Source organism: Amia ocellicauda, chromosome 4, assembly GCF_036373705.1.
Source record: "Amia ocellicauda isolate fAmiCal2 chromosome 4, fAmiCal2.hap1, whole genome shotgun sequence".
NCBI lineage: Eukaryota > Metazoa > Chordata > Actinopteri > Amiiformes > Amiidae > Amia > Amia ocellicauda.
In genome coordinates this window covers 11,409,461-11,481,549 of record NC_089853.1, presented here as the reverse complement: position 1 = coordinate 11,481,549, position 72,089 = coordinate 11,409,461, and the positions used below count along the sequence as shown (strand labels likewise).

Sequence of the window (72,089 nt, the reverse complement as noted above, 5' to 3'; positions counted from 1 at the left end):
GGGAACTGAACCTTTTCACCCTGGAACAGAGGAGATGTGGGGACTTGATCCAAGTCTTCAAAATCATGAAAGGCATCGACCACATCAAACCAGAGGAGCTTTTCCAGATCAGCAGGGACACACGCACCCGGCGACACAAATGGAAATTGGGCTCCAAGGCATTCAAAACGGAAAACAGGAGACACTTCTTTACACAGAGAGTAGTCACAATCTGGAATAAACTACACAGCGATGTGGTAGAAGCTGAAAGTTTGGGAACATTTAAAAATAGACTGGATAGGATCCTTGGATCACTTAGATATTAATGGACAACAAACGAGCATGATGGGTCGAATGGCCTCCTCTCGTTTGTAAACTTTCTTATGTTCTTATGTAGATAAAGGCTAAGAATCCTAGGAAAACGAACAAGATGTGGCAAATGTTCTAAATGAGGTGTTTAAAATGAAGAAAGAGATAACATGCCACAGGTTAACAATCAATCCAGTCAAACACTCAGACAGAACAGGATAAATTGGAGGAGGTACTAAAGGGACTAGCATAATTAGAAATGAACAAATCACCTGGGCCAGATGCTATATTTCTAACAATAATTAAAGAAATTAGGAAAATTATTGATAGGCCACTAACTCAAATATTCCAATTGACACTTAGAACAGTGGATGTGCAAACTGACTGGAAAACTGTCATACCAATCCACAAGAAAGGGGACAAAACTGAGCCAGAAAATTATAGACCAATCAGTCTCACCTGAACATCTTAATGAAAACCATATTCTTGGAGATAGTCAACATGGGTTTAGATGAGGCAGATCATGTCTTACTAATTTAATAATTTTTGGACATGTAGCTGCAGCTGTAGAAAGCACATGATATTGAGATTTTCAGAACGGTTTTAATAAGGTTCCACACAAAAGACTGATCCTAAAATTGGAAGCTATAGGCATTCAGGGTAATGTAAGTAGATGGATTATGAACTGGTTGATGTCTAGGAAACAGAGGGTGTAGATTAGAGGAGTCGCTTCTAACTGGATTGAGGTTGTTAGTGGAGTTCCACAGGGATCAGTATTAGGGCCTGTGCTTTTTCTAATCTATATTAATGATCTGGACTCTGGGATAGTTATCAAACTTGTCAAATTTGCAGATGATACTAAAATTGGTGGCTCAGCAGATACTGCACACACATACTGAAGCTTAATATTTAATGATTTAGAAATGTCTATGTCAAGCACTGTCTACCTCAAGCAGCATATCACTGTTCATGATGTCTAGCTTTGCAAACCTCACAGGCAATTCACAGCAGAACACAAACCTTTTGACACAGTAATTTATTTTGCAATATGGTGCAATACCTATCAGTGTATTTTGTGTTTGTTTTTCTGACTTAAAGAATAATAAAATAATACAAATACTTTGAATTACTTCTACTGTTAAAATTATAATCTACACTAGAATATGATTTTATACTTTAATGTTATCATTTTAGTTTGCTAGGCTAGTCACTAATATACAAACATAGGGAATTAGTGTTTGATGTAAAGACCCTATTCAATATGTGTAGGTACATTATGTATATCTCTGCTGTGTAAACACAATCCACCCACAATATCATTAAATATCAAAAAGCTCATTTAGAAATCCAGTTTAATTCAATTCAAAATAATACATCGCATTCATATCTCTAAACTCAAACTATCCAAAATATAGCCAGGAGTGGATCCAACTTGACAGGTGCAAGCAAGTTCCAGTCTGTCTTACTCATATGTAATGGACCCATCCATGGCTTGCTCCCTTCTGGATCTCTGTTTTTAATACTTTGTCACAAATTATGCAAATCTCCATTGACCTATTGCTTTGTTTGGGGTTGTTCCCAGTGGAGTCTCAATGCTCAGTCCTCAGTCTAAAGCCTTGGCTTTTGCCACCTTGCTGGCTCGTCGACTAATCCTACTTAATTGGAAGCAATCTGCCCCGCCCTCCCATCTCCACTGGCATAGGGACCTAATGCATTTTTTGAAATTGGAAAAAAATTAAGTATACATTATGAGGATATCTGGAAACATTATATACAACTTGGCAGCCTTTCTTGAATGCCATGGTTCAACCTCAAGCCTCAGGACATCAATAGTGCAATCACAAACTATAAAATTAGACTCTCTTTCTATATATTCTTCTGCCTTTCTATTCTCTCTTTCTTTTAACTTCCCCCTTTTTTTCTTTTTCTTTTTGCTCATTTATTTGTATTATTATTATTATTATTATTATTATTATTATTATTATTATTATTATTATTATTATTATTATTATTATTATATATCTGGTTAAAAATCCTTGTGCTCAGAAATGTAATTTTGCTTTTTGTATTAAGAAAACTTAATAAACAGAATTATAAAAATAAAAAATAAAATATAAAGCTAATTTAGAAATCTAAAAGATTCAGAAGCATTTCTCCTAGTAGAAAACTCTTGAAGTCAGATGGTGTGTAGTGTTCATAATAAGATGTGTCCCTTTCTGATATTCTCCATTGCACAAGAGAATATGAAGATTTTAACCTTTCAATTACAATAGCTGCCAAGGTTACCAAAGATTAGCTTTATTCTCCCATGTGATTGCTAATTATTTTATTTTATGTTATCCCATTCACTAGGATTGAGGAGAAAAAAGTAATAGATGTGTTTTTGCATGCAGGTTTGGTATTGGTCCTGTACATGTGTAAGTAGGGAAAGCACAATCATAGTTGGTATGTGTGCTGTTTAGCCCTTCCCTCAAACTTAATTAAAACGTAAAGGCATACTCCTTTCACTTCACATTTGCTGCATCAAATTTGCTGTGTTACTTTCAAAATAAAGCAAGAGACATGATTGAAATTGACTTTAAAAGTCCTTTAAATCTGATTATAACCACATTTCGACAGCTTCTCTTTTTTATGTATTTTTTCCTTCCAAGAAAAAAAGGGGGGTGGGGAATTAAATGTGACATAATGTGCATAATGAGAAAGCAGATTTATTTTCAAATAGTGTCAGTTGAAATCTGTTTTCGTATTCAGGTTATGCATGTATTCAAATTAAGCAGCATTAAAACACCCCTGGGGGTTGCCACAGTGATTAAATCTGAAATTATTTATGGCTGCATCTTGTTGTTGTTTAGGGAGTATGAGGAAGACAAATGAATATAGGTCAAACTTTACCTAAATGAGGGGGGGGGATTTTATTCATGGGTCATTCTTTATTAAAATTGTCACTCAAATTTGCTGTCTTTATCTGTAATGAATGGCCAGCAAATTGGAGGGAAGTACATAAGGTCCTACTTACACACTTAAGTGCAACATTCAGCCATTGTGATGTTTTTGCTCAATTTCCATAATTATTGTTGGGTGTTTTAAAAATAAATTAATTCAAATTTGAAGCATGAGCTGGGGCCAAATGAACCTAGCCTCAATACTTTCTAATGGAAATGGTTATATTTAATGCTGTATTTGACCTGAAACATGCCCAATTCTATTTCAGAACAGAAAGCAATGGATGTTTGGGCAGGAACCTCTATTGATTGTGCAAGGGACAATATTTCAAGGCTCTGTACAGTAGAGCTTAAAGGAAAAATAGAATGGTTCCCAAATGCCGAATACAGCTGCATTTTAATGACACAACATACACGCAACACATCTTCTGTGGTAGTGAAAAGATGACTTGCATTAAAAGCTGGATAAAACTTTCAACGCCGGAAAAAAGACACAAACAGATCAGTTTAGATAGGCTTGTCTGTTTATTTTTCTTATGTGTAGCCCGAGTAGAGAGGAGAATAATTTCATACTTCCATGGAGAAATAAATAAATCATAAAGTAAAAGCATATAACAGTTATTCTTTCACTAAAATGATCCAGACATGGCATTGATGAAATGGGTGAAATGTCATAATCATATTAAACATATGATTACTTCAACACGGGACATATGTACACAGAAAGACTGCTGGATATACTGTATAGATAGTCAGACAGATCCATTTGTTTATTAACTGAAAGCTGTTGAAACTGCAAAAGAGAATGACATTGTGATGCTCACTTTGCCCCCTCATATATCACATCACCTGCAGGCCTTCGACAAATCGATCTATGAGCCACTCAAGACATAACAAAGCCGTAGATGGTTGGATGCGATCAAAGCCTGGAAAGATGGATTCAATTTATGACATTCCCAGACTTGGTAATAGAGCATTCATGTCAGCAATGACAGCAAGAAACATCCAGTCAGGATTCAGTTCCATGGACATCTTTCCTTTCAACAGGGATATTTTTCTTGATGCCGAATTTGAACTATCAATGGTCATAGACAAACCAAACACTGAGCAGCCATCGAGCACTGCTGACCAGCATGCACCACCAACCACAGTCATGATTCTTGAATCCCCCTTAGTGAGTGGCACTGCATGTTCCCCTGATGTCTGCAGCATGGTGTACGTGCTTCCAGAAATTATACATCCATTCCCTAAAACATCAGCAACAAAAGCAAAACAAAAATGAAAGAAGGTCAAGACAAGTATCTTGACACACCTGAGAAGCTGGAGAAAACTCACAGAGTGAGAGATCAGAAGCAAGCTACAAAATCCACCAAGACACAATGTGTGAAAGGAAAAAACTGAGCAACAAGCAAACTACTATTGAAGAAAGCAGCTCAGTTGAGAGTGACATCAGTGCGGTGCTAAATTACACCACAGATGAAGCAAATCTAAAAAAAATCAAGTGATGAAGATGACTTGACACTCGCAGTGGGTCATTTTGTAGTGGTAATAATCATTGTTGGGAAATCCAGAAACTACAGCTACATTGGTTTATTGGAGAACATTGACAGAAATTACCTTGAAGCAAAATTGTTGAGAAGATGCAAGATGACTACTGGTCTTGGTTAGTCAACTTTCACATTCACACCAATGGATGAGGGATTATTCCCAAGAAGGTATGTGATTAATAACTGCCAAGACCTCTTACAGTTTGAACAGCCAGAATGTGAAACAGTTCACCTTCGCCTGCAACCTAGACAATCACCTAGGAATGATAGTGTTAGCATTCAGTCCATGAAATTAAAAAGGAAATAATTTTTTTACGTGATGTAGCCTATTTGGTGCCCCACATAATCACACATTTTATCACTCAAGTTATTATCACCACTCTGAATACAGTTAGGTCCATAAATATTTGGACAGTGACACAATTGTCATCATTTTGGATCTGTATGCAACCACAATGGATTTGAAAGGAAACAATCAAGATGATCTTTAAGTGTAGACTTTCATCTTTAATTTGAGGATAGTTACATCGAAACTGAGTGAATGGTGTAGGAATTACACTCATTTTTATATATTACACCCAATTTTAGGGGCTCAAAAGTAATTGATCAAACTAACAAAATCATGAATTAAATTGTGAGTTTCAGTAATTGCAATTCCTTTGTAGTCAATGACTGCCTGAAGTCTGGAACCCATAGACATCACCAGATGCTGGGTTTCTTCCCTGGTGATGCTCTGCCAGGCCTGCACTGCAGCTGTCTTTAGTTCCTACTTGTTCTTGGGGCATTTTGCCTTCAGGTTTGCCTTAGATATTAAACAAACCAATCAGAGAGATAGCAAAAACATTAGGTGTGGCCAAATCAACTATTTGGTACATTCTTAAAAAGAAAGAATGCACTAGGCTTAATCCACCTCTTCAGTTTATAGCTGTTTATAGGCCACCAGGCCCCTATTCAATTTTTATGACAGAATTTAGCGATCTCTTATCTAACTTAGCCATACACTATGTTAAACTCATTATTTTGGGGGACTTTAACATACATATTGACATTAAAGATGACCCCCCTCACTGTTAGTTTCTTGTCCCTATTGCAGTCTGTAGGCTTCACTCAGCATGTGTCAGGAACCACACATCATCACAATCACACACTAGATCTAGTTATTACCCGTGGGATACAGATTCACAACCTAATAATATCACCCCAAAACCGGACGATTTCCGACCACTGCCTTAGTACATTTGAGCTGCCTGGAGTAGAATCAGACATACAGGAGAGGAACATAGAAACTCGTTGCCTAAATCCTACTGCTATTCATAAATGTACTACTCTGTTGCCAAATGTTAGGTTTATCAAAACAGGATCTGTAGATGAATTATTAAATAATTTCAACAATGCACTAAGCACTGCTTTAGATACAGTAGCACCATTAAGGACAAAACAAATTAAACCAACAAAACACTCACCATGGTTTAACGAGCACACTCGCTCACTTTAAACAGAATGCCGTAGATATGAAGGTAAATGGAGAGCAACAAAACTAGAGGTCTTCCATATGGCATGGAATGACAGTTATAATAAGATACAAGCAGGCCTTGTCCTCTGCTAGGTCTGCCTACTACTCTAATTTAATAGAGATGCATAAGAATAACACGCGTTTTCTCTTTAACACAATAGCAACACTTACTAATCAGCAGGTAAAACCTTCAGAGGTCATCCCCCCCAATATCACCTGCAATGACTTCATGAACCATTTCAATAGCAAAGTTAACGGCATTAGAAAACAGATAGAACTGGAAACATACACAAATACTATAGCTGATGCCTACAGTCCTTCTCAGCCCCGCCTACCTTGGACTCATTTAACGCAGTAAATCACCAGGAATTGGTCTCCTTAATTACTAAAATGAAAACTACAACCTGCGCACTAGACCCTATACCCACTAAACTGCTAAAACAATCTCTGAAATTAATTATTCACCTAATACACAATATTATTAATGCCTCTTTATCCTCAGGATATGTTCCCAAATTGTTTGAAATAGCTGTAATTAAACCACTTCTTAAGAAATCCAGTGCAGGATAGACTTTAAAGTTCTCTTACTAACATTTAAAGCACTAAGGGGACTGGCACCTCCCTACTTAAAAGATCTCCTTATCAAATACACTCCAGGTCAGCCATTGAGATCACAGGAAGCCAGTTACTTAGCGCTCCCTAAAATACACAAGAAAACCGCAGGTGGTTGAGCATTTAGTTATAGGGCCCCGAAACTGTGGAACGATCTTCCAGCCAACGTAAGAGATGCCCCCTCTGTCTTAGCCTTTAAATCACGGCTGAAGACTCATCTGTTTAGTCTCTGTTTTTCTAGCCCATAGTGCTGCCGGTGTGCAAGGGACATGCAATTGCACAACTGTCTTTGGAAATGTCCTGCAACACCCCACTCTGAGGGGGCCGACGAGGCACCTCGTGTCCCACCATGGAAGTCTGATGAGGCACAACCCTCCTCTGAAGCACCCCATCACGGAGGGCCAGCGGGGCATCCACATCCAAGGTCTGATGAGCCATCGCCACCCAAAGTCTGTTGATGGTCCAATCCCCCGACCCCCGATGGCCGGCGAGAGGCCTCCTCCAGAGGGAAGACCACAGCCAGCAGTAACAATTAAGAACTTTCTGATCTCCTTGCTGCTATAACAACTATACTGCCTGGAGGGGAGGAAACCATTAGGCCTAGGCCCTAAGACGTTGTTAAGGTACAACGCTTCAGTTGAAGCAACCCTTCGGATCCCAGTGAATCAGGCAGTCAGGCCAGTCAGCGTTTCAGCTACAGGAGAGACTGTTCAGCAGGAGACGAGCGCTCCGGAAGAAAAATGCACAGACACAGAAGTAGTCCGTTCGTTTATCTTCAGTTTATTGAAAGTTTCACACAGCCTTTATACAGTCTGACAAACAACTTCAGTGACAGTTACGGGGCAGTCCCGATACGTAGTTACACAACATAATAGTACTGATTCATTGGCTAAGGTGTTTGGGAAAGAAAAAGTTTTGCAGTGTTCCCACAAGCAGGTGCACGTCATGCCTCGTGGGAATGTTATTGTCCGAGGATGTGTAACCCATAATATATTTGTGTTTCGGGAAGGGGAAAGTGTAGCACATACTGTACGAACAACATGTTTTGTGTCTGCCACAGCTGCAGGGATTACAAGCAGTTCTGCAAGCTATTTCAGCAGTGTGCATAAGACATAGATAATAAGTATGAATAACTCACAGTTCCTAACTAGTAACTTACTGGCAAGTTTCCTATATTTTCTAACAGTTATACAGTGGGTATATACAATACATAGGAGGCAATTTTACCCCAACAGACGTGGACCTCCAGAGATTCATTTTTCTCCTATATGCCATCCATAGGCGTTTTTTGATTTTCTCTCCTCCGTGCCTAAATGGTTTATTTATTTAAATGTTCACTTACTTTATTTTAGATCATGTAAACTGTTTACAGGTCTATATTTATTTATTTTAATGTATTGTATTTATGTATTTTATTTTGCTGTACTTTGTTGTATGTTTTCCAGTCTATAAAGCTCTCTGTGGCTACCCTGCGAAAGGCGCTATACAAATATAAATTGATTGATTGAATGACTGGTGAGCTCAGGAACACCAAAAGGCTAAGGAAGACCACGAAAAGCAACTGTGGTGGATGGCAAAATAATTACTTCCCTGTTGGCAAGATCAAGAACACCCTCCAGGAGGTAGGCATATCTGTGTCAAAGTCAACACCAGAATCATCTTCACCAGAGTAAATACAGAGGGTTTACCACAAGAAACACAGGAAACAGGAAGACCAGATTAGAATTTGCCAAAAAAACATTTAAATAACCCTGTACAGTTCTGGAACAACATCCTACGGACAGATGAGCCAAAGATCAACTTGTGCCAGAATGATGGGAAAAGACGAGTATGGAGAAGGTAAGGAACTGCTCATGATCCAAAGCATACCACCTCATCTGTGAAGAATGTTATGGCATGGGCATGTATGGCTGTCAAGGGAACTGGTTCTCTTGTATTTATTGATGATGTGACTGCTGACAAAAGCAGCAGGATGAATTCTGAAGTGTTTAGGCCTCAGATTAAGCCTAATGCTTCAAAACTCATTGGACGGCGCTTCACAGTGCAGATGGACTATGACCTGAAGCGTATGCAAGCAACCCAATACTTTTTTAAGGCAAAGAAGTTGAATGTTCTGCAATGGCCAAGTCAATCACCTGACCTGAATTCAATTTAGCATGCATTTCACTTGCTGAAGGCAAAACTGAAGGCAAATGCCCCAAGAACAAACAGGAACTAAAGACAGCTGCAGTACAGGCCTGGCAGAGCATCACCAGGGAAGAAACCCAGCATCTGGTGATGTCTATGGGTTCCAGACTTCAGGCAGTCATTGACTGCAAAGGATTTGCAACCAAGTATTGAAACTCACAATTTAATTCACACCATGTTTTCTTTCAAATTCATTGTGGTGGCGTACAGATCAAAATGATCACAATTGTGTCACTATCCAAATATTTATGGAGCTAACTGTACTTGATCTTAAACTCTGGTCCCACATTTTGAAAACACTAATTGGCTTGGTTTATTGCCTCAAGGATGAGTAGAATTAAAGGTAATGATGATTGACAGTTATCATGAGACTCAACAGAACCCATTGTCCAAAAAACCCATTGAAATGGTCGGATACGAACATAAGATAAGAGGTTATAAACACACCCCAGCATTTCATTCAACTGTTTCTTGGCTTCCAGTATTCGGCTTGGCAACTTGTTCCAGATCCTCACAACTCTTTGTGAAAAAAGGGAGTCTTTAAAGCACTTAATCTTGGATTTCACATAATCAATTCAACTTGTTATCGGCTCATTTCAAAACTAGATATTAAATTCCATTTTAAATTTGGAATTCTTCTTCTTTATACTGTGGTGACCAAAATAGCACATAATACTCTAAATGAGGTCTTGAATACATCCTTTCAGATCATTGATTACCTGCAATTATATGTTCTTCTGTCTGAGTACATTGTTGCACTAGCACTTCTGAGTGAATACATTGATGTTGTGTATATATACAGTTGTTGTTTTTTTTAATAAAAATTCTGCTCCTTCATGTGCCTGCTTTGAGTCCAAACCTTGCTCTGATTGAACATCATAAGGGCAAAATTGGGTGTTCTTTACAATGTCATTAGCTGCCACAGAATCTATGCTGTCCACATGCTCTACTTACCCAAAAGCAGAAAATGGACGAGCTTTGAAATTCATTCAGACAGCTATTCCGTCAATTAGCTGGTAATGTACACTAACAAGTGGCACGTGTAGTACAGATTACAGAAAACGAACATAGTCTGTAAGCGTGAGACAATACCCAGTAAAGACAAGGCAGCCAGCCAGTGATCAATGTGTGCAGTCTAAATTACACATTATTAGGATCTGAAGACCAATGTTTGTACTCTTCTTGCCCTGAATCAAACTCTTTAAAGAAGCTGTAATAGGTCAATCAAATGGAAAATAACAATCTAAGCATAAAAGATGTCTGAGACTGAACAGTAAGTATGAGAAAAATATAGAGACAGATTTGAAGTGTATGCTTCATTGTTGTGTTGATGTGTTCCTCAATATGCATACTGAGCATATAACAAATCCTTATATGGTATCTATCCAAAGATGTGTTAATCAGTTATCTTTCAGGTTTGAAGCAGTGCCCAAGGGAGAGGGGTTTCAGTGCACATTCCACGGAACATATTGAAGACATTTATCAATCAAACCTGCCATTGACCCCTGTGCACCTTACTCAAACAGGACCCTTCCACTTCCTGTTTGTATAAAAGTATGCACAGAGACTTTCTCTTTATTCTGTTTGCCATGGTTTGTCAAGACGTGTAAGCGTTTTATGGCTGGCTGGCAGTACATACTGTGCTTTCCTTCCACAGATTCTCTACAGTTGATCGTTATTTTATAGTAATAGCCGAGGCTGGCTGCCCAGCATAAGCCTCAGTCTGTCATAAGAGACCTTGCCCGTGAGAGGGGCTCCTCCTGCCGGCTTTCACCTGCACTATAGCCCGCAGCTGCAGCTGCAGGAGGTCTCGCTCTTCCAGTTTTCTGGATTGAGCTCTGCTGTGCTTGTCCATGTAGTGGTCCTGGTGTGTTAAGCCCCACTTCAGCTGGTGGTTTTTCTACCGTGGGCCCTCTGTATTCTGAACAACATGGCACCCAGTATCCCCGGTACCCCCCTCGGCACATGTGGTGCAACTAGGCCTGTATGGCCCGCATAGCGCTTGTAGTGTGCAGTGCTTTGTTCGGCGCACTTTGGTCGTGCTTGGTCCTCGGGACCTCCTGTGTTGTTGCCACAAACAAAAAGGCACAACTCGGTTGTAGTGTTCCCTGGTTTTTCAACCCAGTGCCCCAGTGAAATAATGTGTGGTCGCCGTGTATTGCCCCTCCCCCACTGTGCTGTGCTGCGTTGCTAGTGGAGATGCGCTTACAGCAGCAAGTCCCACTAGGCGCTAAACTGTCGCGAGAGCACCTCGGCTGCTGGTGTGCCTTCAGTACCCATGCTGACTGGAGCACTCACTGCGCGCCCATGTTGCAGTGCGCATATGCGGTACTGATGGGCCACCGCACGTTACACGCTTGGAGCGGTGACATGGTCTGCCCGTTCTGTCTGGGACCAGACCAGGGGGTCTCAGCAACTGTGGGCCCCGCCTCCTCTCAGGCATGTCCTGGACGCCGACATCGCGCGGGCGGGGCTTCGATGGATGCTTCCTTCCACCTAGTCCTCATCCCCTCTGTCTCCTCTGTCAGGACAGGAACTGCTGAGGCACCAGCCCCACTGCTGGTCATGACAATTAGGGGACAGAGAATGAGGCCCGCGGAGAGCGTGGATACAGGGCCAGTCACTTTCAAAGCAGTGCCTCTCGCACTGGATTGTGGACACCATATCACCACATCCTGGCATAAATGCACAGTCCAGACATTGTTACTTATGGTGAGGACAGGTTTGGCATTTTTAAGCATTTATTGATATTTTAAGGGGTAGAATCAAATGCCAATTAATATGTCATTAATCTAAGTGTCATCAACTTTGAATCTATTATCATTCATGACAAGGATCAGAAGGGAGTTAAATTTGTTGTAGATAGATTAAAAGACAATTATTCTGGGTGACATAAAACTGTTAGTGAAGACGAAGGAATTGAGATGATCAAGGGTCTGATTCTGGAAAGGCAATTTCCTCGTTGGAAAGAAAAGGTTTTAATAATCTGGAATTAACATGTTAAACAGTGAATGGATCAATCAAGTCGTCTTGTTGGACTGATTTGATGGGAAAAAATAAATTTCATTGGGCTATACTGATCTGAATCGTGTAATGCATAGCGGGAAAAAAAAAACTTTTTCTTCTGTATATGTAACAATTAAATAGTAATCGGCATAAAGATTTATAGTGGCACAAGTTTTAAATGAAAATGCCCTCTTTAAATATCCCATCAATAGATTATTAATGGCTTTTATGCTGTGGCTTGTATTCTGTTGATTGCATGCTTTATGATTTATTAATTAAATATTAAACATATAAATGACTAGGTACGCATTATGTTTATTTTTTAATTTTTTTACCATGCATTTAAATTGGGAAAGTTTGAAAGAATACATCACCTCTAACGTTCTGGAACACATTTGTGGTTCTCATACTGTCAAAACATATTAAACGGGAAGATCAGTTTGAAATAAATGTACTTTTCCTACTCTGAGCTTTAGTGTTGTCAATCAGGGTTCATTAATGTTCTTATCGGTGTTTTACCACGTCTTAACATGTTTTATAATGTTGTTTTTAAAGGAGAGCAAACTGTCCTGCAGAATAATGTGATAGAAATATGTTTTTCAAAAAAGTCAAAAATTACAGCAGAAATTCGAATTCAAATTTGAGCATACCTCAATTGATTCTGCTATCAAAAAACGTATACTGGCAAGGCTCATGCAGTCATGTAGTGGCACAGCGTAGTTCTGTACAGGATTATGGTAGGACTCATTTTATACTCGCAGTGTATTTCTTTACGAAATTATACATACAATAGCCCATCTTAGAATATGTAGAATATTCTGTAAAAAAATCAGCTTGATGGTTACTGTTGTGAATGTTAGAACTGTTCACCAAATCCATACATTATTTCACTATTAATCAATACGTTATGTTTTACATTGGTCAAGCCTATCTAATAAAGGCTTATAGTGTTATATAAATATTAGCAGATTAGTTTATATTTTTTTTAATGAAATAAACTCAATATGGAAGAAAGTTGCTTCAATGCAGAACTGAAGAGAACATTTTTCTCTAACTTGACAGGAGTTTTTCCATCTCTCAAGAAACAAACTATGAGTATTTCTTCTCCCATTCAGCATTATATGAATGTATTTTTCCTTCGCATTTTTCTGCATTATTGCCTAATGCTTCAGTCACTGATTTACTTACTCACAGATGTATTCTCCTCTTCTATAGAAACTTATGTTCAACATCTGCTTAGCCATTTTGACACGTCTCGCTGTCAAAGTGTCTAAAAAGCAATTACTCATGCATCTAAATGCAAATTGAGCCATATACGTCCACCTTCAGGATTGGAAAGTTCTTGTCAAATGCTGTTGTGTTTTTCCTTTTCATTTAAAAAGGTATTTTCAGAACATATACACCTGCATCTCATGAAACATAACACACCCCCCCGCTCCACCACCACCAAAACCACTAACACCACTCCCCCCTACTCTGGCAGTAAGAATGATGGATAGCTGTATCTTGGAAGATTTGGCAGCAAAATCAATAGCCCTCCTTAGCACCATTGGCAGCAGTGGTCCTTTGTGTGAAAAACAGGTCTCACCTGTGTTAACACAAGCTGATGGTCCATCGATAGGCAAAGGTTACACTAACAGTTTGTATTGCCTGTTCTCAGATAACCATCAGGGAGGGAAAATTACAGCTGAGGAGAGAAAGTGTATGAAAGTGTATGTTTGTAAATATGTATGCATGTGTGTGTGTGTGTATGTCAATAGAGTTAGACAAAAATGTTGGTGAAATGGCCACATTGGCCATAGGTTTGTCCACACTGGTCTACACTATTCAGAAAATAATACACAGCCTAACAAAAAATAGAATGAAAGAATAAACAAATAAACAATCTGATAGACACCAAGTCATCAAGGGTGTCTGCTAATAAATAAATAATAATTATAATCAGTACAGGCAACATTTGAGAGATCTGAAAAGTACTGCAGCAACAGCCAGAAAGCAAAGGGAATCACTGTCAAACTGATGGAGTTCATAACACTTGATAACTAGCCATTTTCAGTAGTTGAGAATGAAGGATTGTGCCAACTGATGTCCCACAAACTGCTTTGGCAATATGACTCCTGTTGGTCATGCTAATAACGCAACCTTTACATTGAAAATAGAATTAAGAAAGTAGAATTCTAATTCAATTACTTTCAAAACATAATTTGTATGGTATTAAACTCTTGTTGCTACACAAGCCATCCTGGACACAAATGGTGGTCACATAAATCTGCACTGCCATCATTCACTTTTCTATCTGTATGTTCATTCAGTTTTCAAAATAGTTATTTGACTAGTTTTACTGTGTATGGTCAGAGACCATTTTTAAGAATTGCTTAGAATTAGAAGTATGTGATCCAGGCCCTCTTTCTCCACCTGGTAAAGAGACAGACAAACCCTCCCTCCCCCACCCACCGGTCTATCGTAGAACATTAAGAGAAGATTTCAGAACAGAAGACATAATCAGGCCAAATTCATCAGAAGAGTATATTCTACACTAGCCTGATTTGGTTGATGTCACATTTTCATATAGGCTTTTAATTTTGCACTTGAATTATCATGTTTTAGTTATAGATAGTGGTAAATTAGACTGTAGCTCAAGCTTAAAGCACACAATTGTTGAAGTATTATATATCCAGTTATTGCAATGTGCCATAGTTATTGTTATTGTACTTAAAAACTCAAGACATAAAAGAGAATGTGATTTGTAAAATTGCCCTTGTTTACTGTAATTAAGTCTCTTGTGGGTTTCTGTTTGTTTCTGTTTTGCCATTGCAGATGTACATTCCACATGACAGTTGTAGATATGTTTAAGTACTGTTTTGATTTGCTTTTGTTTGCCAGGAAATTATGCAATATCTCATTAAGAAGCAGAAAAACATTGCTACCTTGTCTGTTTAATTTCTTTGAACTTTTCTTTAATATAATTTTGTCAGAAGAATAGAGAAATGCCAGGTGTTAGATGAAAAGCCTGTTAGAAATAAGAAAGATGTAAAGCATAAATCCATTACGGAAGTAAGAGTGCCCCAAAAACAGTTATATTTTCTACATAGTGCATAACAAACTCAATATTTATTCATTTTTTTATAAAACACTTCTAGAAAATTATGTATGCAACTATGTATCTGTCTGTGTTGATATCTCTGTAAATTTTATCATACCCTTTCAAAGTCTATTAAAAGGTGATACATTTTTGTGGGTTGTACTAAAGAGCCGAGGGAAATTAATTAAGTGAATTAAAATTAAAAGTGACTGACTTCATTTTCTTGCTTCTTGACAAAAAGTGTGAATCCCATGCCCTGTTCCAAGCACTAGCTAATGTGATGGTTTGTGTGGAGGTGAAGAGGCTTTCATTCAATTAAGAGCAGAGTTGTTGAAATGAGGGAATGGTTACTTAAGGACTCATATATGTACCTGCTTTTATTCTTGCGATGATCCCCCATGCTATCTGAGTAATCGCTGGTTTCTTGCTGGAGGTCAACACTGCCTGACACGAGAATGATGGTAGCAGGCCTTGGGTTCGGTGTTCATGCTGAGGATAGCAGTGTTTCCCTTATTTTGGAATTGGGTCAGGTATATGTATCCAGGTGTATTATTTTTTTCTTCGTCTTCTTCTTTTCTTTTCAAAACTATTAGCACAATTGTGAAAAAAATACAGAGGCCCTATCCTAATTTCCAACATATTACCATGTGGACACAATAATGCTATATTTTCAATAAATGGCAAGGTAAGAAGTCGGCTGCAAAGTGACACATCCGCTCTCAAAATTTAAATTCATTTGAGCATGGGGACAGATGTTATTTTTTTTTGTGTGAGGAATAGAGATTATAGTGTTGGATATATTGAAAAACTGTAATTGTTGGTGGTTCACAATTCCACCCTCAAAATTGGTCCCACTTGACATGGAATTCTATTTGAGTTTTTAGTTTGTTGTTTTTGAGTGTGTCTGTGTGTGTGTGTGGGGAGGCGGGGTGGTAGAGTTGTTACAATCTGGCGATGTGGCTGAAGAGACAATTTGGGAACATTTAAAAATAAACTGGATAGGATCCTTGGATCACTTAGTTATTAATGGACACCAAACGAGCATGATGGGTCAAATGGCCTCCTCTCGTTTGTAAACTTTCTTATGTTCTTATCATTCCTTACATTATAACCACTCAAAACTGTGTCGAACCCCTGTCCTACTGTTTCATGTGGACACAATAGGTTGAGTGTGAAGAGGAGTGACATTCAATATGTTATCAACCATAAAAGCACAGCTCTGAATTTCATACATGAATCATGGCTGTGGTATTGAAATAAGTGCTTAAACTGACATAGTGCATGTCAGTATCCTTAGTTATTTTTCTCCACTTTGCTTTGTTGTACTTTATTTTTGCCTACCCTATGCATTTATTTGTGATATGTGCTCCTGTGGCACATAATTAATACAATTGAAATCCTATACCAATTATAGACAGAAGCCTAAAAGTAAAACTCAAGGCACCTTCACTCTTCATGTACAGAAAACATAGAGGAAGGGAAGAACATTATTTCAGTTTAAATGGTCTGATAGTTGGATGGCAATTGCTGGTGCTGTAATTCAAAACCATTGAAGATGTACCTTCCTTATCTGTAATCCTAACTCCAATCCCCCCTGAAGTCCTGGCGCACTCCATTCATGTTGCATTGGCTCCCTTCGCCAACAGCATGTATATTGTGCCAGACCGTTCTGAAACAGACCCAGCATGGTAGTGATTTTGTGTAAAAAGCCTTCAGCTCTCCAATAAACCCTGTAATGTTTTGACAATCCATAGCTCCAGTTACTTGAACACACTCCTTTTAATTATTCTGCACCATGGATTAAAATGGCAATTATGCTGGAGTTAAATAATACAGCTGGTAACACTGCTGTTTTTTTTTTCTCTCTACATTTTATTTACATGTAAAGTGCAATGTTCTGTTGGCATCGCCACTGTTGTATAAACCTACCCATTAACTTTTCCACAAATGTATTGAAACAGCTGTAAAGTTTTGTAGCTGTTTTTAATTTAAACCTCTTGGTAATACTAGTTGAAACCATTCAACCATAGATTAGTGTGAATCTGGTAAACATTCACATGCTGCCCCAGCCTTAGGCATTTCTGACAGTTGAAGTCAAGTTAATCTAAGGTTGATGTGATTTTCTCATCAGTTAAATTACATAATTATGGTGAATTTCTGCATAAACTGACAGGCTTCAAGAGTAATGTCTAATGTAGCAATTTCACACATTGAAATATAATTTTATGTTTACATGCAGCAGGCTGTGGAGCCTTATGTAAGTTATGCACAAATAAACACATTTCAGCATTTTTAAATAAACAAGAAGCTTTCACTTAATGTATCTTTCACAATTTACCAAATCCAGTCTGCCGTTAAAAGGCTTTTACTCTGCTATTGTTAATTGTACATACTCATTTATTTCTGAGATTCATGCCAGACACTCAGTACATTGTGTATACGAGCCTGTAACGCAGATGCCCTGGACTCGGAAGAGCAGACAAACCCCCCTAGTCTGAACAAAGGAGGCACTCAGAGGTGTGACTAAGACAGCTTTTCCAGTCTGAGCAAGGTCTGCACTATACATTCTATACATTTTTCACCTATACATCACCTTGAAAGCCAATAATTGTCCAATTGATTAACATTATAATGCAGGCTTTTTCCCATTCAACCATAGGTCAGTTATAGCAGCATAAGCCACTTAACAGGTATGTCCTGCATTAAGTACCACTTGTTGAAAAGAAAATAATGGAACAGGAATGTGATTGTCACAGTGGATTGATGTATAAAAAAAATACAGCAGATGAAAGACACAATTGTGACAAAAGTAAAAGAATACATAATTTCACTGGTATCATATGGAATGTAATTTAAATAGCTTTTCTTTTTGTATCGAATCACAATGTGCAGATGTGAGTCATAGCTGACCTAGTAGCAGCATTAAATAGTTACATATGTCTCTTTGTTAAGCATATGGAAAGTTCTGTGGTTTACAACATCACAGAGGATCTCTTAGTCATTAACTGCTGGTTATCTTTCAAGTCGGAAGCACTGCCCAAGGGGGAGGGGTTTCTGTGCACTTCCACGGGAACCCGATCGAAACTTCACTCTATCAAAGCTGCCATTGGCCCCTGTGCTCGTCACTCAGAACAGGTCCCTTCCCACTTCCTGTTCTATAAATCGTGATGTCAGCGCAGGTTCATCCTCTTTTGCCTCTTCACTGGACTCAGGAACATAAGCTCTCTGTGTCTGTGTTTGTAATAAACATTCAAACTGCGTATTTCGGCTGGCTGGCTTCACTTCATAGTGTTGTTCACCAGCGTTTTTGCTACACATCGTCTCTGTCTTGTGTGTGTTTAGTTATTATTGATAGCTAATCCCGATTCTATCCCGTCCGGTTTCAGTTTCGTTCACAAGAAGAGCCTTTTAAAAATAATAGTCGTGTTTACAGTATATAGTGCTATATATATTCCGACTGCTTGCTGTGTTGGTTTTTTGTCCACAGGGCTTTTTCCTCCACAGCAGGAGCGCTAGCAGCGGCAGTAAAATCCTCATCATAAGGTGTGTCGTAAGAGATCTCGCCCGTGTGAGGTGCTCCTCCGCCGGCTTGCGCCCGCACTACAGCCCGCTTTTGCGGCTGTAGGAGATCTCGCTCTCTCGGTTTGCCAAGAACGAGCACTGCTAGCCTTCCCGGTCCGTGCGTGCGTGCCTCAGTTTAAGATCCCGCTATGGCTGGTGGTCTACTACCCTCGGCCCCCGCGGACCCCGGATTCCGCGTCACCCGGTGTCCCCAGAAACCCCGGCACACACGGTGTGGTTAAGCCTACGGGCCTATGCGGCGCTTGTATCCAGGACCTGGTGCTTGGTATACACAGTGTTCCGTCCGGCAACAGCAAGGTTGCATGTGGTTGGTGTCGCAGTGCCCCCGTGTATATAAACACTGAGTGACACTTACAGCAGCGGGCCCGCTACGTGCTCCACTTGTTGCAGAGGCTTTTCAGTTGTTGTGTGCCCCCGGTGCAAACACTGATCGGCGACTCTGCTGCACGTTTCCCTGTGCATGCGCATGTGAGCTCAGCACTCAGCTCCTCTCGCCCCCGCCACTGTGCCGCTTGCGGCCACCGCACCTTGCCTGCCTGGAGTGGGGAAGTCTTATGCCTCGTCTGTCTGGGCACCGACAGCGGGCGCGATTTGGCCGCAACTTCCGGGTCCCCAAGGCGCGCCCGGAGGTCCGCCATCTTACTGGGCACGGTGGCGAGCCCCTCCGTCTCCTCCTCCAGGATGGTAGTGCTGGGGACAGGCGCGGCACCTACTCCCGCTGCTGCGCCGGCTGTCGCGCCGGCTGTCGCTCCCGGACCAAATCTGCGCTCTCCTGGCGACGCAAGCAGCGCAACAGGTGCCACACCCCCCACACCATGACGCTCCGCCGCCAGCTCACACCCCGCTTGGGGAGACTGAGGGGAGTCTGTCTGCCCCATCCCAGGAGGAGGGCAGCAGATGGGCCACCTGGGAGGAGGTCCTCACAAGGACTCAGAGCTTGAGGCGGTCGCTTCCACCCCTCCTCCTCCATTGAGCATGGAATCCCCTCCTGCTCCCATGGGACAGGACAGGGAGTTCTGGGCAGTCATCCAGAGGGCTGTGGAGTCTCTTCAGCTCCCCTGGCCCTCTGATCCTGCCCTGCCACGCACCAGGTTCGAGAGGGGTCAGCGCGCGCAGCGGCCCACATGGGCCCTCCCGCTGCTGCCTGACCTCCTCGATGAGCTGAGGGCCACCTGGGACCATCCGGCAACAGCCCCCGCCCTAGCCAGGAGAGGGGAGGCTTATGCCAGGACCCAGGGTGCGGCAGAAGCGGGCTTGGTGGATTTTCCCAGCGTAAATTCCACCATAGCCGCACTTGTCTCCCTACCTCCGCTGTACGCAGAGCCACGCGACCTGGCCTGCCCCAACAGGCAGTGTCGCGTCACGAGAAGCTGCTCCGGAGGGCGTATGAGGCTGGAGCCCAAGCGGCTCGCCTCCAAAATACGGAAAGCCTGCTGGCTTTGTACTTGGCTCAGCTGGCGGAGCCCTCAGAGCAACATGGCACATCACCCACCCCGCCCCCTATCTCGGAGAATACATAGGGGGAATACATAGCTCCCAGGCCACAGCCCAGGCCACAGGCCGGACCACAGTCCAGGTCACAGCCCCGCCCACCTGCCAATCTCCGCCAGCGCCTCACTGGCAGGCAGGCACCCCCCCAGGCTCGCCGCCCTGGCCCCCGTCGGCCCACGGCAGCTCGTGGTAGGAGGGGACCTGGCCTGACCCCACCTCCTCCACCACCCGAGCCCCACCCCTGAGGCGTTCCAGCAGCCTCTGGCCCACCCTTACACCCCCCAGCAACTCTCCATTTGGCAACTCTGCACCCAAGACTCTTGGGTGCTCCAAATTATATCAGTTGGCTACTCCCTGCAATTTCAGACACGTCCACCCCCCTTCCAGGGCGTGGTGTGGATGTGAGTGAGGGACCCATTGCAGTGTGCAGCGTTTCGCGTCGAAATTGCCACTCTCCTGGAGAAGTGAGCAATCCGCGAAGTGCCCCAGCCGGGGCAGCATGAGGGATTTTATTCCCCATACTTCCTTGTGCCCAAGAAAGAGGGCGGTTTCTGCCCCATCTTGGATCTGAGGCACCTGAACCACCACCTCAAGGAGCTGCGCTTCAAGATGCTCAACCTGCGCACCATGTCCCAGGCCATCAAGCCCGGCGACTGGTTCACCACAGTGGATCTGAAAGATACTTACTTTCACATCCCCATTGCGCAGACACACAGGAAGTTTCTCTGCTTCGCCTTCGAGGGCCAAGCGTTCGAGTTTGCTGTTCTCCCCTTCGGCCTGTCGCTAGCGCCACGCACTTTTTCCAAGTGCATGGATGTCGTGCTAGCCCCCTTGCATTGCCAGTGGGTCCGCGTCCTCAATTATCTAGATGACTGGCTGGTTTGCTCTCACTCGAGGGAGCAGGTTCGGATACACACGGACCTGATTTTAGGCCGCCTCTACGAATTGTGCCTTCGGGTCAATCGAGAGAAGAGCCGCCTGACGCCAACTCAGCAGGCACAGTTCCTCAGACTGTGCATTGATTCCGTTGCCATGCTCGCCATGCTGGCGCCAGAGAGAGTTGCCTCAATACACACCTGTCTCTTCCTCTTCCGACTGAGAGCTCGTGTCAGGGTGTCCCTTTGCCAGAGGGTGCTGGGCCTCCTAGCGGCTGCATCACAGACCCTCCCCTTCGGCCTCCTCCAGTTGAGGCTGTTGCAGTGGTGGTTCAGGTCTCTCTGGATGCACCCTCACCGCGATCGAGCACGCCGAGTCACAGTCACTCCGGCGTGCTGGAAGGTGCTCCGTTGGTGACGGAGCCCCCACAATTTGACCCTCGGTGTGCCCCTGGGGCCAGTTTACCACCGAGCACTCACGATGACAGACGCCTCCAACCAGGGTTGGGAAGCAGTCTGTGACGGACATGGAGTCCGAGGCAGGTGGACGGCGCCCGCACGGGCCTTCCATATCAACATCCTGGAGTTACAAGCAGTACTCTGTCTCATTTCCTGCCAGTCCTGTGGGACAGACGTGTGCTGGTCCGGACGGACAACACAGCGGTGGTTGCCTATAGCAACAGGGAAGGAGGTCTCCGGTCGCGCAGACTGTTCTGTCTAGCACGCCATCTGCTTCTGTGGGCGCAGCCACGGTTCCGCTCCATCAGAGCAGTTCACCTCCCAGGCCTGTCCAACACGGCGGCGGACCTCCTCTCTCAGGGAGGCCCCCCGGTCTCGGAATGGCGCCTCCACCCGCTTGTGGTACAACGACTGTGGAGCCGGTTCGGCAGGGCGGACGTGGATCTCTTTGCCTCGGCAGAGTCCACACACTGCCCACTATGGTTCTCCGTCCAAGACCGCTCAGGAACCCTAGGGATCGACGCTCTAGCCCACACATGGCCGCGCTGTCTCCTTTACGCGTTCCCCCTTCTCCCGGTGGTCCTGGAAAAGGTCAGGAGGGAACGAGTGACAGTTCTGCTGATAGCCCAACAGTTGCCTCGCAGATTCTGGTTCGCATACCTGATCGCCCTCCTCCATGGAGAGCCTTGGCAGCTCCCAGTGAGAGCGGACTTGTTGTCCTAGGTGCAGGGCACGCTTTGGTACCCCAATCCGGGCCTCCTCCAGCTCTGGGCCTGGCCCCTGAGTGGGAGCAATTGATTGCCTGGGGTCTGTCGGACGCAGTAGTTGCCACTATTCAGTCGGCGAGAGCTCCCTCTACGAGGTCGCAGTATTCCTACCGCTGGCGGACGTTTGGCACCTGGTGCCAAGACGGCGGTCAAGACCCAATTAATTGCCCCATCGGGGTTATATTGCAATTTCTACAAGAGCTGTTGGACCAGGGCAAGTCCCCGTCCACACTCAAAGTGTATCTGGCGGCCATCTCCACATCTTATATTCGGATTGATGGCGAGCGTCCTGGGTTTCATTTTCTGGCTGTGCAGTTTCTAAAGGGAGCTCGACGGCTACAGCCTCCTCGAACCCTTTCACTGCCCGCATGGCACCTTGATGTAGTGCTGGACGCACTTTCCCAAGCCCCATTTGAGCCACTGAACTCAGCTGAGCTGAAGCTGGTGTCACTTAAGACACCAGCGTTTTTGCTGGCAATCACCTCTGCAAAACGCGTGAGTGAGTTACACGCCCTGTCCGTACACCCATTGTGTGTCTGTTTTGCGGGAGATGGCTCCAGGGTCACGCTTCGGCCTAACCCTGCGTTCCTCCCGAAAGTGCTGTCTCCATTTCTTGTCAACAGGTGCTATTTGGAATGCCTCGCCGCTTACATTTGCCCAGTTCTACAGGTTGGATGTGACAGGACCGGTCCATTCCATTGGGAACCCGCTGTTGGCTGCAGTCGAGCCCCAGTAGCCTGCGGGCTCTGGCTCCTGCCTTTTTTCTCCCAGTCTGCTCCTGTAAGTGCATCCTGAGGGAGCTAGTGAACTGTGTCTTTCCCTTCCACCGGACTATGCCTTCCAGTCGAGCACCCACGCGAGCTGCTCCTGGATGTACAGACAGCCCTGTAGATGTGTTCCCGGTGTTTCTCATGCGGCCTACAGGCATGTTGCCTTACGAGGCCGCCCTGTATATAGTTCTTTCATTATAATTGTGTTACGGTGGTGCATGCGTTTGGCCTGTACCCCGCTCTGTGTATTGGTCAGCAGGTCTGTGGCCCACTCTGGCTGTATTTCGCCATAGACCAGGGTACTGCTGCTGTTGTCCTCCAGCGGAGGGCACTTGAGTTCTCCAGTGCCCCGCTGTGTACATAGTTAATTTATTCACACGTTAGAGCTGTAATTGCCCTGCGTTAGCTGCGCTATTCGACAGGTGTCAACTGCTCCTGTGTTCCACGTGTGGCGCATGAGCCAGCTCCTGCACCCTGTGATGTATATATGTGTATATATGTATTATGTGTTAAACAGCAGGACTGTGGCTCCATTCTGAAATTGTAGAATGGAGTTCACTGCCGCTGTTCCCAGCTGATGGCGCTTGAGTTTCGCTGCCTCGCTGTGTATATAATTCCTTTGTTAACACAGTAGAGCTAATGTTGCCCTGCGTTAGCCGGTCTAACCAGCAGACGTCAACTGCTCCTGTGTTCCATGGGCGGCGCATGAGTTCGTTTCTGCGCCCCGTGGGGTATATAGTTTGTTTGTACGAAATCTAAATTGTCAGCACAATGGAGCTCTTCCACTCTGTACTGTTTAGTTGAGTTGGATGCTCTTGTGCTGTACGCTGACAGCATGAAGGTCTTGCTGTCACGCGATATGTATGTATTATATATTGTTCAGCTCGGCTACTCTGTTGACTAGCCAGCTATGTATTATATTGTATTTTTTTTTCTCATTGGGTCTGTGGCCGCGCTCCTATTGGATCAGGGGTCCACTGCCATGATATTGCGCAGAGGCTGCACAAGTGCTTGATTGCCTGCTCCAGACATTGTGCAAGAAGATTGCGGCCTTGCTCCTAGCTGCACTAGTAGAGCAGCCGGCCTTGCTCTTGTAAGCGGAGGGCGTAAGTGTTAACCTCTATAGCCCCGTTTTGTATATGCTGTTTGCAGACACTTCCCGGTAGAGCGTGACTATGGTCCTCGCTCCTGGACGGCTCAGGTGTGGCCCTACGGCGCCCCTGAGGTTACTGTCTGGAGTTATGTTGCCGAGGTCCCCTAGCGGTGCACCTCGGGGCAGGCTCCCTTATCAACTCGCTGCCTCCTCCCTAGCGACGGTTTTGTTATACAGTAAACCCTCCCCCTTGGGCAGTGCTTCCGACTTGAAAGATAACGATAGGTTGCGTATACAACCCTGGTTATCTGAAAAAGGAAGCACTGCCCAAGGGTTGCAAGGTTGTGCAGGAGTCCTGGCTCCTGGCAAATGAGGATGAACCTGCGCTGATGTCACGTTTTATAGAACAGGAAGTGGGAAGGGACCTGTGACGAGCGCAGGGGCCAATGCCAGCTTTGATAGAGTGACGTTTCGATCGGGTTCCCACGGAAGTGCGAGGAAACCCCTCTCCCTTGGGCAGTGCTTCCTTTTTCAGATAACCGGGGTTGCATACACAACCTATCGTTATTCATTGTTTGACAGGATGATCCAGTTGTTAATGGAATTCATGTTATTCAAAATCTTAAAAGAATCCATCCATTACACCTGCAACTTCATTATTGGTTTTACTGTAGGTAGTCCACTTAGAATCCACTCTGGGGGGGGTCTGTGAAGGAGGGAAGGATGTCTGAATGTTGTCAGACCAGAGAAGAGAATGCTGTTACCCTGCTTAGAAGAGGAATAGTTACAGTACTAATCTGGTTCCATATTTCAAATTTACGTTTTAATATAATAAGGCATTTGATAGCCTTCTACCTCTGGGAGGTTTTTGTTGACTTCTGAGCAGTGGGGTCTGGGAGACAAGGTCTGACAAGATCTGAAGCCTCTTGATGTCCCTCTGGCCAGAGCTTGCTATTAATCAGACCCATGTCAATTAATTGTTAATTTGAAGTGAAATGTATTTCAATGGCCAGATAATTCAAAAGCTCAAATAAACATTAAAATGCATAAGCTGTTTGGGTTGAATGAGAATTGTTTCCATCATTCTCTCCATTAAAATATGTCCAATGTATGGTTCTACAACCAAATATAGCTCCAGTTCACAGATCTTTTGATCTGCAGTTTCAGGTAGCCCAATTCATTGTTTAATTTAATTATTGTACTAAATGTGACATTACTATTTTCCAGGCCATTTGCGTCCTTCATGTCCAGATGGATACTGTGGGGAAAGCTACTGTAATTGGAACTATAAGTAATAATGTAAGCTTCCTCAGAAACCATTAGAATCAAAATCATAAAGGACACAAAACATACATAATTATGCAGCTTTAATTAGCATGTTAAATACATTTTTATATAGATTTATATGTGAACGGGGTCATAGATTTAGGCCGGCCCTGGGCTGGGCTAGTCCCGCTTTTGACCCAGCCTAATGCCAGCCTAAATGTAAATGTGAACGCGCCGGGCCCTGGGCCGGGTGGAAAGCGTCAGCGTGTGACGCAACTCAAGCCCCGCCCCCAGAGACCCGCGCCTGAGAGACGCGGAATAAACACAGAGTAAACACAGAGTAAACACGGGCACCAAGACAGCTGCACCGCTGCAGGACACACAGTATTGTCTCTGTATTGTTTGAATGTGATATCAATCTATAGCCTTAAATGTGCTGTTACATTTTGCTAGCTCACATCTTTATATTCCCTCACCTAAAGGATTATTAGGAACACCATACTAATACTGTGTTTGACCCCCTTTCGCCTTCAGAACTGCCTTAATTCTACGTGGCATTGATTCAACAAGGTGCTGAAAGCATTCTTTAGAAATGTTGGCCCATATTGATAGGATAGCATCTTGCAGTTGATGGAGATTTGTGGGATGCACATCCAGGGCACGAAGCTCCCGTTCCACCACATCCCAAAGATGCTCTATTGGGTTGAGATCTGGTGACTGTGGGGGTCAGTTTAGTACAGTGAACTCATTGTCATGTTCAAGAAACCAATTTGAAATGATTCGACCTTTGTGACATGGTGCATTATCCTGCTGGAAGTAGCCATCAGAGGATGGGTACATGGTGGTCATAAAGGGATGGACATGGTCAGAAACAATGCTCAGGTAGGCCGTGGCATTTAAATGATGCCCAATTGGCACTAAGGGGCCTAAAGTGTACCAAGAAAACATCCCCCACACCATTACACCACCACCACCAGCCTGCACAGTGGTAACAAGGCATGATGGATCCATTATCTCATTCTGTTTACGCCAAATTCTGACTCTACCATCTGAATGTCTCTAGAAATGGTTGTGCGTGAAAATCCCAGTAACTGAGCAGATTGTGAAATACTCAGACCGGCCCGTCTGGCACCAACAACCATGCCACGCTCAAAATTGCTTAAATCACCTTTCCTTCCCATTCAGACATTCAGTTTGGAGTTCAGGAGATTGTCCTGACCAGGACCACATCCCTAAATGCATTGAAGAAACTGCCATGTGATTGGTTGGTTAGATAATTGCATTAATGAGAAATTGAACAGGTGTTCCTAATAATCCTTTAGGTGAGTGTATATTAAGGCTATGTAATGAGTTATAATGTAAACAGTTCAAACTACTCGGTCGATTAAAATAAAAGCGTGTAGCTGGTAAACTTGCTATTGTTTTTTCTTGTACGAAGTATGATTGAAGTCTGAAATGTAACAGTATGCATTTTACACGTGGAAATTGCATTGTGAAATTGTGAACGGGACCAGATAACTTTATTAATTATCTGCATTTTGCATTAAAACGATATAAATTTTACCGAAGCAGGTTTCCATTCAAATCAGTGCATTGCATTTTAATACGAGACCAGTTATTTACTATGCAATCCGAAATGCAGTTATATTGAGCTGAGCAGTACAATCACAAATGCCAGCATTAGAGGTAAAAACTGCAGAAATGAAAGCACTGTTTACAATGTGGTTGGAAGATAAAGGTAAAAAACAAACCGCTGGAAGTGTCCAGCGCTGCTGTCTATGAGGATATCACTATAGACGCATCACAGAGGCTGCTTTCGATGCATACGATTTATTGTGATTTAATGCACGTGTCCTAATAAAGGTGCTTCGCTTTCGGGTGAATTGTATAACAGCACTTTTAAACTTGCAGAACCGAAGATAGACATTTGAAAAGGGAAATATATGAATTAGATCCCCATTGAACCAGCACATTTTTAATTATTTTAGAAAGCTTCGGCTGCAAAGGGTAAGATTACTTTCAAATAACATATATAACTGAACAATAGCCAATCAATATTAATAAGTTGTGATTATAAATACAGCGCATACACCTGTAAGCAGACCTAATGTCCTGCGTCACTGGTTTGTTTGAGCAGATTTGTTTATTCCCGGCATGCATTTCGTTTAGGCCGCCTTTTCGCCCGCATATGTGAACGCACTTAGGCCTCCTAAAACCGCAAGTGTGAACGTGTGAAAAAGTGTGAAAAAACCGGACTAAATTTGAGGCGGCCCAGGGCCGGCCTAATAAGTGTGAACGGGGTCTATGTTTTACACCCTGACTGTAGGGTGGTATTAAATAAAGACACTGGGAGTTGATATTCCAAGCAAATGGCTTTTATTCCTGAAAAAAATGGTCAAATGCACTAAGTTTTCTCTCCATTTTTGTGAATACAATCAGGAATACAATTTGTACCACATTCCAAAATAAACCACTGTAGAACTTTGTTTATTAAATCAGCTTTCACAGATTTCCCCTTCTTTATTACCATATGTTGCCTTTTACTTCCTTTCTGCAAGTTCTAGCCATCCACACACAGTCACTAGCGATCTCCGTCTGCCTAAACTCCTCACTCCCAAGTACGGCAGGTGGCTCCCATCGTACGGCAGAATGGCTTCCATCACGTTACATCTGCCTGACTGCCAAGCACGCTTGCCGTACTGTGAGAGAGTGGCCACTAAATTTTGTGCGATCATAATTGCCTCATTTGTTTCACAACAATGCTGTTTCTTTCTCTGTACTTTATTCCAAAAGAAAGATTAATCCCAGTAACTTTTATAAACTCACAATATCTCTTAACTACCATATAAACCCTATTTTGAACATAACTTTCCCCCACCGTAACACGCGCTAGGTAACTCCGGTCCCATTCCCTTTGCTAACTTCTGTTATATATTGCATACCACCGATTACTTAGCTAATTAACCATAACATTATTTACATGTTAAACTTGTGAGGGAATTCATATTATTTTAGTGATCCGGGACTTGGAGGGTCCTGTTACTTCCTGTTATGCTTAGGCAACTTGTTTTGTTACTTCCGGGGGTCAGGGGTTGGCCCCGCGCAGGAACACGGGGCCTGCCGTGATTGGGGGAGCCAGTCACGGGGTGCAAGGTAATAAATAGTGGTGCTCGGTGCCTGCGTGGCAGTTGAGTTGTAGTTGGAGTAGTAGTAGAGCTAGAGTTGCTGTTCAGAGATATAGTCAGCCAGCGAAATCACTCCAGCCTGAAAAGCCTGTAAAATAAAGTTCTTGGTTGGTTTGTAACCTGCACCTCCTCCGTTATTGCTGCACAGCGTGGTGGAACCGCAACGAGAGCCTGAGAAAAGCGGTGCTCATTACATTATTATTATTACCTGAAAAATAACAGTAGAGCAGAATGAGTGAGTGAGTACAGATTGCAGTCAGTCAGTCAACAACTGGTCAAATGCACTGGTAAGTTTTCGCTCAATACCACTGCTGATGAGACGCGTTGTGCAATTCGCCCCCCCCCCCCTAGTGACTGGAGGCCAACTGTAGTCTCATTACATATGGAATGCTGGGAAATATGATTTGGAAGGATATATTCAAATGTGTTTTTTGTGATTGTTGCTGATCTGTATACTGTATACTTATTTCCCTCATTAACATGCAAATCAATGTATAACTTTTTTGAAATGCGTTTTTCTGGATTTTTTTGTTGTTATTCTGTCTCTCACTGTTAAAATACACTTACCATTAAAATTATAGACTGATCATTTCTTTGTCAGTGGGCAAACGTACAAAATCAACAGGGGATCAAATACATTTTTCCCTCACTGTATGGGAAGAGGACATATGTAGCACAAAATACATTGTAAGAGAATTTTGAATGCTTGGTTTTTCAGTCAATCTAAATAAACTGAAAACTCATAGGTCAATTGGTTTCTCTTTTAAGATTATTTTTAGAGGGAAGATGCGGTCAAGTCACAGATGTGCAATAATCATTTATTTTGACAAAAATAGGAAACTAATATCATTCAATTATATTACTGAAAATAAGTAATATTAAGTTTCTGATGGATTACTGAAAGAAACAGATAATACCCATTTTCTTCTTTCTCCTCACAGGACACCTTAGTTCAGTCTGGTCATGTAGGCAGCGGTGTGTCTCTCTCTCTCTCCCTCCAGCCCTCTCTTGTTGTGTCTCATTGCAGGATGAAGAAGTTAAGAGAACTAAAATTCTCTTTGTTTTCCTTTAATAAGGTTTCCTTCCAACCAATAACATTTTGCCACCACCATGACTTGGGTGCCTTATGCTAAAATAATTTAGAAGTGGGGGTCATTTCGAATTTGGCTAGGAGCCAATAAGAGGACAGGTCCCTTTTGGTCTTCTGGACATACAGATAAGGTTACCAGGGGCTACCGGAGGCTACCAGATAAAAGGGAGGAGGTCTGTTTCCTCTACCAAACCAGATGGTATAGAATTCTCATAGAAACATATGTTTGTGTTCAACAAGCTTTTTCTTCCTTAAACCTGGTTTTAAACACCTCCAAAACCAAGGTTATGTGGTTTGGAAGGAAAAATGTCCACCCCCCTGGCATTATTGTTACCTCAGAGGGCCTAGAGCTTGAGGTAATTACCGCATACAAATATCTGTGAGTATGGCTTGATAATACACTGTCCTTTTCACTTCATATATCTAAGCTGCAGGCAAAGGTAAAGTCTAGACTTGGTTTCCTTTATTGGAATCACTCCTCTTTCACTCCAGCTGCCAAACTTACACTGGTCCAAATGATAATCCTCCCCATGCTGGATTACAGAGACTTAGTATATAGGTCGGCAGGTAAGGGTGCTCTTGAGCGGTTTGATGTTCTTTACAACCCAGCCATTAGATTTGCTTCCAATTCTCCTTACAGAACATATCACTACATGTTGTACTCCTCTGTCAATTGACTTTCCTTATATACACGTCGCAAGATCCATTGGTTAATGTTTATTTATAAAACTCTATTAGGCTTCACTCTTTTAGTAATCTAATTCAACCTTCATCCTGTACATACCAAACTCAGTCTGCCAGACACATTCTGCTAAAGGTTCCCAAAGTGCATACGTCCCTGGGCCGCTCCTCTTTCCAGTTTGCTGTAGCCAGTGACTGGAACACTCTGCAGAAAGGTCTTAAGATTAAGAATTTTATATCTATTCCCTCATTCAAGGGCTTAATTAGGGTCACTCTTGCTGACATGTGCAGTTACATGTAGCGTGATACCAGTGTCAACCATACTTTGTTGTGTTTTTCTAGTTGATACTGTGTTGTGTTGCTGCCTTGTTATTGTTATTTCTGTTCTATGTTTCTGCTGTATTGTGTTGTTGCCTTGTTTTGCTGCCAAGACTCAGTGGTATGACTATGGGTGGCAGAAGTGATCTGAATGTCTGTCAGGTCATGGTGGCATATTTTTTAGGAGTCTTGTGTCATGCCCCTGTGTTGGCCAGTTTTAATTGATAAATGTCCACACCTTACGTTGACCAAAGATTAGTTTGCACCTGTTACCTACAGAGAGCCTGGTTTTCCAAAGTTGATAAATTATCTTCTCACGAATAAGTCCTGCATTTTTAATTCAATTTATTATATTTTGAAGTTTTAAGCTGTTAGTATGTAACAGTAATTAAAATAAAGATACATACTGCCCTTACATAATAGTAAATAATTTACCAACTCTGGAATATGAGGGCCTTAATCTATAGCACTAGTAAGGCTTCTTCAGCATGGAGTAAATCCACGGTATCTGCCGGACGTGATATCCCAAGGGCAAATGCACTGTATCCCTATGGAACAGCCACAACATAGCTACCTCTTAAGGCTTGTATTAATAGGAAGCTGCGCAACCTGCCTTTCTGTGTGTGATTTAACAGTCATTGCTAATAGTTTGTGAAAAAATTACTTGTTATCCAATGTGAATTCTTTGAACCACAGACTGCCCCTGGCAATATTCCATCACCGCTTAGAACTAACTGGTACTTGTCAGCTACTTTCAGATGGGTGCTAAGAATTTAATTATCCCTAACACTCATTACTCAGGAGGAGGTTAACAAAGTGAATGTTTCTACTTCCACAATCTGTACAAATTATCTTTCTTGTGGGCCTGCATATAATTGTGTCTTCATTTTCAGTTGACCTAATACAACCTTTAGACACATGTAAAAAAAAGGGTGAGAAAGGCAGTTATGTGTGATCCTGTGTACAATATTTTAGCATAAAACCTGAAACTTCCAAGTTGTCAAATTAAAATGGTTATTTAATATGGGTCTTGAAAGAAATGCAAGACCCCCTACTGTGGACACCAGGGAGTCAAACAATACACAAACAGAACTGTGTTTAGCATTCCACCCAAGATTCCACTGCAGTTTGTTTCCAGGCACCACTGCATTATTCATTAAATGATCACCAGTCTTTAAATGCTGAACGTATTGGAGAATCAGAGATAGTGGGGAAAAAAAGGGTCCATTTTATAACTCAGCATGGTGGTATTAAGGTTATCAGGCAACTCAGAAAGGAAAGCAGAGCTTGTTGGTAGCAAACAAGAAAAGAAAAGTACAGGGAAAAAATTGCTTTCACAGCAAAATGGACTATATATATATATTACTTTAGAAAGTGGAACTTGCATTTTTTGCATCCGTGTCTTCTTTCTGTAGGCCTCTTCAAACCATTATAATAAACTGCCAGCCATTAATTCAAATCTGCAGTGGGCGTTTAAGTAGAATAGCCATGCTGTTGTTTTTAAGTAATGATACTAGGTTAGTATAAGTTACGTTCTTAAAGAAATGGAGATTTTAAATAGCTCCACAGTCAGAATGGAAATTTCTTTCTACCACATTTCCTAACTCCTCTCTACTAAGAGTTTATCTAGGGAGATACAGACTTTAATTTTGTTTGTGCTTCAGATTGCAAATGACTGTTTTTAAATTAAATCAAAATAATAGTTGAAAATCAGTCATACCTGAGAGAAAGTGAACTGATAGGCAGTGGGATTTCCAGAACTCGAGTTGATAACTTCTGAACAATGCCCTTAAAATTTCCCACCAACCCAACCAGAGTGACAGGAGACAGACAGCTGCTTCTGTATAGGGTGGCACTTACGTGAGGAGATTCTCTGAGAAGTTGGGCATCAGGCTGTCTCCTAAATTTCCGTTTTGGAAAGTTAATTTATAATATCCTATTTTCCCAGGCGTGCACACTGACACCTGCTTTCAGTCGGCAAAGTCAGCCAGCACTCCACACTGTGTAATTAACAAAAGGAGACATGTTGAGCATGGAGATTGCTCCGTCTAGCAGCTCACGAACTGTACCAGAGATAAAGATTCCAATTTCCCTTACACTAACATCATAAAGAACACAGCAGCGAGACTGATTGGCATCTAATATTTCTAATGCAGTAGCAGTTATGAGAAAATGTTAAGATTTAACCTTTGGCATCCCAGGTACAATTACATGTTTGAAACCTGTGGATTTTCATTATTTTGCGTTATCAGAGTTCATTTTTATTCAAGGTATCGAGGCACAGTAATACATTCTTGCTAAGAAGAAATTCAGTCGAGTGCCCTGAGTGACCCAAAGTCTGTAAATTAAATACTCTGCACACTTGGCTGGGAGATCTGATAGGTAGAAAGCTTAGTACAAAACTTATTCCAGACATCTGAAGGAAGAAATGTTTCTCACAAAGTTTCTCTAAGTGTCCCTGAATCGTTAATTGTGCACATGAAAGAAAATGTTTGCATTTGAATGCACTTCTCTTACATAGCTTTTACTTCGCCATATTACGGTGCTGTGTTTGGGAGTGCTGGTAATGGTTATGTGATACACAGTTGTCCTACTCCTTGGTCAGAAGCAAGGTAAAATGGATTGATGGATGATCAGATACTGATAATACATTCTGACAGCATATTTTTGTAACTTATGTTACATTATTATAATAATTATTATTCATGTGGCTGTTGCTGCTGTAATGTAGCTTGCCTTTTCTCCAACTACTTGTGTTCTGAAGCAGTATTTTTAGCAGTAAGTTAATAAACCAACAGTTCATAAGGGAACCACAGATGTATTATTATAATTGTTATTTTATTATGGTATTCCATGAGATCTGTCTGTCCTCCTAAATCAAATAATATCTAATTTTCTGTTTTCTGTAAGTAGACCATTATTTAGCAGGAGCCATGCCCTTACATTTATATCTGCTCTCATTATATATATAGATGATGTCTTTTAGGATAATTCAATTTTCATAATGTGTAGGCTGCTTAAATAACCTGTATATTTGCTTGTTAGGTATTTCAGCGTACAGGCTCTCTAGATTCTCTGGGAAGACCTGTGTCTCTGCAGCACTGCGTTCTCAAATTACATTTTCTATAACCAGGAACATAATTATTTTTGAAATTAGGTCACCCTACCTGAATTTTACTAAAGGTAATACATTGAGCCTATAAGCACATCCATTAACTGCAAAATGAATGTGAGAAAGCATTGGTGACTCACAACTAGATAGATTAAAACAAAAAGGTTACAGATACCAAAGTGGGCGTTGGATAATTTGTTGTTATATATCTATTAATGACTTTACCCTCCCTCCTCTGATTTCTTTTTAGACTTTATGACTTAGACATTATACTTAAATGTGGATACAATATTAGGTACAATACAATATTGAATTGGTGGGCCTGGTGGGCATTGCATGTCCTGCAGCCACTATTTGTGAATCACCCGTACAGAATAATATATATGTGTATGTATATATATATATATATATATATATATACATACAGTATATATATGTATACAGTAAGAATGCTTTAAAAAATAGACATGCTAATAGATTATATTTATCATTTAAGTAAATGCAAAGTGAGTGAACAGAAGAAAAATCTAAATCAAATCCATATTTGGTGTGACCACCCTTTGCCTTCAAAACAGAATCAATTCTTCTACAGCATTTTTTCACACCTGCCTAAAACTTTTGCACAGTACTGTATATATATATATATATATATATATATATATATATATATATATATATATATATTATTATTTTTATTTCTTGGCAGATGCCCTTATCCAGGGCGACTTACAACATAAGTGCAAAAATACAGAGAAGTACAAGGCATCAACCATTACAAATTCAACTTAGCTAAAACATAGCAATTCAAAATAATACATTTTACAAATTCCAATTTACAATTTACACAAGTACAGTAATAGACTTCCTACATCCTGGACGGTGAAAGCTAAGTGCTGTTAAGATGTAGGGTTACAGATGAGGGCTACGGGAAAGGGAGCAAGGAGGAAAACAATCAAGAACGCAAGGAGCATAATAAGCTGAAGTGCTATCTAGCAGGGACAGAGGACTAATATTACAAGTGCTGTCGGAAGAGATGTGTCTTGAGTAAGCGCCGGAATGAGGTCAAGGACCCTGCTGTTTTGACTTCGGTGGGCAGGTCGTTCCACCACTTAGGGGTCAGGGATGAGAAGGAGCGGCTCTGGAGGAAGGAGAGTGGAGAGGAGGCAGAGTTAGTCTTCTGGCACTGGAGGAGTGCAGTGGTCTGGAGGGGATGTATGGAGAGACGAGGGACTGAAGTTAGCTTGGTGCAGTGAGGTCAAGACAGCGGTAGGTGAGGGTCAAAGTCTTGAACTGAATACCATACTAATGTGTGATCCTTATATTTTTTGTATATTGTAAATATATGGGATATGTTTGAAATATATTTTTACCCGTAATTCATATATATATTTTATATGTCAAAAATATCTTGTAGAAATTATCTTACCATATTTTTTCCACCAATAAAATGAATATATGGATTACTAAATAGATAGATTGAAATAGCTTTAAAATAGATCCCCCAAATTTTAAATAGACAAAAAAGGGGCCATTTTGGCATATGAAAAATATATGGATCACACATTTCCGTCATATTTGAAGTATTTGTGTTTTTTCCCCCATATGTACACCCTTTTGGCCTGGCGTTTCTGCAGCGACCAGCAGAAGCACACAGCACACTCCAGGAGTTTGCAAAATGATTTACTTTACCAGAGGTGTAATGTGAGAAAGTGAAGCTGAGTGGGAGGAGAGACTTTTCTTCTTCTTCTGTCAAGCTGTCAGTTTGGCTTCACTGATGCAATATCAAAGAGCCAGAAGACTGACATCTCTGTAGCCAGGCAATTCAACGTCTGTGTAAACCATTACTTTTCTGCTGTCAAGACCCACCGTCATACAATAGGTTTGTTTTTACTGCCGATGGATCATGTTTGATGAAAGCTAGTGCCAACAGATTAGCAATGTGTTTCCACAGATGCACCTTGTTTGAAAAACCGTGAGGTTTTTCACTTCCCCACTTGAAATAAAAGCTCTGTAGTTTCTAGCCCTCTGTTTTCCTCAGTCTAATTGTTCGAAAGCACAACAGGACATCACAAGCATAATCATCTGTCTGACAAAGAGGCTGGTAATTTCTTCAGTGGCACAATTGCCTTGCATGTATTCTCCACCTGAGCATGTTGAAAAGGTATTTTAAAAGCAGAATTTAAAAGTCAAATCCATCCATCCACCTGTCTCATAACTCTGGCAATGCACTTACTGTATGCTAGCTGAAGTTAGTTAAACACTGCTACCCCGACATTTTCAAAGCATATTTTGCAATGCATCCTTAGAGGGTGTTAAGAACTGAAAACAGCAATGCAGTTACATTTGATACAGGAATAGCTTCTGCATTCCCCAGCCATACTGAGACATCTCCAAAGAGAAAAGATGTTCAATCCGGCAAGATGCACACAACTGTCCCAGCATCAGAGTTTGACAACACTATTGCAGGTACCTGTCTCAAACTGCTGCATGTTCACTTGCATTGCCCACAGGCAGTGACAAGTAAGTGTTGGTACTGTGCTCGCTGAAGGCTCTAAAACAACAACAATGCAAGTGGTCAACCAACAGAAGGCAAACCCAGTGATTCATTACAAACCCGAGGTGCAAGACATTGACAAAAAAACACTGTCTAATTTGATAGGCTAGAACTGGTGCACAAACTGCTATTTGGATTCAATGCACGGGGGGTGAAAAAAAACAAAAACAAGCAACACATGTTATCTATAACATTTTTTAAATTGAAAATGGAATATAAGTAATCTGAAACAATGTATATAATGGTCATATAGTGTTTATACCCATATTGTACTTTTAATTAAACTACTATTTAATAATAATAATATTAATAATAATAATAATAATAATAATAATAATAATAATAATAACTATTATTATTACTATAAGTAGTAGTAGTATAACCTTGCAAAAAGGAGGGCATTTCTTGGTTCCAAATATTGTTGGGGACCCTGCACTTAATTAGATAAAAGCCTGGAGTGCTGTCTCCCTGGAGACATCTGATTGGCAGTTTGACTAGCAGTCACACACCTGGGGTTACTCTGGCTCAAACTAAATTAATGTCTTCAGTTCAGGTTTCAGCTTTAGTTACCAACATGAAGATGCAATTTTCAGTTTTGCTGGATATTTCTGTCCCAGCCACAGTGCTGTACTTTGTTTTGTTTTGTATTACTGATTACCCAGCAACTAAAAAGAACCAATGTTTATTTATTTTCTGAAAGATAAGGTTGCTCAAACACCAGTCTCCCAAGTCTTTAATCAGCCTCCACGTGGTCTGTAATCTCACGGGGCACCCCTGTAAAATAACAGAATCAGCTCTGAGACCATGCTGCACTTATCTGCAGTCACTGTGGGGGCTCTAAATGATAAACTCTGCAAGTGATTTTGGACATTGTGAATCTATTGCGTTTGATGTTCTGATTATGACCCCATGTGTGTTTTGCAGAGTATCTCATTCTAAGCTAATCTCCTTTGAAACAGTAACACATCCTCTTTTTTTTACATAAGCTTGTTAAACTAAAGTAACAAGTAATGGACTAGGGGCTGCAATTTCATTAGCTGGCTGACATGCTGGGAAACATGCATCGCTGGTTGCTGACAAAAAATATATTGCATAGAGCTATGTTCTTCAAATTCAATCCTCGCCACAGTTCAGTACATTGTATAGGTCTCTTTGATTCATCACCTGCATTAGACCTAGGAAAGGGGTTAAACTGATGTAGTTAAGTGAATAAATAGTTTATTTAACTAATTATACAGTCAGGTGGCATGAAAATTGGAAGCCCCCTGGCTCCCAAGGATCAGATTTTGAAGAACACTGGAATGGAGTAGTATTGTTAGCTCAGCAGTGCTTTGGAGCAGTTGTCGGTATCCTCAATTATGTCAGGGACCACAGTTTTGCCTCTGGAGGTGTCCGAGGAGCTGCCAGACACCCCATACAATACAGTTGACAAGTTATAAACAAACAGTGGTTAAGTCTCTTAAGGATTCTGGGACCAGCTACTGATACAGATTTAGGTTTTGGAGAAAGTTGTCGCTGTAACAGCCCCGAGTGATGTCAGCCTGGCTGCAGTCTCAAGGACACTTCCCTTGCACCAGAGCAAGCTGTCATCTTGAAAGTGATTACATTAGATTATGAACTCGTCAGCATATGAACAAGGAAGGAAGTGGGGGGGGGCAGGTACACTGCTTCAGCTGTTGAAGCAATCTAGAGAGGTTTAACCGCGTATGTTTTGGAATCAAACTATTAGCATTTTAAATATGTGTTCTGTCTTCAATGGCTATTTAAATGGGCCACAACAGCAAACAAATCAGCAAAGAAGGTATGAGTGGGGGGTAACAGTAGAGTACTCTGAGCCTCTGAGCTGAGCTGAGCTTCTATTATGGAAATAATGTTAAATTATTAATTATTATTAAAATAATGTATTTTTTTTTTTTTTGCATAATTAGTCATCTACAATGTCAGTTTCTGATTACATTTTGGGACACTTAAATGATAGTGGTGTCACAGGATGTATATTGTTTTAAAAAAAGTTTAATTATGTTTAACCAGCATGAATATACAACACAGATCGGCTACTGTAGGTCAGTTACAGTGGATCCTGGACCAAAACATTTTTACACTGTATAGATATTGGTGTCTAATCCTTTCATCCAAACTGCACTAGCTGACATCTCTTATACAACAAGAGACACCCCTTCGCATGTGCATTAACTTATACAGCAAAGTGATAACTCTGCTGTTAATTATACCATATATTTATGTGTGGCTAATTAAAATAATTTGATTGGAACTTCATCTACTGTACCTATCAGCTCCCTGGTGAGCAGTTACCTGAGCAGGGTTTTGTACCAATTCTGACTGTCAACAAGCATCAATATATAAAAAATGAAAACAAAAATGTGGTCTTTGCTTTCAGCAATGGAATGGAAGGAATGGAATAGTGTAGTGTTTATTTTTTGCAGGAAATAAAACAAGATAGAATGTCATTTTCGCTCTTGTGTGGCATCAAAGACAACCTTCCCCTGCTTTGAGATGTAAAATAGAACCAGGTGATGTGAATGTGCTGGTGGGGTTCTGACTAAAATAGTCCTGTTCGTGCCTTCCTCATAATGCTGCTTCTATCCCCCTGTTCAAAAGAGACGTGACAACACAGTGTGAGGTAAAAGTTAAAGCAAGGACGAGGGGACGAGCATTTGTTGTATTTTACTGCCAAATCGGTACCATGTGTAATGTAATGAATATAATAAGAACATTATCCTTTCATCATTTTAATTGCAAAACAGCAACACTAATGGATGGGAAATATGATTAAGTCCTTGGAATGGAACTGTGGATTGTGTTAAGTGAAATCAGCACTTATTAAAAGCAGTAATTAAAAACAACGCAAATTGAATTAAACGTGCAACAAAATGAAGAGTAGGGTGCATTTATGTATTAATTGTATTCATTTAATGTCCTTACATGTCTGATGAGCATCTATTCACAATTCACATCATGGTGAAAAGGACTATTTTAAGCACTGGAAAGAGTAATTAGGCTACTCTTGACAAAGCTATTAGGTTATGTTCTCTGTAGTTAAAATATAATCCTCAAGCAATAGATGTCTTTCTGAAAATTGAATTGTATAGCAGAGAAATGCACATTAATTATGATTTGTTTGCTTATTGACACATTTGATACATATTGCATAAAAGTATCCTCAAATACTTTCAAACAAAATGAAAAGCTTACAGGTGTTACATGTTAAAACAAATTATCTGCAATGCCAAGGCACACAAAATTGGTTTATTTTGGTACATTTTGTTTCTCATGGCAGAATTTCTCTATGTTTTTGGTTTTTTTAGAGGGCAGTTTAATTATTAATTATAAATTATGTAAACCATCAGAATCATCTAGTTATAAGATGACCACACCCAATCTTTTCATGAAATTTCCATGAAATCCGATTTCATGAAATCCGAATGCAGACCAGAATTTCCTCAAAATTTCATCTAAATTTCACCATGAAATCGCAAGATTTTTTCATGAAATCGCCATGGACAAGTATCCAATCAGAAAGCAAGAAGGATGTCACATGACAACATCTACAACGTCACTGGGAACCTTGGACAGCAGATAGGAATTTGGACAGGATAGGATGGCTACTGTATCCAGGCCCACATTAAACTACTTTGGGCCCCGGTGCTATGATTTTTTTTTTGCCCCCCTTGTAAGCACCCCGCCCCCACATCACCACCAACACAGCAAGCAATGAGCAACACAAGTGTCACTCAGTCCAAGTCCAGCAACACCGGCGAAGTAGCCTAGGAACTCCCAATAAAAACACTATTCATCAAAATACAATAAAAGTATTTGTTTCTTTCTTAATGTTGGTTTACTTTATTTTAGTTCGTTTCAACTGTTAAATGTTTAAATGTATTTATTTTATTTTGCTGTGTGTTTGTTGTAGTATGTTTATCACTATGTAAAGCGCTCTGTGGCTTGATTTGTTTTCAAAAGCAGCGCATAAACATAAACATGAAAACACGAATACTAAAATAAACTTTACACAATAAACTGTGTATACTGGTGTATAAATCGGTATGCACATATCTTAGCAGACAATTATAACACAAATAACCAGTTATAAAAATAGAATAAAACTTAAATGACATGCAACTTGAAATGTCTCCGTCTATTAAAGCTGAGTATGAATGCAGAATACGCGCTTTTCAACACTGTGGTGAAATAATTACTAATACAAAAAAAAAATTGCATTCATGATCAAACCGGTGACTGATCAAGGCATTGATCCAGAGACCCGGGTTTCCAACGAGATCAACATTGAATTCCAAAGGAAAGTTAGAAACTTCCTGAGCCGATCAGGAAAGGCAAATCTGCTAATAAAATAAATGATAATAATATATTAATATATGATGTGTAGAAAAACATGTTTCAGCAATCAACATGATTATAACTCTACTAAAAGCGCTTTGATGTCATTTATAACTATCATTTTATTGTTTTATGTTTATATTTCAATTTAAATAAACTACTGCATTTGTGCTAGTTTTCATTATTATACTATAGTTTTGGCTCTTGTAGGTAGTTTGAAATGTCGGTGCTTCTAGTGTTAACCATATAATCACCAGTAATTATAATGGACATTTGTATTTGATTAAAAATGCTCGATTCAATCTTTTTAGAAATATACTGTGACGACTTTGGTGTCATTTATGTTGTTGTACCTTACCGTTACATATAGTGTGCCTTCCAGATGTATGCATCCCCCTGATTCAATGTAACCTAAATAGTTTTATCAAAGTGTACAATGTTGTTTTGTGTTTGTTTTCGTTTTGTATACATACATGCACACATGAAACAATGTAAGACTATCCGTGTTACATATCGCAAAAATATTAATGTACAAGTTTTGAACAAATATGCAAATATGTTGGACAAATATATACTGAATACTGAAACTATTGCTTTCATAGTGTACACTTGCATAGACTTCAGTGAAGCCGTCTTCTTTTTGTCACAATGTACAGCATGGCTGTAGCTGCCATAACTAAATATGCCTATACAGAAAGTATTAAACTGTCCATCTTCTTTCTTGCTTTTCTCTTTCAAAACTCCAAACTTCACCACGTCTCGCTCCCAAACGCCGTTAATATAGCGTGTGATTGCGTCATGATTTCATCTAATTTCATCTGATTTCATCTGATTTTCATCTTTTCATGAAATCCCATGAAATTGAACACATTCGGAACACATGGAAATTTCATAGTGTATCGTGGCCTTAAGAGATGGCAAATTCATTGATGCTATGTCCTTTTATTGTCTCCACCAACCATTCAGAAAAAACAACAACAAAAAAACGAATTGAATATTAATAAAATCAGGACAGTAAAGGAATGTATAGTTCACATAGCTTGTGCATTGCAAAATACAACTTACACAAGTGACATTTAATGCACCCATTTAATTTGGATTGAAGAACATATGAAGGAATGTTATGAGACTAACAGAGGTGATAAACCTATTTTTAATTATTTCTCACACTAGGATTTTCGCAAATAAAATGATAACAGCTCCCCAATCAGCAATCATGAGGTTATTGAACATTGGGAAACACAAGCAACTAGTTATGAAACGGTTTTATTACATGCCACTCTAAACTGTAGAGCCCTCTGTGATTTGTGGAAATGGAGACAGAGTGTGTATTGTAGAATATTCATCTACTGGTTTGGGTCGATCAGTATTGTAATAAGTACGTTATATTTATCACATAATATAGTTTGTTCAGATTGGTCCATATTTCTGTGCTTGTGTACTTCTGGAAATATTTTTTTTATTGCACTTAAAGCTGTACTTTACCATGGTCTGATACGTGGTGGACCCTTCCATGTTCTTGTCTTAAACAGGAATACTGTCCTCTGTAATCTGTAATGTCCAATTAGTCCACCTATACTTAAACAAATAAGAGTAAAAAAAGGGACCCAACAGCATTGTTTACCTAATGTCAAATCTGCAAACTTTCAGTGTCATCATAAATGCAAGCAAAACAGCACCATTGGCAATTCACTTGTGAGTGCTGTTCCGAGTTCTCACATTTTGGCTTTAGGGCACATTAAAAAAGAGACAGTCCTGGTCAGGATAATGAATTATCTACTGCAAAATACTGACAGTGATTTACCTTCAGCTTTGGTCTGCAAAGACATCGCCTATGTATTTGACATGTGTGCTACAGTATTGCTCTCAACCAGCCAAAGAAGCACATTAGACAATCTGAATCTGAAGTGGTCTCCATGCCTGGCCTGGGAGTGCTGCATTCCAGTTAGTTTTAAAAGTCAACCTAAAGCTCCTAACCATTTTCTGAACACAAAGAACATGTTAATTATTGATCAATTAAGCATGGCACTTATTCAATTAACACAAATGTGATCCATGAGGATGGAAATGATTTTGGATGTTTTTTTTTTCCATTTTCCATTTTCATTATTTTTGAATTAATCAAAACACCTGGAACTCTGGAAAGTTCTTAAGAACATAAGAACATAAGAAAGTTTACAAACGAGAGGAGGCCATTCGACTCATCGTGCTCGTTTGGTGTCCATTAATATCTAAGTGATCCAAGGAACCTATCCAGTCTATTTTAAAATGTTCCTAAACTTTCAGCTTCTACCACATCGCTGGGGAGTTTGTTCCAGATTGTGACCACTCTCTGTGTAAAGAAGCGTCTCCTGTTTTCTGTTTTGAATGCCTTGTATTCAATTTCCATTTGTGTCCCCGGGTGCGTGTGTCCCTGCTGATCTGGAAAAGCTACTCTGGTTTGATGTGGTCGATGCCTTTCATGATTTTGAAGACTTGGATCAATTCCCCATGTAGTCTTCTCTGTTCCAGGGTGAATAGGTTCAGTTCCCTCAGTCTCTCCAAGTAGGACTTTCCTTTCAGACCTGGAATAAGTCTGGTTGCTCTCCTCTGAACTGCCTCTAGAGCAGCAGTATACTTCTTGAAGTGTGGAGCCCAGAACTGTACACAGTATTCCAGATGAGGTCTAACTAGCGCATTGTACAGTCTGAACATTACTGACCTTGTTTTAAATTCTACACTTTTGACAATATACCCTAACATTCTGTTTGCCTTTTTTATTGCTTCCCCACATTGTTTGGATGGAGAAAGTGAGGAGTCCACATAGACTCCTAGATCTTTCTCATGTGTTACTTCATCTAGATCAGTACCTTCCAAAGTGTAATTATAGTGGATATTTTTGTTACCTGCATGTAATACCTTGTACTTGTCCACATTGAATTTCATTTGCCAAGTGTCGGCCCACAACTGAATATTAGTCCCTCTGAATACCCTGTGCTGCCAAGATTGTATCTGCTGAGGCACCTATTTTAGTATCATCTGCACATTTGACAAGTTTGCTAACTATCCCAGAGTCCAGATCATTAATATAGATTAGAAAAAGCAAAGGCCCTAGTACTGATCCCTGTGGAACTCCACTAACAACCTCACTCCAGTTAGAAGCAACTCCTCTAATCGACACCCTTTGTTTCCTATACATCAACCAATTCATAATCCATCTACTTACATTACCCTGAATGCCTACAGCTTCCAATTTGAGGATAAGATTTTGGATTGTAAGTGTTTATAAATCAGTGATTTAAGGGGAACTAAAAAGCTCTTTGTGAGTGTGAGTCATTTTAGCTAACCTAGGAGTCAGTTCTTTGCCATTACTGGCACGCACTGTTGATATGCAACACAATTTTTAAATGGTTTGTTTTCAGACCATTTTATCCAAGACAAATTGCTCTAAATACCACCTTCTTTTTGTTAACTCTCTGCCTTATGGGCTATATCCCCCTCTTGAACTTGAAAAGAGTCTTAGGGCCTTATTTTGCAGCTTTTGCAACCCCTTAGCACAATCATACATATTTTTTTAAGATTCTGAAGGCCAGCGAAATTGGACATATGTGGCCATACAGAATCCACAGATATGATTTAGCAGCTATGTTTAAGTGTCCACTCTGCAAACCGGGGTCAGTGCTGGACATGGAATGAACTTTAGAGGAGTGTATTTATTAAGATACAACTATATTATTGTATTTACTAAAAATCAACATGTGCTAGTTTGTGTTTCAACAGACATTGGGAAAACCAGGTATAAATGATGCACACATGGTGATATATACAGTGCTTAAACTGAAAACAAGACATACAGAAAAGGCAATCAAAACCCTAGCTCCTTATTGAGCTTAAACTAAACACATATAAGCAAATGAAAAGCACAAACACAACAGCAACCAGTCCAAATCCAAATCCCAAAGAATAGTCAAAGTCCATAAACACAATCTTTACTGCTACACTACACTACACTACATCGCTACACTACTCTACACTCGTCTCTCAGGCTCTCATTTCTGCCTCTCCACAATGGGAATCCAGGCACTGCCCCATTTTATTGAGGGGAGAGCCAGTCACACAGGGAAGATCGGTCATGTCCTTCCCCTGGGTAATTCAGCTCCACTTGGATACAATGCAGTTAGGAGCGGATATGCATCGTGGAGTCACTATACATACATACAGACACACATGCACACGCACACGCACACACACAGACACACAAATATGTGAAAATATATGGTCCAGCTATTCCATCTAATACAATAATATTAGTAGGAAAGCTCTACAAGTATTGAAGATCAAAACCTTCTTACCTTACTAAATGAAACCAGGTTAAAATCAGTCAGTCAGTCATATTTAGAACTTCACATAAACCCTGATTAAATCCTTCTTATTAAATCCCTGCAAAAAGATTTTTTGATGATGCCTGCAGTCCTCACTTAATAGAAAACTAAGGGTGCCTTATTTTCTCTTCTCAACTGACATTTTTCTCTCTTTAAATCAAAATGGCTGGATAATTGATCTGGGATCTACACACACACACACACACACACACACACACACACACACACACACACACACACATATATATATATATATATATTCTATGCAATGTTTATTTTTTAGATGCACAGGTTTTACCATACTATAATACAGACCTTTTAGAATCACCTCTTGAGACTTCACAATTTGTTTTGCACCTGCTGAAATCTAACTGCTCTGTGTCAGTGGCTGGAGACTTCTTCAAATGAGATAAATGGTTTCAGAAAATGCTAGGTTGGATTAAATCATTGTTTCCACTTTGTTTTAATGTGACACCATGCAAAACAGAAGGGATGAGACGATGGGCCTCTCTTTGGCCCAAGGTCACTGCTACTTGCAACAACTGAAGAGACCTGATGTAGGTCACTATCATTATGCTGTCCAAAAGTGCATACAAATTGTGATTATACGGGTCCCCGGAGCTGACAATGTTAAAAGGAAAAAAATGAATGAATGTGTAGGCACAGTTCATGAAGTTGCATGCACATTTATTTGCAGACTGTTTCCTAATTAGTGCACACATGTTTTTTAAAGCTTTAACTTGTGTGCACAGTCTACTAAATCATGCTTGTGTATTCAAAAAGCATGTGCACTGCTTAAAGAGAAAGCATGTGCATGACTTGGTAAACTGTACACACAAATTAATCATATTGTGACAGTCATGGACAGTCGGAACCACCCAGGCTCTTCCATAAGAGGAAGCCCCACAGGGCCTAATGGGAAATGGACCCCTGAACTGTAAATACTTGTTATTTTACTGTTAAAATGTGAGTTCACCCTTTTTGTGTTCTGTCCTAAGTTTATCTGTCCATTTCCCTTTGTGTTGTATTCACTTATATGTTGATCTCCTCTCCCCTGAGTTTGTCCGTTCGTGCCGGAGTAACCCCCTATATTCCTTGATATTGTGGCAGTTCTTTCCACTGCCAGTTCTGCCTGTGCAAAGGCAGAATTTAAGAGTGTGTGCAAAATAAAGAGCACGATTTATCTTTACTGTGTCAGAGCCTTCCTTGCTTACTCACAAAGCTATCCTGTTATAATATGTTTCATTGTTATATCTGTCATCTCTGGGTCTCTGAATGATTACCCTTTTTGAGTGTGATTAAAAAAATATGTAAAGTGAGGTGTACTGCTCCGGCTCCAGCTACGTCAGGAACAACGCCACCCTTCTCCTGGGAGGGCCAGCGACAGGCAACTCCGGGGACCTGAGCAACCCCCCGAGGCCAGCTGGCGAGAAGAGGCAGATTCCAGACAGCATGACCTCTGGGGAGCTGAGCGGCCCAGGGAGCCCCAACTCCTCGTCAGAGAGCGGAGATCCACAGCTGAGAGAACATCTGGAAAGATGGTCGACAGTACTGGAACTGGCCAGGTGGAACGTAGTAGAGACCGTCGTCCGGCCATGAGAGGGCGCAAGGATCCGGTTACTGCGCTATGATGGGTCGGTGAACTGGGAGACCTATCAAGCCCAACTCCAATAAGCAGCGTGGGCAGGCCAGTGGATAGAAGGGAAGATGGCCGGGCAACTAGCCATGGCTCTGGACGGCAAGGCCCGACAAGCACTCCTAGATGTACCAGAGGAAGATCGATGAGATTACCAAGCCTTAGTGGTGGCGTCTCTCTCTCTCTCTGAATGCTGGTGAGGGGGAGAATTCCATGCAGACTGCCGCTTCTTCGGCAAGCGAATGGTGCCGGAAACAGCGAACAAAGGGGCTCACCGCAGTCTCTGAAGCCAAAAACAGCAAGTGGTAGGCTGTAGTACCAGTCCACAAGGATCCTGGTGCCGGGGTGTCGACAGAGACCAAACAAGCAGTGCGGGACCTACTGCAGTGCAGCAGTGACAGCCTGGATGAGGGACAGCGGCAATAACTACAGAAGCTACTGGCTGAGTTCAGGGATATTTTTGTGTCACGAGATGAGGACTGCATCCGTACCAACTTGGTCCAGCATAAAATCGACACCGGGACAGAGCCCCCATCCACATTTCCCCTCGACGCATGGCATGGGCAAAGAGGACAGCTGTGGAGGCGAAGATTAAGGAGATGGCCGCTGCAGGGGTGATCGAACCATCTGACAGCCCGTGGTCAGCTCCAGTGGTGCTGGTCAGGAAAAAGGATGACACCTGGAGGTTTTGTGTAGATTACAAGAAACTGAATCAGATCACCAGAAAAGACTCGTACCCGAGAATATAAGAGTGAGTGCGTGAGAAATAAAGATCACAATTTACCTTCACTCTGTGTCAGAGCCTTCCTTGCTTACTTACAAAGCTATCCTGTTAAAATATGTTTTATTGTTATGTCTGTTATCTCTGGGTCTCTGAATGATTACCCTTTTGAGTGTGATAAAAAAAAAGATGTACTGCTCCGGCTCCAGAATGTTTGTCATGGAATAGCATTTTTATTAATTCTTCTCGGGCAAATGAGAGAAGTTGTGAAAAAGACAGGTGATAAGCAAGGCATCAGAAAGGATCTGAGAGGCTGCATCTACAAAACTGTATAGTCTTTGGTAGCAGGGCCGGCCCGTGGCATAGGCGGAATAGGCAAATGCTAGGGGCAGCGTCAATCCATAAGGATTTTTTTTTACGAACGCCCTCAGCCCCCCCCGGTAGCGAGAGAAACACCATCGCCCCCCCATTGAAATCCCGCTCATATCATTAACCCATTGTGACCAGGAGAGCTCAGTGGTGGGGCCCAGTGGTGTGGTCATACTTCCTCACCCTCCCCACGTGAAGGTGGTGGGAATCATTGTGACTAGCTGAGATGCATTAGCACAATTGTCAATTCCAGGGGAAGAAAAACACACATAAAAATGGTCAATTCATTTTTTTTTAATGCAATTCCATATATACAATATTCAGTATAATCTCAGACCAAAAATAAGTAAGTAAATAGTACCAGTCAATATAACATCTGTACGTCTGTATGCCTTTTTCTGCTTCATTTTTTTGGATTAACTCTGTCATGGCTACAGACGAGCACTCTATGACAAGCCAAATTATCATTTAGAGATATCTTGAATTAATTTAAAGATATCTTCAAATATTTCAAGATATCTCTAAATCATTTAAAGATATCTGCAAATCAATTATAGATATCTGGAAAAAATATTTAAATATATCTAATTTTAAATTACATTTAAAGATCTCTAAATTATTAGCAGATATCTTTAAATCGTACACTTGGTCCCTACGCCCTTCGACTAGTGTACACTTCACGTGACGTTGTGCTGACATCACAGAGTGTGCACTTGAGTGAGTGAGGGTGTAGGGTGAAGCTAAAAGCGTTCAATGGGACACACTTCAGCGTCAGCATTCAGCTCCTTGCCGCCTTTGCCTTTGACTGAAAAAGTACCTACACAATCTTTTCTTGTCATCTGTCTCTGTATTTAATAAAATAATAATAATAATAATAATAATAATAATAATAATAATAATAATTATTATTATTATTATTATTATTATTATTATTATTATTATTATTATTATTATTTAAAATATTGTTAGTTCATTTTATAGGATACTACTTCAGTAATTAATTGATAGGTGCCGAAAAGTTTTTTGGCTGAACTTTCTAATCATATATTTAAATCATGATTGTGTAATAATGTTATATTATCTATGTATGTATTATAATTTCCTTGATACATAATTGAACAATTTCTACAACTGTCTAGCTAGCATTACATTACATTTATATGCACCCGCCGCTACCATATTTTCCCAACTGACTTGTTTCCGCCTTTAACGCAAAGAGTTCTGGGACTTCAGCACTAAAACACTCCGCATAAGTGTACTGTTTTGTACACTCTGTTGAAGGGAGCATTGAAGGGCACAAAAAGTTAAATTAGGCTCCATTCACTCGTTTCCTAAGGGATTGGGACACCCTTTAAGATGGCCACCGGAGTACTTCCGCCCCGAAAGGGGAGGGAACGAGGGAGCAAGTGTGCGATTTGGGACGTAGCCTATGTAACTGAATGAGGAAAGTGATAATCTCAGACAGACTACAGAAAGTAAATTGAAGATATCTTGAAATGATTTGCAGATATCTCTAATTGATTTGCAGATATATTAAAATGATTTAGAGATATCTTGAAATATTTGAAGATATCTTTAATTATTTGAAGATACCTTGAAATATTTGCAGATATCTCTAAATGATTTGCAGATATCTCTAAATCAGGGGTTCCCAATGTCTGGTGATAGAGGGCAAATTTCTGGAAGTTGCATGGGATGGGGGGCCGCAGTCAAAAATTAACCACCGATGAAAATGAAATATGTGTCCCAAATCATACCTTTTTATTTCCTATACATTTCTGTTAGGGAACATGTATGACCTTTGATTGTTGTTTTATTATTTTCCCTCAAATTACATATGCAATTTGTAACAGAACATTTTCAGAAAGTGTAAAAATATACTAAAGGTTCAGAAAAGGGATGGTTGAAGGTTGGCTTTGGGGGGCCGCACCAAACATTCTCGAGGGCCGCATTTGGCCCCCGGGGTGCACTTTGGGAACCCCTGCTCTAAATCATTTAAAGTTATCTTCAAATCATTTCGAGATATATTTAAAAAGCACCTTATTTAGATATCTATAAATGGTCTGCAGATATCTTGAAATGCATTTAGAGACATCTCTAAATGATAATTTGGCTTGCCATATCACTCTTCTCCCAGTCCAAGCACTTCCACTTTTCCCCACTGGATGTTGCCATCGCCCTTCCCTGTCAGTCACTTCTCCAAGCTCCATTCATTCAATTAACATTCCTGAAACCCCTGTGGACTTCTGCAATCACCCGCTCCCATTCGTCCTGCACCTCCCAACTTAGTTCTCTGCTCCACATTCAAACCCCTCACTAACTCTATGTCATCGTGACGTTTTGTCAGTTTACCTGTGCTGTGGAAGGTGTGCTGTGGTATCTGGCACCAAGACATTAGCAGCAGATCCTTTAAGTCCTGTAATTTGCGAGGTGGGGCCTCCATGGATCGAACTTGTTTGTCCAGCACATCCCACAGATGCTCGATTGGATTGTGATCTGGGGAATTTGGAGTCAACACCTTGAACTCGTGATTCATCAGACCAGGCCACCTTCTTCCATTGCTCCGTGGTCCAGTTCTGATGCTCACATTCTCATTGTAGGCGCTTTCAGCAGTGGACAGGGGTCAGCATGGGCACCCTGACTGGTCTGCGGCTACGTAGCCCCATACGCAACAAACTGCAATGCGCTGTGTGTTCTGACACCTTTCTATCAGAACCAGCATTAACTTTTTCAGCAATTTGAGCTACAGTAGCTCGTCTGTTGGATCAGACCACACAGGCCAACCTTCGCTCCCCATGTGCATCAATGAGCCTTGGCCGCCCATGACCCTGTCGCCGGTTCACTGCTTGTACTGACCACTGCAGACCGGGAACACCCCACAAGAGCTGCAGTTTTGGAGATGCTCTGACCCAGTCGTATAGCCATCACAATCACTCAGATCCTTACGCTTGCCCATTTTTCCTGCTTCTACCACATCAATTTTGAGAACAAAATGTTCACTTGCTGCCTAATATATCCCACCCACTGACAGGTGCCATGATAACAAGATTATCAGTGTTATTCACTTCACCTGTCAGTGGTCATAATGTTATGGCTGATCGGTGTATATTTGTATACTTGCATGTGATCTTCTCCTTTTCTGTTATCTCTGGATATGTTTGTGAAAAGCTTGCAGTCTCCAATGCCTTTTCTATTCTTCAAATGAATTATTTATTGGTTTATTGATAAAAGTGGAAGTGCAATAAGTGATGGATGTACCAGATCCTTACATTACCAAAAGCTGCCTGTAAGATGTAGACAGGCATCAGTGCAGAACCAAACTATAGCTTTATGACCAACAAGACATCCATTAATTACTGAGTCACTCAGTACTACATTACTGAAGTAAACTTTTAGAGGGCATTCACACTGAAACACTGTAAGAGTAGACATACAGTACTCTTAGAGCATTTTGTTTTTTCAGATTTTAAACTACATTTGAATATACTGATACTTATATATAATTATAAACATTATAACATCATCAGCCTTTATCAGTTGATCCACTGCTGGATGTAGGCTTCCCCAAGATATTTCCACTTTTCCAGGATACATGAGTAAAGCTTCTGATTTAATCTTCCCATCTTTTCTGTGGTATTTTTCTTGGTCTGTTTTACATCTCTTAGGATCCATTCTGTTACTTCTTTTGCACATCTTTGATCTGTTGTTCTTGCAATGTCTCTGGTCCATTGGCATTTTAACTTTCTCAGTGATGTCACATACTTTTGTTCGTAGATTATTTGATTCTGCTTATTCTTGTTATTCCAAGCATACATCTTCCCACACTTCTTTGTGTTTGGAGTTTCTGTATCATTCCTGTATATATATTCAAAAGATCACAACAACTGCAAGACTGACTTTGATGAGCCTTCATCATCCAGTGAATAATACAGAATGAAAGAAGGATAGATACATATATCTGAAGCTCTAAGTATATTGTATGGATTTATGCTAAAATGCTTTACTGTTTGACAGCTATGTTTAATCCTGCTCTGTCAGGGGCAGCAAAGACTAGAAATACAGTACTGTGTGTTACGTAGTGTGGGAACAGGAACAGGGGAACCCATTGGCGGTGCTGGTGGGTTGGTCAAGTCAGGCGGAGGTCAGATATTGGCAGGACAGGGCTATCAGTGGTAAGGCAAAGACGTGGTTGTGGTCACAGGCAACAGTCAGACAAACGGGAAGAGCAAAGTCATAGTCAGGATGTCAATCAGGAGGTCATGGAAACGAGGCTATAACAAGGCATGGGGAGACTGTTCAGCAATGTAGATGACACTGACAAAACTTCACAACTTGTGACAGCCAGTGAGGGGTTTATATGGGGACAAGAGGGAAGCAAGTAACCAGGTTTGGTAAGTGCATGGCAAATGGGGGCAGAGTGTGATTGAACAAGTGCACATGGTGTTTAGAAATGTTGAATGAAGGAAGCTGTGAGAAGTGCTTGGTAAGGAGTGTTGATGGTGACATCTAGTGGGGAAAAGTGGAAGTGCTTGGACTGGGAGAAGAGTGCTGGTCTGTGCCCTTAACACTTTGGTTCACGCAAGTCATTTAGAAGAATACAATTTGTAGGTGCAGCTATTCATGCTATACATAGTTGTGTGTGGCTAGTTCACCAGCCATCCTGTATAGGCTGAGCTCAGTCGTCTCACTGAGAAAGCAAGAAGCGACTGCTGTATTCTAGGAGTAAACTGGAAACAGAATGCTATAAATCAAAACATGTGGATAGGCCTTCATCCCGCAGTAGACAAAAGTTATATATATATATATACATATATATATATATGTATATATATATATTTTTTTTATTTGGAATTTGGGAGAAATGTTGTCAGTAGTTTATAGAATAAAACAAAAATGTTCATTTTACCCAAACACATACCTATAAATAGTAAAACCAGAGAAACTGATAATATTGCTGTGGTCTCTTAATTTTTTCCAGAGCTGTATATGTATGTATATATGTATACTGATTGAGTCAGTTTGGGATCCTTCCCTTTTTACATTTTTGGGAAAACATATCTACTAGAGAAATAATGTTCCTTAATGCTGTACATAAGAACATAAGAAAGATTACAAACGAGAGGAGGCCATTCGACCCATTCTGCCCGTTTGGTGTCCATTAATAACTAAGTTATCCAAGGATACTATCCAGACTATTTTTGAATGTTCCCAAATTTTCAGCTTCAACCACATCGCTGGGGAGTTTGTTACAGATTGTAACAACACTGTGTGTAGAAGTGTCTCCTGTTTTCTGTCTTGAATGCCTTTGTGTCCCTGGGTCCGTGTGTCCCTGCTGATCTGGAAAAGTTCCTCTGGTTTGATGTGGTCAATGCCTTTCATGATTTTGAAGACTTGGATCAAGTCCCCACGTAGTCTCCTCTGTTCCAGTGTGAAAAGGTTCAGCTCCCTCAGTCTCTCAGTAGGACATTCCCTTCAGACCTGGAATAAGTCTGGTTGCTCTCCTCTGAACTGCCTCTAGAACTGCCTTTCTTGAAGTGTGGAGCCCAGAACTGCACACAGTATCCAGATGAGCTCTAACTAGTGCATTGTACAGTCTGAACATTACTGCCCTTGTTCTCAATTCTACACTTTTGACAATATACCCTAACATTCTGTTTGCCTTTTTCATTGCTTCCCCACATTATTTGGATGGAGAAAGTGAGGAGTCCACATAGACTCCTAGGTCTTTCTCATGCATTACTTCATCTAGTTCTATTCCTCCCATAGTGTAATTATAGTGGACATTTTTGTTACCTGCATATATTACCTTGCACTTGTCCACATTGAATTTCATCTGCCAGGTGTCAGCCCACAACTGAATATTAGTCCCTTTGAATAACCTGTGCTGCAGAGATTATATCTGCTGAGGCACCTATTTTTATATAATCTGCAAATTTTACAAGTTTGCTAACTATCCCAGAGTCCAGATCATTAATATAGATTAGAAAAAGCAAAGGCCCTAGTACTGATCCCTGTGGAACTCCACTAACAACCTCACTGCAGTTAGAAGCAACTCCTCTAATCAACACCCTCTGTTTCCTATACATCAACCAGTTCATAATCCATCTACTTACATTACCCTGAATGCCTACAGCTTCCAATTTGAGGATCAGTCTTTGATTTTAGGTTTAGGTTTTAGGATTAGTTGCAAGGCCTTCATTGTTGTGTGGCTGTGGAAAATAAAATGTCACTGGTTAGAACAACAAATAACTTTAACATGCTTCAGAGGGTAAAAGTATATGAAAAGCCACCCACAGAAGACAAGGGGAAAAGAAAGGCATTATTATATTTGTCAAGATGCTTTCATGCGGTCTGTTAGACTGATAACCATGAACATTGTAATTGCGACAGCTATAGGAATGTGTTCACTTCCCACAAACTGTCAGCCATAATTGGACGCTGAGGTAGGTTTAGTCAAAAAAGAAAAAAGAAAAAGTGTTTTTCAAAGAACGTGCTGATGTATTTCAACACAGTGCTTCTTGTTGGATCAATAACATGTGGCAGAAAGACACATAAGGACATCATTTTCTATCCATTCATAGGATTTCAGTGGCAAACTAAAGAGATCCCAAAGAAAAATAAATAATGACAAGATTGTATGCAATGGTGGCTCAAATATGAGATCTCACTTTGTGTAATAAAATACACAATATTTTTTTATTACACTAGACTCGACTCCCCATTTACCATAGCTATACCATAACCAAAAGAAACCACGCTTTCCTTGCAAATGGCCACAATGCTAAGAGCAACTGCTGTCTCTGTTATGACATTCCTTGACAGCCACATTTGCATTTTTCCCAAATTATTGAAAGCTGAGCCCCAGAATGCGCTACTCTGCAAAAGTAATGCAATATCTCACAGAGTTAACATTAAGTAGGTAATACATTTTTAATTGGCCCTCTCCTGGACACTACAGCCATCCCAGCCCCTAAATGTATTAAATGTTCTTCTTCCTGAGATGAATTATTTAATGAAGACAGCATTACAGTTTTAATAAGGTCCTCTCGGAAACAAAACTACAGCAACAGAACGTAGCTAATAAAACTAGGTCACTCTGTTAGGTTATGTATATGAAGAGGGTGCAGTGTTTGACTCAGCATGAGGTCAGGTATAGCATAGAAGATACTAATGAGGGAGCTGCAGCTCATAGAGATACCTCATATTACTTAAGCCGAGGACAATGGAATAACAAGGTATTCTGAACTTGATATGATGATCTCCCTTCACAAATGGAATGTAACAAACAGTGCTGCTTCAACTTTTATGAGGTACTTGGTGATAATTTACACAGCACAAGTGTGCCATGTGTCAGACCATGCTCTGATTCGAACCACTATTTCCCGCACAACTCCCAGCGCCTGATCTGCATCATGCCAAAAAGCCTGGGTCCAAGGATGCACAGAATTTGAAAGCGTGTCCAAGTTTCAAGGTGTGTCAGGCAGGCTCGGGTACACAAAAAACCCTGTTCCAGAAGATGTCCCCTATTGATATAAGAAAAAAAATCATACTGAGTAACACTGTGTTCCAGATCAGTCAACTTTGTCTTTGTGGTAAGCTATAACAAATATGTACTTAAAAAAAAAAAAAAGATAATAGAGTTTTTATAAAATAAAACAGAGACAGAGAGAAGCTTGGGCCTGAGATTACATACCAGCTGGCACAGGAAGGGAGACTAATGTATTGTAGACAGGGCAGCACACCCTTATATATCACACACAAAGAGAGGGACACCATATAAAAGAAACAAACCACAATCAGAACAAGGAAGACCCACACAGGAGGGAAATTGCTATACTACTGTCTGTTGTAAATGACAATGATATCAGCCATAAACTGCCCGGAGTCTCCCGGTTGTCAAGTTCAACTCTTCTGAGAGACATCTGTTCTTAGAATCACTTTTGCCCTCATGCTCAGACAGACAGACGTGTTAAATGATCTCTCTCAGTAACAATGGAATTAAATTGCTTTATTTTGGAGGGGTAACGATAAGACCTCTAACCTCATCTGAAAGGCAGTAAGTGAGAGTCAGACATGGATTATCAGGTCCCAAAGCGGATATGCCGACTGTGTGCAAAGATAAAAGGCTCCGTATCTGTATTACACAAGTGACAGACACTGTAATATATTACTCAAATGCTGGGGAGTTCATTTTACCATTCTACTTGATGTGATTTTGCCTTATTTGTGCCGTCCCTGCCCCCAGGATATTCCATTGACAATTGGCAATACAAATCCCTAGCCCTGTAGGTTTGCCTGGCATGCCTGAGGGTGTAAACTGGTTATTGGCATCTTCTCCATCTCCCTTTTACTCTACAGAGTAATCTGTTCTGTTGAGATATAGGAGGCTCTTGGTACATGTTTTATTAAGATTGTGTGTTAATGTGTACAGCTGTATGTTACATTACAGTACCGTCAAATAGTATGGCCAAATAATAAACCAGAAGATGCAACTCACAAAACTACTATTATTTGTTCATATTACTATTAGTAGTAGTTGAACCAACGGTAGCGGCAGAAGTAGTATTAGTAGTAGTTGTTGTAATGGTGTTTTCTGTAATTGCACTGAATAATTATACCTCTCCACCACTATTCCCAGATAAACAGGGAACTGGTTGAACAAACAGAAAAATATGGAAAGTATATCCTTGTATTCATTGTAGTTGTAGATAATGCATGGTTGTAAGTAGACTCCTTGTATCTTGACTGTAAAGCAACAGTGCTCTGCAGATGTTATAGCCATTTATATATCAGTGGTTCTCAGCCATGGTACTGGAGTAGCCGTTTGTCTTCTGTTTTCTATAATATCTGAGCTCTCATTAATTCAGCTTTTCTATATACAAGTCAATACAGCTAGAACCAAACCAACTCTGAATAGGATTATGAGCTTCCAGTATAAAGAAATAGGATACAATCTAATCTAGAACATTCTATTAATTCTATAAACAACAGAATACCCTTGTAGAATACCCAGCACTTTTGTATTATCACAAAACAACATTAGTCCAATTAAAACGAAGTTCTGCAACTTTCTGATATAAAAAACTTCTGAAGTATATATATATATATATATATATATATATATATATATATATATATATATATATATATGCCACAGTATACTAATCCCAGAGAAAGTACAGGAAAGAGAAAGTTCACATTTTGCATGTCTCCTTCACACCAGTTTGTTTCAAAACATGAATGATCTGATAACAAAATACAGCTTACATGTCTCATCTCAATTACATGGAGAGAAATCAAAGCAGATAATTGTATAATTTAAAGTTCTGAGTGGGATTAGAAAGGCAGTGATAAGTCATCTCTTGTAAGGTACTCTTCTGATGTCAAGGAAAGTCAATGAGGGAGGATTGTAGGGTTTATATCAAAGATAAGCTATGCATGTAGATTCTTTGTAGCTTTGAATTTAGTATGCAGTTTCTCCCTCACCACAGATAAACATGTCCCAGTGCTTTGGTAATTTGATAATGAAGTAGGGTGAAGATGGTTTGAATAAAATGCATTAAAGTGCAGGTCTCAAGAGCATTTCCCCCACCAACAGAACATTCTGGAGGTGGGACTTGCCAAATATTTTATATTCATGGATTACATAATATTTATTGAGTATGAATGTATTGTTCCATTTATTGTTATATTTAAGGTAACATATACAGTGAGGGAAAAAAGTATTTGATCCCCTGCTGATTTTGTACGTTTGCCCACTGACAAAGAAATGATCAGTCTATAATTTTAATGGTAGGTGTATTTTAACAGTGTGAGACAGAATAACAGCAAAAAAATCCAAAAAAAAAAACGCATTTCAAAAAAGTTATAAATTGATTTGCATGATAATGAGGGAAATAAGTATTTGATCCCCTATCAATCAGCAAGATTTCTGGCTCCCAGGTGTCTTTTATACAGGTAACGAGCTGAGATTAGGAGCACTCTCTTAAAGGGAGTGCTCCTAATCTCAGCTCGTTACCTGTATAAAAGACACCTGTCCACAGAAGCAATCAATCAATCAGATTCCAAACTCTCCACCATGGCTAAGACCAAAGAGCTGTCCAAGGATGTCAGGGACAAGATTGTAGACCTACACAAGGCTGGAATGGGCTACAAGACCATCGCCAAGCAGCTTGGTGAGAAAGTGACAACAGTTGGTGCGATTATTCGCAAATGGAAGAAACACAAAATAACTGTCAGTCTCCCTCAGTCTGGGGCTCCATGCAAGATCTCACCTCGTGGAGTTTCAATGATCATGAGAATGGTGAGGAATCAGCCCAGAACTACATGGGAGGATCTTGTTAATGATCTCAAGGCAGCTGGGACCATAGTCACCAAGAAAACAATTGGTACCACACTATGCCGTGAAGGACTGAAATCCTGCAGCGCCTGCAAGGCCCCCCTGCTCAAGAAAGCACATGTACAGGCCCGTCTGAAGTTTGCCAATGAATATCTGAATGATTCAGAGGAGAACTGGATGAAAGTGGTCTCAGATGAGACCAAAATCAAGCTCTTTGGCATCAACTCAACTCGCCGTATTTGGAGGAGGAGGAATGACCCCAAGAACACCATCCCCACCGTCAAACATGGAGGTGGAAACATTATGCTTTGGGGGTGTTTTTCTGCTAAGGGGACAGGACAACTGCACCGCATCAAAGGGACGATGGATGGGACCTTATATCGTCAAATCCTGGGTGAGAACCTCCTTCCCTCAACTAGGGCATTTAAAATGGGTCGTTGATGGGTATTCCAGCATGACAATGACCCAAAACACACAGCCAAGGCAACAAAGGAGTGGCTCAAGAAGAAGCACATTAAGGTCCTGGAGTGGCCTAGCCAGTCTCCAGACCTTAATCCCATAGAAAATCTGTGGAGGGAGCTGAAGGTTCGAGTTGCCATACGTCAGCCTCGAAACCTTAATGACTTGGAGAGGATCTGCAAAGAGGAGTGGGACAAAATCCCTCCTGAGATGTGTGCAAACCTGGTGGCCAACTACAAGAAACCTCTGTGATTGCCAACAAGGGTTTTGCCACCAAGTACTAAGTCGAAGGGGTCAAATACTTATTTCCCTCATTAACATGCAAATCAATTTATAACTTTTTTGAAATGCATTTTTCTGGATTTTTTTGTTGTTATTCTGTCTCTCACTGCTAAAATACACCTACCATTAAAATTATAGACTGATAATTTCTTTGTCAGTGGGCTAACGTACAAAATCAGCAGGGGATCAAATACTTTTTTCCCCCACTGTATTATGATGCCTTTTGATACAAAACATACAAACATATATTGTATTAATTTACAAACTCCAGTAATATACATGTTGAATATTCTTCTATTGTTGTTATACAGCTCTGGGCAATATTTCCGAAATTATGCTCTGATTGTGAATGCTTGTATTTGAACAAAGTCAACCATATTGAATCCTTATGCTTTATGTTTATAGTTTATGAGCGAGAAAACATAACCTTTTAAGGTGATCCAGAGGGAAGAATAACAAACTTCAAATATTTGAAATTTTCAGGAGGGAAGAAAACCTTTCAATAGTATTTCTTCTTTAACAAGCATACTTTCTCTAGATGGAGTAGCTTTAAAAACATGTTTTGAATGTATCATGCCATTTCAAAGGACACTTTCTTGAAGTCTTTTGTTGGAAGCCAAAGGAAGAACAAAGCGGGGAAAAAAATGAACTAGCAAAAAACACTTACAATCCTTAAGGCACACTGTTCTCAGGGGAATCTTTGGTGTCCGAAATACTGCGGAAGGTAAAGCTTTAGTTGACACGCTTGGTATGATGTGAAATTCAATCCCTCAGCTACCAAGAGTATGGGTGCATTTGCTTCCACTCTGTGCTATTTATTCATAAAGCTGCAACTCTTCAATAAACTTTGATCGAAATGCAAGGAAACTTAGATGATGGCTTTCCCACTGAAATGTGTATCCATGCATTTCTCAGGTCATAGGATCATATGCAACAAAGAGGTATTTAAAGCTAATCAATACTCAAAAATAGAAGACATTCAGTTTATATTATGAAATAACAAATCTCAGATATACACTGCCATTCAAAAGTTTGGGGTCACTTAGAAATTTCCTTGTTTTCCATGAAAACACACATGAAATGAGTTTCAATAGGAAATATAGAAACATGAATAGGAAATATAGTCATTGACAAGGATAGAAATAATGATTTTTAATTCAAATAATTGTGTCCTTCAAACTTTTACTTTCGTCAAAGAATCCTCCATTTGCAGCAATTACAGCCTTGCAGACCTTTGGCATTCTAGCTGTCAATTTGTTGAAGTAATCTGAAGAGATTTCACCCCAATCTTCCTGAAGCACCTTCCAGAAGTTGGATTGGCTTGATGGGCACTTCTTACGTACCATACGGTCAAGCTGCTCCCACAACAGCTCAATAGGGTTGAGATCCAGTGACTGTGCTGGTCACTACATTATAGACAGAATACTAGCTGACTGCTTCTTCCCTAAATAGTTCTTGCATAGTTTGGAGCTGTGATTTGGGTCATTGTCCTGTAGTAGGATGAAATTGGCTTCACAGGGTATGGCATGGCATTGCAAAACAGAGTGATAGCCTTCCTTCTTCAAGATCCCTTTTACCCTGTACAAATCTCCCATTTGACCACCACCAAAGCACCTCCAGACCATCACATTGACTCCACTATGCTTGACAGGTGGCATCAAGCTCTCCTCCAGCATATTTTCAATTGGTCTGCATGTCACGAATGTTCTTCTTTGTGATCCAAAAACCTCAAACTTAGATTCGTCTGTCCATAACACTTTTTTTTGTCCAATCTTCCTCTGTCCAGTGTCTGTGTTCTTTTGCCCATCTCTTCATTTTATTGGCCAGTCTGAGATATGGCTTTTTCTTTGCAACTCTGCCTAGAAGGCCAGCATCCCAGAGTTGCCACTTCACTGTTGACATTGAGACTGGTGTTTTGCGGGAACTATTTAATGAAGCTTTAATGTCTACACTGTATTTCTGATCAATTTTATTTTATTTTAATGGACATAAAATTTGCTTTTCTTTCGAAAACAAGGACATTTCTAAGTGACCCCAAACTTTTGAACGATAGTGTATATCTCATGCCACGGGTGTACACTGAAACACTGACTACAGCACCCCAAATTAAAATTGAGTCGGGGGAACTCACCCGTATCCTCCCCGCACAGGACGTTAGGATCTTGGCACACCAACAAGGATACCAGGTAAGTGAAAGCACACATTTATTTTCAGATTTCAGGACCCAGGACAGGGCAAAAAAGCTGTCTGTGGCAAAACACAGTACATGCAGGGACTTTGTTAAACTATAAAATCTAATTAAAACCCGCCTTTAATTTCATGGTCAATAAAATGGCTAAAACCCCCTACTCAAAACAAACACTAGAAAATCATAAAGTAAATAACCTAATCTAAAATGATAAATACAAATATTTACAGCAGCACAATCAATTAAACAATTATTTATATGTATCTCTTTCATTCTAACAGGTTAAGGCTTCAACACAGCAAACCACATCAGGTGAGTGTTGTTGCCACCATAATAAGCCACCTCAAATGCATGGGAAGTACATTGATTTCTTTGCATTTGCAGGCACCCTGGATCCGGCCCCAGATGGAAGGAGTGAAGCTTCAATCGGAGGACGCGGGTAGGGGATCTTTACACAGCAGGTAAGTATTAGTTCATCAAATTCATTGGTATCATCCTTAACCTTGTCTCTTCTTACAGCTCTCCAGACACCAGAAGGGAGGGGAAGGCAACTTAGCAGCGGATCTGAATATAATAAAGTGCACAAATCTGAGCAAAAGAAAGAAAATAATTTTCTTCTAACAATAAATAGTCTTAATACAAATGCATCCTTGTCTCTAGCTGTTTTTATGCCAATATATCCACTGCCAAAATATCAAGTCCCAGATACTAATGTGGCTCCAGGGCACCTGGCCCTTCCTCGCCCGTTCCTGGGCCCCCAAATGAGCCGTGGGGCTGCCCCATCTTCCACAGGCACCCCATCTGCCACAGGCACCCACGTGGACGGTAAGGGCCAGCACCCCCCTCCTGCTCACCCAGTCTTCCACCCACTCGGCCCCAGGCAGAGAGCTGACAACTTCTCCGGCCACCTCTCCTCCCTGCCCTCACTCCTTGCACCACCTGGACCCTTCTCCTGCCCAGGGAGAGCTGCCGCCTCTCTTTCTCTGTCGCTCTTGTTGAACTGAACAACCAGTTCTTATTCCTTCATGATATTCAACTGGCAGTCCCTGGGGAAAAAGGTAATTGGCTCGTTGAATAAACAAAACATGTTGCAATAAGTGCAGTCCAACTTCCTAGTTGCAGATTGTGGCATGAATCCGGGGAGGGGTGATCGGGACAAGTGGGGCACTTCAGAAAACAAAGGGCAGGGGAATGAAAAGGGGCAGTGGCTCGCACTTGTTGTACATTTTCATATGAATTAATTATTTTATTATCCTTGCCTATCCGCGAAACACATGCACAGCACGTATCTATGGACACACACACATTCGTGCACATGTAAATTAATTTATATATGCCAGTTTACCATGGAACCAAACAGTTATAAAAAGGTGGCATTTTAGTATAAAAGGTCACATTGCAGAGAAAAGCTGCTGTAAACACGACACAGTAGAGACTAAACTGGCCGACCTTTAATTTGTCGTTTTTATATATATATATATATATATATATATATATATATATATATATATATATATATTTAAAGCAAAACTGATGGCTTGTGTAATGTGCGGTGTCCACAAAAACCTATATCCAGCCTGATGTTATGTTCCAAAATGTTTCCCAACTCTAATGATTTATGCATTGCTGTTCTGTTGCACAACATGTTGCTTTAGCTAAGACTAAATCTATTTTAGTTTTGATCTTTGGTGTCACTCCTTGCCATGAGAGCAGTTTCAAACCAGTACAAAGCAACTGAAGAAGAATTTAAGGAGATTGGAGATTAAAGCTCAACCCTCAAGAAGGAAAATAATGAAAAAGAGATCCAAAGAAAACTGTAACTATCTCTGTAAATCCAGATACCCTAATTAACACAGTAATATCAGTGACTAAGTTTTTGCCAAAAGCAACATTTACGCCTCCAATTAGCTTCCTGTTTTGTTCTGTTTTGCTTTTTTCTGTGAGTGTAATCTTGCCAGTTTGTCTCAACAGCTGAAGGGGGAATGCTGGACATCTTGTACTGCATGTCACTCTTGTAAACAGTGAGACAGCTGGGCTCTCTTTTGGATTGGCAGCAAGAAAGGTCAAGTTTTCTTTGTAAGCAGGGTTTTTCTGGCTCAATTTGGGCCTGTGACTGACTAATCTATTTATCCTCTGGATTATTTACTTCAATACATACAAAACACAATGAGTTGCCAAGGAAAGTGTCGTATACTCCACTGTTTTGCATTGCAGGCTTAAATAAAACTTTCATTAGTGGTGCTGGTGTTATTATGACAGTGAATGTCGAGTTCTCTTTTCCTCCTTTTCCTTTAGCTTCTCCTTTTTCTTTTTTTCCTCCTCCTGGCCAAGGAAATTACAATTCAGGGAGGAAATATAAAATATTACAAAGTGCAAACCATACAGTATTACAACAAAGAAGTGATGTATACATTTCTGAAGTAAGATTTCTTGCAGATGGCTAAACTTGTTAACTGTATGGTTCAGATTTCTGAACACAGCCACTTTAGAACTATTATTGCACTACTAACATAAAGCAGCTGTCACTCACTTTATTATAGCCTTTGCCTTGGACAGCTCTGAAAAAAAAGCAGTGGAAGCAGCAAAATAGATGAAGTCTAGTGAAAAGATTTAGATGTATAAATGTGTACATGTTTCACATGCTGGTTCACATTGTTAGCTTGACAATCTGTACACACTCAGACAAAGCTGAATCGCTGCTATGAGGCTTTTCCCACCCTTTTGATTATGAAAAGAAGCACTATGCGATATATAAAACCACATGGGTGACAATCCATATTCATGATAGATTTGCTCTCCAGGTCTTTTTGCTGGCTTCACTTACCTCAGTGGAGCATGATTTGTTACAGATGGTAATGCATCCACTGTGCTATATTACTATTAATAATATTTTGTTGTTGTTTGCGGTTGTTGCTGTTCATGATCATTCTGAAAATTCCTAGAAATTTCTGTACCCCTTCAAATAGAAAATGTTTAAAGGGCCACTTCTCCCTCTTTACGTCATAAAAGCTCTTGAACAATATTCACATACTAGATGATTCTGTGCAGCTGTGTCAATCTCATTAGTTGAAGAACCACAGGGGCTACTGGCTTTGGTTCTGTCTGAGCTCAACATTGCTTAATTGGTGTAATTATCTGATTGGCTGGAACTCTTGGTTCTGGCTGAAGCCAGATATTTTTCATTCTTTTTAATTGAAATAAGCACATTAAAATATTCCTTTATATACACTCACCTAAAGGATTATTAGGAACACCATACTAATACTGTGTTTGACCCCCTTTCGCCTTCAGAACTGCCTTAATTCTACGTGGCATTGATTCAACAAGGTGCTGAAAGCATTCTTTAGAAATGTTGGCCCATATTGATAGGATAGCATCTTGCAGTTGATGGAGATTTGTGGGATGCACATCCAGGGCACGAAGCTCCCGTTCCACCACATCCCAAAGATGCTCTATTGGGTTGAGATCTGGTGACTGTGGGGGCCAGTTTAGTACAGTGAACTCATTGTCATGTTCAAGAAACCAATTTGAAATGATTCGACCTTTGTGACATGGTGCATTATCCTGCTGGAAGTAGCCATCAGAGGATTGGTACATGGTGGTCATAAAGGGATGGACATGGTCAGAAACAATGCTCAGGTAGGCCGTGGCATTTAAACGATGCCCAATTGGCACTAAGGGGCCTAAAGTGTGCCAAGAAAACATCCCCCACACCATTACACCACCACCACCAGCCTGCACAGTGGTAACAAGGCATGATGGATCCATGTTCTCATTCTGTTTACGCCAAATTCTGACTCTACCATCTGAATGTCTCAACAGAAATGGAGACTCATCAGACCAGGCAACATTTTTCCAGTCTTCAACTGTCCAATTTTGGTGAGCTTGTGCAAATTAAAGCCTCTTTTTCCTATTTGTAGTGGAGATGAGTGGTACCCGGTGGGGTCTTCTGCTGTTGTAGCCCATCCGCCTCAAGGTTGTACGTGTTGTGGCTTCACAAATGCTTTGCTGCATACCTCGGTTGTAACGAGTGGTTATTTCAGTCAAAGTTGCTCTTCTATCAGCTTGAATCAGTCGGCCCATTCTCCTCTGACCTCTAGCATCAACAAAGCATTTTCGCCCACAGGACTGCCGCATACTGGATGTTTTTCCCTTTTCACACCATTCTTTGTAAACCCTAGAAATGGTTGTGCGTGAAAATCCCAGTAACTGAGCAGATTGTGAAATACTCAGACCGGCCCGTCTGGCACCAACAACCATGCCACACTCAGAATTGCTTAAATCACCTTTCTTTCCCATTCAGACATTCAGTTTGGAGTTCAGGAGATTGTCTTGATCAGGACCACACCCCTAAATGCATTGAAGAAACTGCCATGTGATTGGTTGGTTAGATAATTGCATTAATGAGAAATTGAACAGGTGTTCCTAATAATCCTTTAGGTGAGTGTATATATATATATTTCAAGTTAAATTGAGCAAATTATGAGATTAGTTTACCAAAGGGCTTAAGTTGAGGCACAGAAGACTGGGGTGGTGATATATTTATATTGACTTTCACAAAAGCAAAACTTGTTAAAACATATTATTATTATTATTATTATTATTATTATTATTATTATTATTATTATTATTATTATTATATCTTTTACATTTTCTTTCAGATTTTCTCAGATATTTTGTATGTCTTCACTCATGTCGATGACAAAATCTGCAGCTGCCACAGACCTTGAAATGAAATGGGTCTTGCTTGGCTAATGCGTAGCTTTAATTTTGTCTTTTTCTTTTTTGGTGAAATCATTTTTCGATCACAGTAAACAAAATGGTCATTTCAATTGCGCTTCGGATGCAGGCCAGAAAGCTTTCAGGAACATTGCTGATCATGTGCGGATCATTTCCTTTTCGTCTCCGCTGTGCCGTTCAGCTGAATCACTTTGAGAGGTTTAGAGCTGTAGAGCTGCTTTGGTGCATGTAATGATTTTTTTTTCTCCTATGCATTAAGCGCAGAGAACATTTGCTCATTTTCTGTTGTTCCTTTTGGTTAGCATTTCAGTTATTTGATTAATTCAGTGCTCTGTTGTCCTATTATTGCGTACATCATGCACATGAACAATCACTCAGTAGTCTGCATCTTTAGGGATTAAAATGTTTAGAGACTGAAAAAACTATGAAAACAAGCTACGGAACCTGATTAATGAGACAAAGTAAAGATTAAGAAGATGTATGTGCATTAAGTCTTTCAGTAGCCACCTGGTAGCAAGATAACTCAGCCATCTTAGTTTCGGCAATGAGGTTACATCTATAAATAAATAACATAAATGGATGCTTCAGTATCAGACAGCAGATGATGGATTAATTGAAAGCATTTGGAATCAGCAGCTATATCTACAACCAAAATTGGGCCAGTTCAGTGGATAAGTAGACGGTTGATTTTTAACCAATAAATAATCACTTGTAAATTACTCGCACCCCTTTGACATAATCTCTGTCAACACAAACCCACATTTAGAGCCTTTGATGTACCTCTCAGCAGCTGATCTGAATGAGCATGTTCAAGTTATTGCTTTCAGAAAAATTATGTTAGGGTTTTGACTTTGGCCACGGACAGACGCCATGTGGTTGAGCCCTGTGAGGTCTTCTCCCCTAAGCTTCATTAATGATTCCCAATCCCAACTCCATAAAGCCGTAGTAATGCTTCCCAATTGTAATGTACAGAGTCTCAAATCCTATTCAGTTCTTTGTAGTCTCAAGCAGAAAACTGCCAGCTGTGAGAAACTGTGCCAGATGCTATTGTGATTCTCTAATGTGGACCTCTGCCACCAGCAGACTACCACTGTAGTAATAGCTAACAGAAGCATCACGTTGAACTATATGTGTATTTACCTTGCATTCTGAATTATTCCGAATCAAACATACCATATGGGTTTGCATACGTAAGCTGACAAAGTATTGAACTTAATCCTTCAGGGCTTTGTTCAATACTGTCTTTCAGTGGCTAAAGATCATGTTGATCTTCACTAATTAAGCTAAAAATTGCATCAGCTGAGTAACTGAGAACTGGGATGGAATGTAAACAGGGAAACCTTGTGGGTTTCAAGGACCAGAATTATGTTTTAACCTTCAACACATTATTCCTTTATAAATCCAACCAACTGCATAGACCTAATCAATCACCTTGATTTTTAAAAGAGGCAAGAAAGGATGTTGATCGCAAAATGGAGTCTTAAGCCTGATTTATGTAAAAGGATAACTTTTTCAAACTTTCTTCAATTTTTTAAAGGTGAAACAAGTGGAAATGTTTCTATTAATCTTTTGAAAGTTATTAAGTGAATCAAAAGAGGTTTTAGAAATTACTTTCTTGTTCATCAAAGTGAGAGCTAAGCACACCTCTTTGACTTCATGTTTATGACCTCCAACCTTTGAAGGTGATAGTTTTGAAGTGGTTGAGAAGATCAAGAACAAGTGAGTCTGTAGGTTTGGAATTGGTACAGTTGTGATTAAGTCTCACCTCCTAAATAAAAAAATAATACAATTTTAGAATCACTTGAAGAGGAGTCTGCTTGAATGATCCTTTAAAAAAATGAATCTTCTCAAAATGTTCCCTTGTTTCTGTTGATTTAAGATCTACATAGCCATGACAATGAGATTATTATCCTGAGATTTCTGTATAGTTATTGAATGCAGTCAAAATAATTTTAGTACCACAGAGTGACAAGGATCTTTAAGAGAATCAGCATTTGCTGGATAGAAATTGTAGAAGAAATTGTAGAAGACAAATTAAGATCCAATTCTTCAAATCCATCCCTGGGAGTCCATGACATAGAAGGTTTTAGAGTTTTCTTTAAATCTGCATTAGATCTGGGAAAGGGGTTAAATTGGTTTGCTTAAGTGAATATCAATTTACTCATTAACAGCTGATGATGCAATGAAAAGCAGAAGCATCCTGGCCTTCACGAAGCAGATTTGAAGAACACTGACGTAAACCCAGGATAAGCACTTTCGAAGATGGATGGATGGATGGATGATGTAAACCCATATATATCACTGAGAAGGAGGTCAGATTTGCCAAAGACGTGTTCATTGAAAAACAAGATGCATTGTATACCCTTTTATTCTAACACATGGATATCATGAGTAATAGGCTAATCATTGATATTGGGAAAGTGATTTTCTTTATATCTCAATTTTAGATCATTGTAAATTATACGTAGTTGAAATACTTATTAAGATCACATTGTATTTGCCTGATATGTGAGATTATATGGATGAAACAACTAGCTTATAGTAAAGTTTAAATCCACTGCAATGTTCTAATTATGACAAATGTATTCATCTGTTTCAACTAACAAAGAAACACAACATAAATTGAAATAAACCAGGCATAATTCAAACTCCACTGAGTTTAAAAATGTACATTAATACATGTTCTTACAGTATTTTAGCATGTTGCTTCATTAATATATTTTAAATTACTGCAAAATAAATATTCTGAAATAATGATTGAAATACAAGGAAGTTCAGTAGTTTGCTGAACATGTCTTTATATATCTGAAAACCAAAATGCTGTAATGGAAATGTATCATAAGGAAGTAACCTTATGTGATCTATTTGCTATCTGATCTGAAAAGTAACCTCATTACTGCTGCTACTGTATGTAATCGGTGTGTAGAACAGAAAGGAATGGAAATCAATGCAACTCCCTTTGCACTGGATTTAAAAAATCTGATCAATTGATACCATCTTAAATCATATTAAAGGACTCTGTGTTCATAACTCAAACATGGTTAGCCCATTAAAATGGCCTGTTCTAATTATTTGGGAATGTTCTAATTCTAACTATTTCTTACCTCTGCTTTCTACAAATCTTAATAGTACTGCCTGCAGTCATAATCTTTGGTGAGCCACTTATGCATTCAACATTGCCATAAAAATATATATGACAGACTGTCATCTTGATTATGTTTATAACCCTGTTCAATCTATGAATTTTCACAAATGTGTCACACTTTGAAACATTTTTTCCTTGATTTATGATTTCAAAAATATTTTCCATAACATCTGGATTTTTTTTTAACTCACTGCATATTGTATTATTATGTAAGTGGCAGCATCTGTAAAAACTGAAGTAGCTCCATCCTTAAAAATGACATTTTGCATGTGGTAGCAGTGACATTCTGGTTTCCTTCAAGCGTTGCAAGTGGATTCTCACAAGAGCTTTACTTGAGAGATACCGATAAGTTGATGGATTCTTCTTGTTCAGCTTACAGCCAGAACATTTTAAATCAGCTGATGCATGACTTTCTGTTGCCTGTTTACTGGAATACATATATATATATATATATATATATATATATATATATATATATATATATATATATATATATATATATATATATTATGTGCACCATTTACATCAAGCCCCTTTCCATGATTACAGCAACATCAACATATTACATTAAGATACACAAAAATACATTGATAGGGTAAATCCAACAGAAATAATGAAAAATAAACTGGAAAAGTCAAGACAACAAAAGGGATGCTTTTACCAAAATCAAAGTGAGGAAGAAGAAGCAGAACCACGCAAGGGTATGGCAAGCCAAATTATCAGTTAGAGATATCTTTAATTAATTTAAATATATCTTCAAATATTTTGAGATATCTCTAAATCATTTAATGATACCTGCAAATCAATTAAAGATATCTTCAAATCACTTCCTGTATGTACCCCATGATTATCACTTCCTGTTAACTTGTTCATTTATTTCTATGTAACTGAATGAGGAAACAGGAAGTGATAATCTCAGCCAAAATACAGGAAGTAATTTGAAGATATCTCAAAATAATTTAGAGATATCTCTAAATCAATAGGAAGTCATTTGCAGATAACTCTAAATGATTTGCAGACTAATAATAAGTTCCCGATTCATCTACCAATTAATCAACTAATGCCCATTGATTAACCTATCAAATATACTGACAGATATATATATATATATATATATATATATATATATATATATATATATATATATATATATATATATATATATATATATACTAGTAATGATACTACTACTTGTATAGGTACATAAATAAAAACATTGACCAAAATGTAGACTAACAGACTTTCAGGTCAGAAACAAACATCACGTGATTTTACACATTTATTGATATTTGTTCTGCTCTATTGATGTAACACTAAAATATTGCAGAGAATGCAATGTTGTTGTTGTTTTCTTTCTATTTTCACAAAACCGAAACAAATATTGGCTCAGTGACACCTACTTAAGAAACTACAAAATGTCAGGTGTTTGTCAGTTTGATTACTGTGTGCTTCCCATTAGGTAGATAGATAGCAGATAATTTAAAAGTGCAGGTAGAGGGAAACAGATTAGTCTCTCAGTGCAAACAACCACAAATCCTTGACTTTTAATTAAAAATGCCATTGTAATTAGGTATAGTAGCTTAAAGGACAGTAAAAAGAGTTCACCCAATGCCATAAAGTTGATCAAGCACAGCTACAGCAGAATAAAACTTGCTCCTCCTCAAGGTTTATGCTTTAAACGTAAGCAAAGGACACTTTAATGGGACACTGGAAGGCAACAAATTATAAAACAAAGTCGCACTTTGTTGGTATCATTAACAATGATTAAAAACACTCACAATGTGTACCCATTTTGAGGTCTGAGAAAAGAGCACTCCTTGCATACTCATGGTAGCTATGCATTATATGTTGGGGATCCCACTACAAAATATTGTGATGCAAAATCCACCATTTCTCAAATCCTATTTAGATTCCTGTAATGAGAGGAAAAGTAATCTGCTACAAAATAGTATAATCTGCTATAAAAAAAACAATGCAGTTACATAAAAGGGAACATGAACACAAGTAAATACACTTCTGCAAGAATATTGCATAAACAACAGATTTACCATACAGGAAACACTTTACAATAACTCTGCCAGTTACAATGTATTTACCTATAGGTACTAAGTAACTACATTTGTACTTAACCATGAGAACAGTTGTAACTACATTTGTAACTATGTTTGTAACTAAGTTTTTTCTTAAATGCACATATACAATCGGTCAATGGTAAATTATCAAAATCTGAGCAGGGGCTTTGACTGCACACACAACATATTCATTATCAGTGATTGAAGGATAGGCCCAGGTCTCAGTTTGTGCAAAGGGTCTGCAACGTGCCTACTTTTAATAAAATAATCACTGACATGATACAAAAGTCAAATACTGTTTCTATAGTTGTAGTAATTCAGTACCTTGGAATAACATATTTTAAGGATGTGATTATAAACTGTTATAACAAAAAAATGGCATGCAATAAACATACGTATTCGAAACAGCAAGTTGGGATGCTACATGATTTAATTGTTTATCTAGACCCAAGAATTGAAAACCCAGTACATATAGGAAACTATGTATAACTGTAGTAGTGAGAATGCCTCCATGAAAGAATGGTTTAGTTAAGACAAGTGCAGTACTAGCCCAATGGACTGGCCGCTCTTCATCTCTGTTTTACCACTTTGGCCTTCTGTAAAGCTTAGTGAGTGGTTCTGTACAACTGACATGATTAAGAGAGAAAGAGTGACAGCTCAGGGTTTCAGCATAGATCACGATCAATAGGATGATAAAGAAATGAATAAGTAAAGTGACCTTGACAGAAATTAGACTTGTGAAGAGAAGAGGAGCAATAAGAGAGCTGAGTCATGGTTTGAAACATACGCTCTGATATTGGTTTCCTGGGCAAGTCAGAACAGCAGTAGGCAGCAGCTAGACTGACAGCCCTGCATAGGTTAAACAGTGGCTGAATAGAAGGCTGAATGCACAATACTAAAGATTAGGACTTTGTCACTGAAATTTGGAGCCACAAATCACAGAGCAGGCAGGGTGCATTTTCTAGAACTCACAGAAGCAGGAAGAAGGGTGTATGGTTAAT

General features: G+C 40.2%; 1 pseudogene; it reads left to right on the top strand.

The window, feature by feature from the left end:
- Nucleotides 1–19,734: 19,734 nt before the first annotated feature.
- Nucleotides 19,735–46,736, top strand: LOC136747474 (uncharacterized; annotated as a pseudogene).
- The last annotated feature ends 25,353 nt before the right edge of the window (nucleotides 46,737–72,089 follow it).